Source organism: Cricetulus griseus, chromosome 4 (genome assembly GCF_003668045.3).
Source record: "Cricetulus griseus strain 17A/GY chromosome 4, alternate assembly CriGri-PICRH-1.0, whole genome shotgun sequence".
NCBI classification, from domain to species: domain Eukaryota; kingdom Metazoa; phylum Chordata; class Mammalia; order Rodentia; family Cricetidae; genus Cricetulus; species Cricetulus griseus.
Window position 1 is genome coordinate 72,409,052 of NC_048597.1, and position 69,764 is coordinate 72,478,815.

The 69,764-nt window shown below is 47.8% G+C and overlaps 3 protein-coding genes across 8 annotated transcripts; 1 reads left to right on the top strand and 2 right to left on the bottom strand.

The window, feature by feature from the left end:
* Positions 1-512: 512 nt before the first annotated feature.
* Ppm1f (protein phosphatase, Mg2+/Mn2+ dependent 1F) lies at positions 513-31,106 on the bottom strand. Its single transcript, XM_027413218.2, has 8 exons — positions 31,011-31,106; positions 23,599-23,868; positions 18,596-18,729; positions 13,867-14,069; positions 12,776-12,964; positions 9,762-9,905; positions 5,372-5,465; positions 513-4,269 (listed from the first exon to the last, which is right to left on the bottom strand). The coding sequence occupies exons 2-8, from the start codon at positions 23,799-23,801 to the stop codon at positions 3,890-3,892; spliced, it is 1,347 nt and encodes a 448-aa protein (XP_027269019.1). The 5' UTR covers positions 23,802-23,868; positions 31,011-31,106; the 3' UTR covers positions 513-3,889.
* Positions 31,107-34,796: 3,690 nt separating this feature from the next.
* Top3b (DNA topoisomerase III beta) lies at positions 34,797-55,935 on the bottom strand. 4 transcript variants are annotated; one of them, XM_027413220.2, is made up of 18 exons: positions 55,590-55,749; positions 49,692-49,849; positions 48,566-48,697; positions 48,220-48,326; positions 46,823-46,897; positions 44,610-44,806; positions 44,083-44,239; positions 43,318-43,431; positions 41,964-42,054; positions 41,086-41,240; positions 40,854-40,959; positions 40,062-40,208; positions 39,775-39,948; positions 38,258-38,386; positions 37,574-37,723; positions 37,142-37,242; positions 36,220-36,421; positions 34,797-35,385 (listed from the first exon to the last, which is right to left on the bottom strand). In XM_027413220.2, the coding sequence occupies exons 2-18, from the start codon at positions 49,759-49,761 to the stop codon at positions 34,904-34,906; spliced, it is 2,589 nt and encodes an 862-aa protein (XP_027269021.1). In that variant the 5' UTR covers positions 49,762-49,849; positions 55,590-55,749; the 3' UTR covers positions 34,797-34,903. The 4 variants fall into 4 exon arrangements, with proteins under 4 accessions (XP_027269021.1, XP_027269024.1, XP_027269022.1 ...); XM_027413219.2 differs by lacking the exon at positions 55,590-55,749 and adding an exon at positions 55,822-55,935 and having other exon boundaries at positions 34,800-35,385; XM_027413223.2 differs by lacking the exons at positions 49,692-49,849; positions 55,590-55,749 and having other exon boundaries at positions 48,220-48,403; positions 48,566-48,702.
* Vpreb1 (V-set pre-B cell surrogate light chain 1) lies at positions 55,827-60,559 on the top strand. Of its 3 annotated transcripts, none has more exons than XM_027413226.2 (5): positions 55,841-55,962; positions 56,128-56,240; positions 59,369-59,711; positions 59,791-59,902; positions 59,989-60,559. In XM_027413226.2, the coding sequence occupies exons 4-5, from the start codon at positions 59,857-59,859 to the stop codon at positions 60,351-60,353; spliced, it is 411 nt and encodes a 136-aa protein (XP_027269027.1). In that variant the 5' UTR covers positions 55,841-55,962; positions 56,128-56,240; positions 59,369-59,711; positions 59,791-59,856; the 3' UTR covers positions 60,354-60,559. The 3 variants fall into 3 exon arrangements, with proteins under 3 accessions (XP_027269028.1, XP_027269027.1, XP_027269026.1); XM_027413225.2 differs by having other exon boundaries at positions 59,794-59,902; XM_027413227.2 differs by lacking the exon at positions 56,128-56,240 and having other exon boundaries at positions 55,827-55,962; positions 59,794-59,902.
* Positions 60,560-69,764: the final 9,205 nt, after the last annotated feature.

Consider the following 69,764-nt stretch of genomic DNA (forward strand, 5'->3'; position numbering starts at 1 on the left):
TGGTGAGGCACCACTGATACTGCTGGAGATCCCGAGAGACCCCATTCCTCTTTACTGTCCCCATGGCTGGTGGGACAGTGTCAGGAAGACAATTAGGACCAGCTGGCTAGGTATTCATTCCCCCAGCAGCTTCAAAACATACTCTGGACACCAAGAGGGTCCTGAAACCAAAACATCTCTCGAAGGCTCATATTTTCAGAGCTTGGTCCTGAGCGGTTGGTACTATTTTGGGAAACTTCAGAAAACAGCAAGCAGGACTTGGCTTGAGGAAGCCAATCACTTGGTGTGGGTCCCTGTTACCTCCTCACACTTCCTGGGTTGGCTTTGAGGTAGACACCCATGAAGTCTGTCACATGCCCCTGCCACCATGTCCTGTGCAAGCACATGGGATCAACCATAGGCTGAACCGTCTAGAATACCTTTAGCCAACACCTTCCTTTTTAAACCTTTTCTGTTAAGTATTTTGTCGGCGATACAGAAGTAACTACAGACAGACACTCAGATGCACATGGTACTCAGGAATCTTGAATATACAGTTTATTGACACCAGTACAATGGGCCCAGGAGACTTTCCCTCTGAGTTCATCATCCTGGGACTTGTCCCTAAGATTAGAGAAACATGGTATCTTAGAACAAGACTCACTGTTGCATATGACTCCCAGGAAGCCCCCTGAAATAACCCCTTGGCAAGGCCCACACGGCTGGTAAATAGCAAAGCTCAGTGTGTTTGGTAAAGCTGTTGAGTCGAGTGAAAGCAAGCACAGGACTCCCGAAGATGATCCCTGGAGGCTACAGAGGCAGGATCAAGCCAGAAACACAGCTTGCTTTACACAAGTTGGCCTGGCTTCCCTACAGTATGGCCAGGGCTGCCCTCCTGGCCCTGAGAATACAGCTGAGGTAGCCAGGACACCTATGCTGAGACCTGCCATGGGGTGAGGGTGCACTGCATGCAGGACCCAAGAGGGCAGAGCAGGGCAGACCTCACGGTGAACGGCAGGGACTTTTCCAAGACCTCTCCATGAGTGCCGAGACTCTCAAAGCTGTGTTGCAGGTACCCTGCTTCCACACCCCTTCCTATGCTGGTTTCTAACTAAAACCCTTAAAGCCTGCCTGTGCCCTCCCACCTCTTACTCCTACGGGCTTAGCTAGGAGGCGGTCTGACTGCTTTAGCTTTTGTATCCAAGCAAGACACTGGCATCTGTAACTCAGCTCTTTTCCAGCCCACTTAATTTTAAGAATAGACACTAATAATACTTAACCCTCTCTACTGGCGGTGGAGGATGGGCTCTTCTGCTCTGACAGAGGCCTTGAGCAGCCCCTGTACCTCTGAAATTCTAAGTTGGGGGGACTGGTGACACTGTGCACCCCCTCCATGCCTTACCAAAGGGTAACTGAGGCCAGAGAGGTACAGTGCCTTGTTCAGTTCATGCATTGAGATGGTGGCAAAGCTGGGGTTTAAGAAATGGGATCACTCTGGCTAGGGGATCCTCTTGGGATGAGAGCCTGAAGACGGAGTAGCCAAGAGTCTTATAGGCTAGATAATGGCAGCTCCAATCAGGATAGAACAGTCTATGAACTAGCATAAGGCCAGCCCTCAACAGCAGGAGAATGTGCTCTCCCTTGGCCACTAGGAGAGGAAGGAACAGTGCCTAGCATTGGTCCTGGACTACTGCCCAGCAGGGGCTTGGCGATCAGTACTGCAGATGGACTGAGGGGAGGGAGGAGGCATTTAGAGAAGCCTGGGAAAGGGGCTTCCCTTTACACTGAGGCCTAGGCATCTTGGCACAACCTTATATGCGAGCATGAATCAGACCATCAAGGGACATCTATGTGGGCCTAATTTCCACTCTTACCAGCAATGAACAGAATAAGATTAGCAAAAAAGGGAGAAAACCAATGTCATTATCTCCCTCTATCAAGGTCATTGCTACAAGCAGGCTGGACCAACCACCACACCCCTGTTCTAAGAGGACACAAGGCCTTCCAGTTGAGCAACACCCAATAATGGTGGGCAATCATCTAAGTGTTTAGGATGCTTCCATCAGGAGACTTTGACCAAGGAATTAACTACATGGCCTGAATTTCTCCACCCCTGCTGTGGGAGTGGGTAAATGCCAAGCATACAGGTGGTGTGCCCAACCAAAGCTGGCTCCTCCTCCCACACTGCTGGACAGTGGACTTGCCTCAGGGGCAAAGCATGTGTGCCCTGCTTCTTTTGAGAGGGTTAAGTGCACTGAGTCAAGCTTTGCAAGCCTTGCTGAGGCTGTGCTCTCCACTGGTGGGCTATGCTATCACCCTCTCCATGGGGACCTCACAGTGCCTCTGCTAAGCCACTCATTATCCTCTGGACCTGCTGGTGTCTGCATGGAGCAGCCTTGACTCACACTGGCCCTCTCTGGGGGCCTCCTTAGTCCTTCTACTCTGGGTGCTCCCCCCCCCCCACGTCTGGTTTCCTTGCCTGATTTTATACATCACAGCTCTCCAAGCACCCAGGCATCATTGGTGAGTCTTCATTGCCCCTGCTCTAGGGATGTGGAGGTCTTTCATGTTGCTCAGGTAGAGGACAGAGTCCAACAGGGAGGGATACCAGCCACAGGAGACAGGTGGTGACCATTGCGACAGATGCTAGCAGCCTCCCGAGGAGGTAGACTGCGGGGCTTCCCAAAGTTCCTTAACTATGCACTGTCCTCAATGACACTACAAGAATACTAAGAGATTCTGAAACTTCTAGTGTAAGAGCAGAATGATCTTCCTAGTTGGGATCCAGCCAGACTCCAAGGGTGGGCAAGGAGGTCACTGTCACCCCAGATGCCCAGTCACAGCCTCTGATAATCACTTCAAGGAAGTTCTGAGGTGCCCAGAATACAAAGGAAGCTTCCCAGAAAGAGTGCTAGCCCAAAGCATGCCATCCCACAACCAACGCTGCCTTTCTGAGAACCTGAACATGTCTGCCTAGTAGGATCCATGGTGGGCCCAGCAGCTCTCATCCACGCCAAAGCTATTTAAGGCACTTAAGTGGCTTATTAACACAACCTGGAAAAGTTTCTTTCCATCCTGATTTAGGCAAAAAAAAAAAAAAAAAATTCAGTAATACTGCAAATGTCTTCATGAATACATAAAAAAAGTAAAATACTTAAGTTTTCAGGAATAAAATAAATGCTAAGCTTAGCTTAAATTACACGACCTTGTGGGTCAGCTTGGCACTGATAAAACACGATAAAACCTGAACACTGATTCTGGATTAGACCTTTCCCTGCAATAAATCTAAGCACACAAACAACATCACACACTCACACACACACACACACACACACCTGACTTCACCTCCCTAAGATGCTCAAGGGAAGGAGAGGTCTAAGAGACCCCAATGGCCTTAGAACTCAGTTAAGAGTGGCAGTGGGCCAGTCCCCTGGTGCTTCTCCCAGCAAGGCCAATGTCTCCTTTTGGGGAAGTCAGTAGTCAATCAGGACTGCGAGCCTGTCTGTCAGTACAGACCAAACCCTCCCAGCCTTGGGTACAGTGAGAAGTCACAAGACTGGGCCAGACACCTGGCTGCAGACCTAACCCCAGGATGGGCCTAAAAGGTCTGTGGGAGGGTCTCCTAAGACCTGACCTGTGTTTTTGCTTAGGCTGCCAACAGGTGCCTGTGGTTTCTGTCTGCAGCCATCTTCTCTTTGGTGAGGTCATTGTCCTATGCTTCCTTCTGAGAGCCACTTACTGCCTACTGCAGTTCTGGGGACAGACTGGCAGGAGGCATGAAGGACTGGGGTGCTAAGGGAATGCTGTGAGGGCATGCACCCCTGCCCACTATACTTGTTGGATCTAATGTCTTTGAAGGGAGGATCACATGGGAAGAGGGGTCAGGATGGGGCCCGGGGGCCTGGACCACTTAGCTTCTCTGTGAGGTATTGGTCTCAAGTTCTGAGAGGCCAGTAGGCAAGTCCTGGCTTCCTATATCTGCTTGGGCATCCCCTGTTCCCTGGGCTCTACCATCCAGCAGCTCTTGGGGGTCCCTAAGGAAGACTACCATGACTGTAATGTTGTCATGGGAGCCCCGGTCACGGGCCACAGCCACTAGCTCCTCAGCAACATATAGCCAGCTACCATTTTGTCTGAGCAAGTGGCTGTGGACAAGACCCGCAACTTCCTGGTGGGGGACCACATCGAAGAAGCCATCACAGGCGAGCAACAGGTAGTCTTCTGAGCCTGTTAGTTCTCGGGATGCTGCATCTGCTTCGCCAGACACATAGGGCTTCTGGAAGACATCCCCTGGAATGGACAGACAGAGTGTCTTCACACCCAGGATTAACCTCCTATCTCCATCCCCAAGGGCATGCAGATGCAAAGCCTACACATAGGTGCAGCTGGCTCTCCAGGGGCCACCTGCCTAGTGCTTTCCACTCTCCCAGGAGCAGAATCATCATCCCCCAGCTCCACAGGAGCAGTTCTAGCTCCAGGAATGGCTGCCGCCTACAGCGTGTCCAGAGATAAATAGCTCCAGTGTATAAAGATAGCTGTGAGCAAGGAGCCAAGAGAGACTACAGGAGGTGAGAAGGGCAGATGCCAGACTCCCAGTGACTAGATGGAGGTGGGTTGTCAGAAGGTGTAGTCTCTGAGTTGGGTCCCAGCAGTGGTGGCATACAGAGAAAAGTGGAAAGCTATTTTCCAAGAGGAAAATGGATTTTGAACATTGTTTTGTGGGTAAGAAAAGAACCATTAGTGGCTAGGGTTTTTTTTTACTGTATTTGGGGGGGGGGCTATAGAGGATCCTGATTTTCTGTTTCTACTTTATTATTATTGCAGTCAAGATCTCTAGCCCAGGCTGGCTTAAAACATCCTATGTAGCCCAGGATAACCTTGCAGTTCTGATTCTCCTCCACCTATCTCCTGAAGGCCAGCATGCCTGATTTAAGGATCGCACAAGTGGGAACTGAACCCAGGACTTTGTGCATGCTAGGCAGGCATTTTACCGAACAAACCACTCTTATTTAATAATTTCTGGACTTTATAGTGTGTGTTGGTATTCGGTCAACAGAAACTACACCCTGAACTTGAGCCTCTCCTGGGTAGAGCGACCTGCTCCAACACTCTCAGTGCTGAGGAAGCAGCAGAGAACTGCAGCTTATAATCAGCTGGGATCCTGGAGGCAACTACTGACACTCCCCTAGACTGTGCCAAGCTGGGCTCCACTAGGTTGGGCGGGTCACATTCTGAATACAGTGTTTTCAGTTTATCATGGTTTATTTGGAGGCAGCTCACTGCACATCTAGGTCTATAGGCTGTGAGTACTTCAGGCAACATTATTCAGCTCTAAGTCAACTGAATAAGCCTGTGCTCCCCCCCCCCCAGTGGCCCTGGTGTACCCCCTTACCAATGGCTCTAGACACTGCCAGGGTCCCGTTGACTCTCCAGCAGTCCATGAGAGAAACAAAGCCACCCAGTGCTTCAATACGTTCTTTCTCATCCTGCAGGAGACAGTCATTAGGTGGGGACTTGGGTGGGGGTGGGGAACTCAAATATTACTATATAAGTAGAACTTAAGTGACTAAGACACACTTAAAGCCAAGGCACTTGAACCTAGTCAAGCTACATATCTAAATCAGACATCATGAAAAACAGGGTCAACTATAACTAACTGCACTATCTTTTAGTTGTGGGAATTGTTGGTTAATCAAGTAATGGGGCAGCAGAGAAGGGTCATCCATGGCACCCATGATGCATCTCTAAGCAGTGTTTGTGTCAAGAAGGTACTCTTGGGACAGGAGACTGGTGTTAGCTCATACTCGGAGGTCAGATCCTTCAACTTTAACCTGGGGCTTCTGTGTCTACTTTGAAAACTGCTGGGTGAAGTATGTGCCATGTATAGAAGGCCACACAGTAGGAGACACACTGGAGCCAGGCCACAAAAAGGCAGCCCTATGTGCAGCCCTTGGTCATCCCTCTCCCTGCTCACTCCTAGGCATTGTCTGTTTGCTAGAGGGTCATGGTATTCCAACCCTGACTGCAAGGGGATAGGCAGAGGCTTGGTTTAGTCACAAGTATTTTGAAACTCTCTTTGGTCCTGTCAGTCCCCTCTGAGGAGAGGCCTCCCAGATGTAGTTTGTCTCCTGGAGGCTGGTGTTATAGGCTGGGTGCATGCCTTGTGCTCTCTGGGGCAAGGTACCTCTGGCTGAAAGAGGTCACTCACATCCCCATTTCACTTGTTTTATAAACCTGACCTCACACCTTCCTTGGGGCAGAGCCTCCATGAGGCTTCTAAGTTGCAGAACTCTCCTTTTTGAAGCTCCAGGTCCTGAGATATTTGGCTGTAGGAACAGGACTGAGCAGGGCACCAGGGCCAGTGACTCTCCCTGCCTCCCATGACAGGCAATTGCACCAGGATTTAGAGTAATGTGCTGAGCTGGCTGGCCTTGTGGAGCTTGGTGCTGTAACCTTGGTCCTATCTTGGTCCTTCTTCCCTTTTTTGGATCCCTCCTCAGTCTGTACTGATCACAGCCTTGTTCTGGTGCAAGCCAACCATCCTTGCCTGTTTCTTCTGACGCCCTCCCCTTAGTTCCTCCTGCTTTATCCTCCCCACCTCCCGAAACAGCCTCTCTGCAGCTGAAGCCTGATGGCTCAGCAGTTGCTATTAACCGCCACAGTACCCCTTTCCCTGGCATCAGGCTGCACTCAGCAAGGTCTCAGCACTCCTAAGGTACTTTCCGTACCTCCCCAAAGCCTGGATTCTTCCCTTCTGAGGCCACCCATCTGTAACCGCAGATGCCATTGACAACCTCAGCCCCACTCTTTTGAGACCAGACCCCAGCCTGCCCTCTAGTGGCCTGGCCATGATGAGGGTTGGTAGTGACTCCTTATAGCGTTTTTCCACTCTAGTTTGAGTAATTGCAGGTCAGTGTGCATAACCTGCTCGCTCTCTCACCACTGTCTTGCTGCGTCACATCCGTCTTTATGATCCAGTCCATGCCTTATGTACTTGACCTGGGTCTTGCACCCTCACTGCTATGCCCAGCTTCTCCCCCAAACAGAGTGCCTGGGCAGAGGGTACTGGGTCTTGTTTTATTAGCTTGCTGCTTCAGGAAAGCATCTTATTAAGTAGACACTGAATGTCAGTTGACCTAAACTGAGCCCAGGGGTGGGATGGGCTCTGTTCAGACAACTGCAGGATAGGATATCAGCACAAGTCCCCACATAACCCTCAAGAGTCACTGAGGGTTTCTGGGCCCTCTCTGAAGCTCCCATGCTGTCAGGTTCATGTGTTCCTGTTGTGGCTCTGGCTTTAGCAGGAGTCTTTATACAGATGTTTAACTGCTTTCCCAGAAGCTGGCAGGCAGTGACAGGGATCACAGACAAGAGCTGGCAAGATGGGGAATGAACTGGGGTCTGACCTTGGCTCTGGCAGGCTACATATGTGCTTCTCATGTGCAGGCACTAATTCCATCTTCATCCCATACTACCAAGGGACCCTGCCTGACAGACAAGCCCAGAGGCTCAGAAGGGTCAAGCTAGGACCAAACAGGGCTCAGGACTGGGTGGAAAAAATGGGTTATAGAACACAGCCTACAGGGGGGAAACAGAATATTCAGCCCCTGAGCAAAGGTCGGCACTCATTCAGACCTGGCTATATTTTACCTGTCCAGGGGGAAGAGGGCCTGCTGGGGAACAGATGACAATCCTTTGTGGTTGTGGTGGAAACAGAGTGGCAGAGGCTACCACTTTAGATACATGCTCTAGGCAAGTGACTGAACCTTTCTGAACTCTGGTTCTCTCTTCTATACACTAGCATGAACACATGTGCCTCTCAAACCAGCAGCCACGACATTGCCTGTTACCTGTCCTAACATGACAAAAGAGGAATGTGTGGGGAACATGTCCAAGTCCCCAGGGAGGAGCTGACTCCCCTAACATGGCTGTAGTGCCCACAGTCAATGCATAAAAAACAAAACAAAGCAAAACAAAAAACCCCCAAAAAAACAGGCAGAGGACAGACACAGTACACGCAGTAAAGAATGCAATGATCATGAACTTCTGAGAAGATGTTCAAAAGCCGGAGAGACGCTTAGTGATTAAAAGCATGGCTGCTCTTGTAGAAAACCTGAGTTCAGTTCTCAGCACCCACAGGGTGGATTATAACCTCCAGTAACTCCAGTTCTGGGGCATCTTGGCACTCTCCAGATCTTTGCAGCTACCGGGTACAAATGTAGATTACATACATGTGGGCAAACACTTATGTACATAAAAGTAATACAATCTCAATAACAACAAAATATATTCAAATTTACCCTGAAAGGCTGGGTGTGGTAGCTCACACCTGCAATCCGAGTACCGCAGAGGCAGAGAGGCAGAGAGGCAGAGAGGCAGAGAGGCAGAGAGGCAGAGGCAGGACTGTCTCAAGTTTGAAGTCAGGTTGGGCTACATAGGGAGAACCCACCTAAAAAAGAAACAAATGAAGAGACTAAAACTCACTCTGAAAGAGAACATGAAGGGAAAAGGAGGTATCCTTGCCTTCCAGCTGGTGTTGCAATGATTTCCTTCCAACTGAAATAGACCCTTTTGGAAGGAGAAAAGTTCCCTGGACTTTTAGGGTCTGGGGGGCCCAGAATGTTGTACAGGAAGCTGCAGGGACGAAGCCTTCATGAGCCTGGGGCAGGTTTTTCCATGGTGCAGTTATCTGTAAGTAATCCTAATAAACTCCTGGTTCACCCACTAGACTTGGGAGAAGTGAGTCTGGGCTAGAGTGAACAGGTGCTTGTTTATTTCTCTCCATGAAATGTCAGGAAACAGATGGACAGACTCCATGGACTGGTGAGACTGGACAATGGCCTCTCAGGAGCAGTGCTCAGCTTAGGCTGGTCCAGGCTGAAGACAGAAGCTGGGCAAATCTCCAAGACTGCAGTTTGTCTACCGTGACTTAGCATCCTTGCTCCTAAGAGCCTGCTGTGCAGAGATACCTTAGCCTGGACCATGTGATGCACACAGTTATTGCTGCCACATTTCAGAGTGGGAAGAAGAGAAACCTGGTGCATGTCTTGACTTGGGAACTGGACTGGGAAAGGAAGACCATTCTATGTGTCTGCAAGAAAGGGTGGGTGCTTTATGTGTCAATGAGGGGAGGTCCCAGCTGTACAATTACGTGACACAAAGCAGAGAGGAGTATGGGGAAAGCAGGGTTGGGGGAGGTGGTGCATAGGCATCCCTTGATTCTAAGCATTCCCTTTCTGACTCTAGGAGACAGTCTATACACGTTTGTGAGACCAGTATCTGAGCATCTGTAACTCAAATGTCCAAGGTGAGGACCTCAAGACTCAAGAGTGACTTTAGAGTTCTGTTATTCCAGGGTGGCCTCTACCTACTGAAGCTCCAGGCATGAGGTTTTCCAGACTCTGGGCAGTGTGGCTTCTTTGCTCACTCTCAGCCAGTGGCCATCCATTTGCCTGTCAGTGTTGCAGGATCCTGTGCTGGCCTGAGCACAGGCTCCATTTCTGGGCTTACCTGTTAGGTCACAAGGCCCTGTTCTTGCCTGAACCTCTGGGCTCCCAGGAAGGGCTCCCATGGGACCCCTTCAGGCAAAGGAACTCTCCTACTGCAGGAGCACTGGGAGTCTTCTGGACCTTTTGTCATTTTTAGTTTACCCCAACAATATGGAGCTGGGACCTCCTGGCATTCCACTTCCCCGTTAAGTCCCTAGACTTGGGTCCCCAACTGGGGTCCAGCACAGCAGGGGCTTGAGACTGTCTTAAGCTAGGATGAAGGGTGCCCCTTACCTGTCGCTCGGGTTTGTGTGGCTCCATCAGCTTCACTACCTGGCCCTGCTGTACCAGGATGACCTGGGAGTCTCCTAGCCAGGCTATGTGCAGGGTTGTTCCCACGATGAGTGCACACACACCTGTAGTGCCACTCTGTAGTCGCTGTAGGGACAGAAGGAGAACAATGTAGATTTGAGGGCTGAGGAGGAAGGTGAACCTCCACAAAGGACCCCACAGTTGTACTTATGGATTATGTCATTTTCTTTCTTTCTTTTTTTTTTTTTTAAAGATTTTATTTATTTATTGTGTATACAACATTCTGCTTCCATGTATATCTGCACACCAGAAGAGGGCACCAGATCTCATAATGGATGGTTTTGAGCCACCATGTGGTTGCTGGGAATTGAACTCAGGACCTCTGGAAGAATAGTCGGTGCTCTTATCCTCTGAGCCATCTCTCCAGTCCTCTTTTTTTTTTTTTAATGTATGACTTGATTTCATGCTATAATTCTTTTTTTATTTTTAGATTTTATTTATTTGTATGTATACAGTTATCTGCATGCATGCTTGCACACCAGAAGATGGCACCAGATCTCATTACAGATAGTTGTGAGCCACCATGTGGTTGCTGGGAATTGAATCAGGATTTCTGGAAGAGCAGTCAGCGCTCTTAACCTCTGAGCCATCTCTCCAGCCCCCGGACTATGTCATTTTCATGCTGTCTGGAGAGAGCAGGTCCTACAGGAACCCCTTCATACCCTATGCTAGAACGGGCAAGATGGCTTACAGTGGCAGGAAGCAGACTACTGAGAGTGGGAACAGGCATGGAAGGGCAGGAATGGGGCAAGGACCACAAAGAGCAGGAAGAAGATTCAGGCATGATCAATATTGAGGCAGGACTTCATGAGTGCATGTGTAAGTCAAAACTTCCCCAGCTGTATACTGTAAACAAATACAACATATACTCAAATTGCATCTCAGCAAATCTGTATAAAAAGATAAAAGTGCCTGGGCAGTGGTGGCGCACGCCTTTAATCCCAGCACTCGGAGGCAGAGGCAGGTGGATCTCTGTGAGTTCAAGGCCAGCCTAGTCTACAAAGTGAGTTCCAGGATAGCCAGAACTGTTTACACAGAGAAGCCCTGTCTCAAAAAACCAAAACAGGAAGAAGAAAGTGGCTGAAAGTGTAGATTAGTGGTACACCACTTGTGTTACTCATTCAAGGCCCTTAGGTTTGATCCCCAGAGCGAGAAGGAAGAGAGGGAAGGAAACTAAACACCTACTTAAGAAACTTTTTCCTCTATTGAGGGGTAACCCTAATCTCATGGCCTGCTTCACCTGCTGGATGTGACAGAGGCCACTAGGCTCCCCCTAGAGTTTTAGACGTTCCATAGCTTTCTGTTGAGAAACAGAAATTCTGAGGTCATTTGGTCACTGTATGATGACTGAGAATCTCTCTCCAGAGTTCTGTTATTCGAGGGTGGCCTCTACCACAAAAGCTCTGGCCAGGCCTGAGATCTTCCAGACTCTGGGCAGTGTGGCTTCCTTGCTCACTGTTAGCCAGTGGCCATCTGCTCTTTGCATGTGTTGCAGGACTGTGTTGGCCTGAGTGCAGGCCCCACAGACCCATTTCTGGAGTTGGTTTCTTAAGTTGTCTAAGCATCAGGGTCTCAATGTTTAAAATGGCTACCCTGTCCTTGCTGCTGCCGGGAGGGCCCACTGAGGCCGGCTTTAGGTCACAGAGGAGAGGCCCATTGTCTTTTTTTTTTTTTTTTTTTTTTTTAAATATAGATAAGGGCCTCATCCCTACACATACTGTCACTCTAAGAAGAGAACTGGCTGAACAAGGGGCACTGGGTCAGTTTGTTAGTCATGGTTTATATTTCCTGTTTGCTTGGCTTGTTTTTAGATGAACTGATATCTGGGGCTTTGTTGATCTTGGTGAGCCCAGCACTCTCAGAGCTGCTGAACTTTTAGTGACACAAAAGCCTGCTCTGTTAGTATTGCCTTTTGCAGGCATGCCAGACAGTCTGGAGCCCATGCCCCCAAAGCCACCTCCTTCACCTACAGGGCCCCAGTTCTCCTGGCACAGGCTAGCTTGGACTAGCACAGGTAATTCAGGGTGCCCAGTACTGAGCTGGCTGGCACTTAGATTCCTAGGAAACCAGGCTTGCCTCTCTTCCCTGTGTCTCTGGCCCAGGGAAGCTGTAAGTGATGGATTCTTTTAAGTACTCGCCTGCCATCCTACCATGCTCAGCTGAAGGAACCAGCTTGTATCTTAAGTCAGGCAGCCCTCTGCTAGGCTGGCAGACCTTGTCCATGTTGTGGAGATCCAGCATGGTGGCCCAGGAGTGCTGTGGTTCGCAGGCCCTAAGGCTTTATGTGCTATAACTTAATTTCCATCATGAGATATTAGAAGGGTAAAAATGCCAGCTATAGTTTTGGGGAAGATGACTTTGCTGGGAGGCAACTGGGGCTGGATAAAGCCATGAATGGATAGGGTAGAGGGTAGGGTTCCTCACAGTTAGATCCTGGTGGCCTTGGGAGATGGAGGGAGGCCAGAAGATACATATATACACCCATACATGTGTACATGCATTATCTGTTCTCTCTCTCTCTCTCTCTCTCTCTCTCTCTCTCTCTCTCTCTCTCTCTCTCTCTCTCTCTCTCTTTCAGCTACAATGGCATACTACTAGCAAGGCCATTATCAAGAAGGCCACTTGCCTTGCATGTCCCGAACTGAGTCAAAATAAACCCGTCTTTATAAAGTGACCCAACCTCAATTATTTTGTTACGGTGATGAAAAACAAGACTAGTACAACAGACAAGCTTTGAGCTGCCTCCATTCAAATGAAAACTGAGCCCCACCCCTGAAGCAATGAAATAGTACGAATGCCAGCAGTGCTTGGTGAGACCCTTCCCTCCTGAGCCACCAACCACTTTCGCTTTCCTTCCTCTATAGAGACTAGAACTTTCAGGTGCTAACAGCTACAGTTCCCCGAACAGCACTTTCGACCCAGCTGCCAGTTCTCACCTCTCGCTTGGCTTTCCAGAGAAACATCTCATCAGTGCGCTGGAAGGCTTCTTTGAGGGCGGTTGCCGGGTCTGTGAGTAGCTCTGGCTGGTGGGAAGCATTGGCGTGCACGTGGACAGAGGCATACCTTGCAGCATCCACTCCTCCGTGACCATCAAACACAGCAAAGTAGGCACGGTCCACAGAGTCCTGGTGGGAGTCCAGTGGGAGTCTGACCTATTGGCCTTGCACCTAACTGAGTCAGACCCCCAGTCAGCTGCTCTCATCTGGGGAAGGGTGTTCTCCAGGGGGGAGCTAAGGCAGCACTATGGTTGCAACAACACAATCTTATGCTGGAAACCTAACCCCCCAGATCTCTGGGAGATGATTGGGATCAATCCACTTGGGCATGAATGGACTATCAACGAGTAGTTTTCTCCTTGGGAAATGTGTTCTATCTTGCTATAAGATGGCTTGCACTGCTTTGGTGTTCTGCAGAGTTCCCCATCAGCTTGAAGGCCCTCTTCAGATGCAGCCCCTGGACCTAAGGCCTCCTCTCAGGCTCCGTAGCAGTAAGAAATGTGATTTTATAAATGATCCAGCCTCAGGCAACAAAACAGACTCAAGATAGGTAGGATCTGGAAGAACTGGCAATGCCCTTTCCATCAGACAAGTCAAACTCCTCAAGTACTGCAAATAGGGAGGCATGGGGAAGGTCTCAGTCTCACCAGCTCTACCAGGCTACTGCAGATATAACCCAAGGTAAGATACATCAGGAGGCGTGTGCTGGTACAGGGCCAGCAATTCAAGTCTGAACCTAGCACTTGGCCTCTTTATATTAAAACACAGGCCAACTGTTGGCTTTGTTTAGTCTTTGGCCATGGATAGGAATGTGCCTGGAAGCTTGGTGCTGTGAGTTAGCTTCTCAGGCTCAGCAGGATGGCACTCTGAGAGCCTAGTACTCAGTCCTAAGCTAGCAACTTCTCAGTGTTTCCCCAGATTCGGCTTTGGCTGGTAGCTCTCTCAGCACTCATGGCTCCCCACCTTCTGTGTCAACCCCGTACCCCCATGATATACTGCCCGTTCCTGGGCTCCGCAGGTGCAACACTTACAGACAAGCCGAAGAGGTGGTTGAAGGTGGGAAGGGACACATGTCGATCCTCCATCTTGCGCCGTGTGTTCCGGATGGCATGGATAGAGACCAGCCACTGTCGCTGAGGGGCCTGGGCAGTCAATGGCACCTGCTTCTGCCACTGGCTACATACTTCCCAAAGCCAGTTAAAGAAGCTCCGAGCCAGGCCTTTGGCATCTAGCACTGATGGGCATGATGGAGAAATTGTTAGCCAAAAAGTAAAACCATGCAACTGAGGCTTAACTACTCTCCTGTACTCTTTTCCTGCCATGTTCCCAGGTTTTAAATAGCTCCTCTCAACAGCCTTCATGGGTCCCACCTCACCAACCAGGGCATGCTTAGCACACTAACCTATAAACTATACAAGAAAGCTTGTCACGGGTGACAAAAATGTCTGGTAACTGCCCATTAACTAGGAATACTTTAGGTCCAATACTGACAGAGGCATAAGTGAATTCTGCCTGTTCTGATGAAAAATTAAGCTGCTGTTAAAAAGATTTCCACAACTAAACACGCAACTATCCTCTAAGCCAGCAACCGTACTCTTGGGCATGAATCCCAGAAAAATGAGGACCGTTCCCACGAAAACACTGCATGACTCATCCTAGCTTCATTTGTAATAGCTCAAATCTGTAGTCTGTCCCAATTCCCTCCAACCTACAGATGGCTCGGCAGCTAGACCTGGGTGAGGGCTCAGCAGCAGAACCAAGGGAAGCACTGACAAGTGCCCAGCTAGGTCAGTCCCAGAGAATCAATCACACCAAATGAAAGATGCTACTCCCCAAATGTTAGGCTGCTTTGAAGTGACATCATTGAAATGGAGAAAACTGCCAGGAGTTGGGGACTGGGTATAGCAGGGGAGGTGTGTTAGGGTGGCCTGTAGGTGACATGCAGGATTCTTTCTATAAGGAAACTGTCTGGTGTCTGACCATGTTCAGACCCTGTGTGTGACAAACTATTACAGTTTTGTATATGTTCCAAGGAGGAAACTGGGTCATGTACAGTTGGAAAACCTTTGCATTGGCTATTGGCTTCCATAATTAACTGCATGTGTACCTATGATTATTTCAAAACGAAGTTCATTTAAAGGATGGAACAGAACAGTCCAACTCCCCATTCCTCCATCCCCACCCAAGCCCTGAACCAACCAAGCAAGCAAGCAACCAAAAAAAAAAAAAAAATCCAGTTAGGGTTGGGGGATGTAGCCTGATGATAGAAGCCTCTGCTAGCATGCCCAAGGCTTGAGTTAGACCCCAGCACCACAAACGAAAAAACTACACAGCAACACAGAAATAGACATTACAAAGTTTACAAGAATGTGAAACTATTAATGATGATTTTAAATTGAGAAAATGGCAGAAAATTACATATATAGTTATCCACAAGTACATGTAAAAAAATCACTTAGTTTCAGAAAAAAAAGGCAGAAATGGTCTCTGCACAATCAAAACACAGGCAGTAGGACCCCAGGAGCTGCACATGTGGCCCCCTGAATCCTCACATGTACAATGTTTTAATACTTTCCCAATTCCCCATTACTAGTGCTCGCCCCATGTGACCTCGAACTGGGCTGCTTCTTCAGCCAGCAGGCCTCAAGCCACTACTGATGGTCAGACCTGGTAAGCTTGATGCAGACTTTAAAAGAAAAACAAGGCCTAGCTTCTAAGAAGAGATCACCAAGGATCAAGTTCAAAGGAGACTTCCAGGCTGAGCTTTTAGGCCTTACTTCATCTCAATGCAGAAAGCCCTCCTGCAGTCTGGGTCCTGTGGCATGTACACATAAGTCAGAGCCATCGCCTAAGAGGGTAGCACAAAGTCAGGTAACCAAAAACCACTGAGTTCAAGCATCAACGGCCACACAACAGAGGGACAAGGAGAATTGGGAGAAGTGCTCTTAGTCAGAAGTATGGTTGTGGGAGAAAAGAGAAGCAGTAGAAGGAGCACAGAGGGAGACACAGAAGCAAAGAGAGCAGGCCAACCAGAATCCACCATCTACAGTCTCCTGCAGCATCATGTCCAGCACAGTGCACCACTCAAGCATTTAGCAACAGCTGTGGGAGTGGCAGGCTGAGGAGCTGGAGAACGGATTTTATTAGGCCCAACCTAGGGACCACAGCTCTAAGTGTGAGCCAGTGCAACCTCCTGTTGGACCTGTGTGCCCCTTATCCAGCCTGTTTCCAACCACGCCATTTCCTAGGTCTTTCATTCTTTCTTCTGTAGAAAGTAAGACTCATACTCCTGCCTTGGGTGCTGCTGTGGTCTCCTTGCTCCTGGAAACAGCTGGTATTTAGGAAGCTCTGAGCATGCCGGGGTCTCTAGGCCTGGGCTGCCTCCTTTTCAGTTGTAGGTTACACTGTTATTTCCAGCAACAGGTTTGGACCTGAATTTTGCTCAATTAAAAAACGAGGCAGCAAGCCCTACAGTAATGCTCAGCCTGGGGCTCTTGGAGCCCTATCCTGATTTCTGGCCAAGGGCTATCGTCTCAGCCTTAGGAACTGCCTGGAAAGTCTGTTTTCACAACAGTCACAGGGAAGCTGCTGGCAGGTGGGCGAAGATGCTGTAGTCAACGTGTCTGCCTGTGGCAGTCAGCCTCACAGAATGTGCTGATATAGCTGGGCAAGAACAGCCTGGAAACTATAGACTTGCCACAAGAGTTTAACGCCACAAGCCTAGGCCTGCATGCAGGCAGCTCTGGGTCAGACAGGGAGGTTGGGACAGGCTCCTCCCTTCTCCACAAGCCTTGGTAGAAGGCAGGACTTGTCAGCTGCAATTCTCATTCCTACCAGCAGGTGATGCTGTCTCCTCGCTGGAGGCATAAGGTGGGGGTGCTTCCTTTGTGGGGCCCCCGGTGGCAGCTGCCACCAGGCTGGAAGTCTGCTGGGTTGAGAGAGAACAATGGCCGCCTGTCATTATGGGTAGCTGTCTCTGAGGCACAGGGGCAAGGTCATGCTGGGATGAGAATGGCAGGAAGTTGTGGAGGATGCCAGAAATAAGAGGTGGGGAGGATGGCTGGTAGGCACAAATGCTAGAGGCTGCATCTAGCTTTCTTTTCCTTCTGCTGTGTTCTTTTTTTTTCTTTTTATTAGAAAGAAAATTATTTTACATGTCAATCCCAGGTCCCTCTCCCTCTCCTTTCCTGCCCCCCCCAACTAACTCCCTTCCTATCCCATACCCTTTCTGCTCCCAAGTGGGGGGGGGAGGTAAGGCCTTCCATAGGGGGGTCTTCAAAGTCTGTCATATCCTTTGGGATAGGGCCTAGGCCAACCCCCTTGTGTCTAGGCTCAGGGAGTATCCCTCCATGTGAAATGGGCTCCCAAAGTCCATTCCTATGCTAGGGAAAAGTACTGATCCACTACAAGAGGCACCATAGATTTCAAAGGTCTCCTCACTGACACCCACATTCAGGGGGTCTGGATCAGTCCCATTCTGGTTTCCCAGCTATCAGGTCTGGGGACCAAGAGCTCTCCCTTGTTCAGGTCAGCTGTTTCTGTGGGTTTCACCAGCCTGGTATGGACCCCTTTGCTCATCAGTCTTCCTTCTCTGCAACTGGATTTCAGTTCAGTTCAAGGTTTAGCCGTGGGTGTCTGCTTCTACTTCCACCAGCTGCTGGATGAAGGCTATACTATATCATATGAATTAGTCATCAATCTCATTATCAGGAGAGGGCATTTAAGGTAGCCTCTCCTCTGTTGCTTAGATTGTTAGTTGGTGTCATCTTTGTAGCTCTCCAGACATTTCCCTAGTGCCTGATTTCTCTTTAAACTTATAATGTCTCCCTCTATTATATTATCTCTTATCTTGCTCTCTTCTGTTCTTCCCCCATCTCAACCTCCCTGTCCCATCATGTCTTCCTCACCTCTCTTCTCTCCTTCTCTTTCTCTATTGTGTTCTTTGGTTTTCCTTCTATACACGTGCTAATGCTGAACTTAAAGTAAGCAAAGCAGCAGCGAAGGAGAACCTGCTTTCTACAGTCTGGAAAACATGGCTCTACAGATGTGCGGCACATTCCTGCAGCCGCCACTTCCTTCCTGGCACCTTTGGTTGGTCTTTAATAACCAACGCCTTGGCAAAAGACTAGGAAAGAGTCATGCAGAGTAAGAAAGAGTCCTGTATTCTTACAAGTGAATTCTCTGTCAAATGGCCTTGGCACTCACTCCAATCCCTGGATCCCCCTGGTTGTGATGTACTACAGGGCTCAACCCACCACTGCTCCTCTAGCAGCAGGCATGTAAGCCTCTGCCACCTCAAGATTATGGGGTCACTGAGTGCTGACATCTAATGGTCCCAACTAAGGTAAGTCAAGGCAGGGGGCCTCGACAACAGCTGCTCCTCTACAAGGGTGGACACGCCACACGGCCGAGGACCTCCTGTCAGCTGAGGGAGAGCAGCAAGCACAGGTGAGGTTGGCTGTGTGGCTGTGAGGCAACACCTTGGGTTCATGTGTAAAGCTGAACAAGCATCATTCATTTCTAAGAGTTCTGAAGCATAAGAAGAAGACAAGGTGTTGCCTGGTACCAGCAGATGCCTGTCTCACTGGAGGCTCTGACCTGGGTGCTGGGCAGTACCCACTGCAGGCTTTCTGCTGCCATGTCATATTTTCTTTGTACTTTGACCTTGCTGTCTTGACAGCACCCTGGGCACTGACCTTTAGTGTCAACCTGAGTCTGTCAGTTACTAAACAGTCTCAGAGACATATGAGAGGAACTCACAAGTCACAAGGGCTTTCTCTTCTTCCTCTTCCTCCTTTTGTTCAGGCAACTTCTTGAACTCAGAAAGGTCTGTCTGTAGGAGCTGGGAAATTGCCTTGTGGGTCACAGCTGCAGCAAACGGTGGGGGAGCATTCCTAGGGAGAAGACATGAGAGGCAGACTGGAGCAGCTCCCAGTTGAAGTCTAGGGCTGGCATCTTCCACTTTGGAGATGGAGATGATGGCTCATACCCTCTCTATGGTGTCATTACAAGCAGTTGATATCTGTTTCCAGGGTCCTGGAATGAATGTTTACACAACACCAGAGGCACACCATCTGATAGGATCAGCTGGGAAGGTATCCTTGAGGAATGTGACCCACATTGGTCAGGAATCCGGCCTGATTCTCAAGGTGACCCTTGGGACCAGGGCATGCTTTGAGATAAACTGTATTCCCAATTCATATGCTGAAGGCTGAACATTTATTGCCTCAGATGGGATCAATCTTGTAAGTAGGTTCAATGAGGATGGCAAAGATGAGATTATGGTAGAGTGGGGTGGACCCCCACTTCAGTATGACTGGCTTCTTTGTGAAGAGGGGTAAATATAGACACAGACACACCCATGAGGAGAAAGCCATGTAGCTATAGGTCAGGGTTATAGGGGTGAACCTACACACCAAGGAATGCCCATGATTATCTGCAGACCTCAAGGAGGGCTCAGCCAAGCTGACACTTTCATCTCCATTTGGCCTCCATCCTGTGAGACAGCGATGACTGACAATGGTGTCTGGTCTGTGTGCTTTGGGATGACCGCCCCAGTAAACTGCTCGTAAGAGGTGTTGCCTTCTGACGGATGACCCATGCTGCCCAGTAGAAGCCATGCTCTCTGTACAGCTCAGGGTTTCTGAGCTGCTGGGGCTGTGGGGAAGGGAGCTGGGAGTGGGGCAGGCTGTGGCCACAGGGAACTCTGGTCTGTTTTGATCTTAGATCTCTTTGAGCCCATGGAAGACTGGCTGAATGATGAATGCTGGTGACAACAGTCTAAAGAGGCCAAGGCCTAAGGGCTGGGCAGGGAGCCTTGGTGATTGACAGAGACAGAGTAGATCAGTGCAGGGAGCTGATCCAGAGTGGGTCAGAGGAGGGGACAGAGAATCAAGGTATCTGATGTTAGCAGTTGGCTCAGGAGGAGAGGGAGCCCCACAATGAGCCCAGCTGGGACAGGGAGCCAGGTTCTGTAGAGTTCAGGAGACCTAGGAAGCTGTGGGAACATGGTTTGGCAGGACACAGAGCCCTGGAGGAATGAAGCCTGGGAGGCCCAGTTCCAGGAAGAGTTGGTGGAGTGGGGAGGGACCACAGAAGAAAGGTTCTGAGGAATGTAGACCATTCTGGAGTCAGAGAAGAATGAAGAGCACAGGAGGGCGGAAAGGAACATCACCTCACACTGATAGCAGCCAGAAGAGAGGAAATGTCAGCTTCCTTGGGGCCTTGGACAGGCAGAAGTACAAAATGGGACAAGGGACCAAGGAAGAGAGGCGCCTGGAAAAGAGACAAGTCCACTGCAGCCAGGGGCAGTGGAGATTGTGGGCTGAAGACATGCGCCTCTCCACGGCTGCTCTGCCCTCCGTGGGGGCTCTGAGCCATGGGGATCTTTTTAAAATGGAAGTCCTAAGTCACTGGCAGAGGAGTCACTCTTCCTGGGGCCTCAAAAGCTTCTAGGATGCACCTCAACCTTAGAACCCACCTCCATGTCTAGTGGGGGATCCCAGAAGCTAGACTGCGTGCTCTAGCCCAGGGTGCCTATTCCAAAGGGCATCCGGCTGAGTCTTCATGGCTGACAGTCTGGCTTTTAAAACTCCTTTAATTTAAGAGAGAGAGAGAGACAGAGAGAGAGAGAGAGAGAGAGAGAGAGAGAGAGAGAGAGAGAGAGAGAGAGAGAGAGAGAGAGTTTCACTTTGTAGCTCAGGCTGGCTTTGAAGTAGCCATATAGCCCAGGCTAGCCTCAAACTTGTGATCCTCCTTGCTTCAGCTGGGATTATTGTTGTGAACCACTATGCTTGGCTTTTACATCATCCCTCTCTCTTTCTGTGTGTAAGAAATGTGTTGTAAATGTGCATGCATGTGTGTGCCCGTGCACATGTTCCTGCAGAGGTGAGAGGAGGATAGTGGATGTCCTGCTCTATCACACTCTATTGGATTCCCTTGAGACAGGGACTTTCACTGAACCTAAAAGCCACTGAGCTCCTGGGATCTGCCTGTCTTTATGCCCTAATACTGGGGTTACATATACATGCAGACATGTCCTGCTTTTACATGGTTACTGGGGATCTGAATGTAGGTTTTCAGGCTTGCACAACACTCTTACCCACTGAACCACCCATCTTTCTAGCCCTAAGTATCTCATGTAGTCCAGGCCTATACAAGTTTGCTATGTAGCCAAGGCTAACCTTGAACTCCTAATTCTCCTGTTTGCCTCTTTAGGTAGAGACCTAGAGTTACAGTCATGCACCATCATGGCAGGCTGACACTTCAGCTTTGAGAAGAACAAAGACCTTTCAGAGCCTGGCTGATGAGTCAAATCCTAAGGGGATGGGCCATCTACTGATAGCCTTTAGTTTTAGAGAACTGGGGATTGAACCAGAGACTCCTGCAGGCTAGGCAAAAGTCTGTCACAGCTTTCTTTTTACTTTCTGAGCCAAGGTTTCCACCTAGGCCCTTCAATTATACCCTGAGGCCTGAGCTGTCAACCCTCCTGCATTGAGATTTTATGACAGTACTGCCAGGCTCTGCTACTGACAGTCGTTGTACAATGGGACAAACTTTTCCAAAAAGAGTGACTTGGAGAGAGGCCTCTGGAAGTGCCTTTGAAAAAGGAGCAGCTGAGAAGGGGTGAACTTGAGTGATAAAGCCCTGGCCTAGCTTGCTGTCCCCGGGCTCCCCCCCCCCTTGCATTTCCACTCCACTCTTGCCACACTCCCCACCCCAAATACTCGAGAACAAATTCCCCGCCTTGAGGCATTTCCTGCCAGGCACTGGGTTTTCCTTTAGAGGCAGGGAAAGGGTACCTGCTCATCTGGGGCTGGTGAGGTCATGCTGAAGCTTCCTGCCCACTGGCTGCTACATTTGTAGGGGGCAGGGAGGCAGCTTCCAGCCATGGAGACACAGACAATGCCTGGCCTCTAGCCACCAGCACTTCCTTCCTGGACAAGGCTTCTACCTTATTCCAGGGACCCACCCATGGATGTGTTCTGGAGGCCCCCAGCTCTGTCAGCACACTACAAATGTCAGTCCTGATTCTGGTCCTGGGAGTGGAGCTCTTCTATTTGGCTAGAGGATACTGTGCCTAGGAAATGGCAACCTGAAGAGTTACCAGAAGCCTACAATGTAACAGGATGAAAACTACATCTAGATAAGTGTAAGTTTTATATTGCTCAGGGATCTAAAGATGTAACAATAAAATCATAATAAAAGGAGAGAAGAAAGGAAAAAAAGTGCAAAGCCCAGAGGTCAGAGATATGACTTCTGGATGGTCTCAGAGGAAATACAACTTAAAATCCAAAAAAAGAGCCAATGGATCAATGTATTAGAAACCCTTGCCAGGAGGTGATGGCATACACCTTTAATCCCAGCACTCAGGGAGGCAGAGGTAGGCGGATCTCTGTAAGTTCGAAGTGATTTCCAGGACAGCCAAGGCTACACAGAGAAACTGTCAAAAAAAAAAAAAAAAAAAAAAAGCCCTTTATGTCCCCAACTCTAAATTGGCTGTGGGGACATGAGCAAGGCAAGAGGGCCTGTGACAAAGTAACTATGTGTACACACATGGTAACTGTGAATGCTGGGGAACTGCTGATACAATGCAGATTATATACCAGGCTCACATCACAGGTAATGATGACACATACCCATGCAAAGTGAGGTTACAGACAGGGAGAATGACACATGACAGTAGAGGCAATTTACCAGAGAGCTGAGTCTAAAAGCCAAGGAGCACTAAGCAATCACCATCAGAAAGTTCTAGAACAATCTCCCCACAATCTGAGAAAGCAAGGCCTTGTTCGTACCTTGGTTTTGGATTTCTGGCCCTTAGACCTGCCAAAGGACCCTGTTTTTGCTGCCTTGACTATAATACTTTGTCACTGCAGCCATGGAATATCTACACAGGAGCATCCTTATCTCAGAGTTGCACTTTCTGTCTCTTCAATTACTTTTAACAGTGAGTTGAAAACATTAAATGGAAAAATGTATGGGTTTGGAGAGATGGTTCAGTGGTTAAGAGCACTTGCTGTTTTTCTAAAGGACCTGGGTTCTGTTCCCAGCACCTACAGGGTGGCTCACAACCATCCGTAGGTAAGCATGTGGCACACATCCATATATACAGGCAAAACACTCATGCACATAAAATAAAATTAGTAAAAGAAAAAAACCCAACTGCAGAAATAAGAAAGAAATAACTTGAAATAGGCGAACTATTATGAGCGACATGATGGAAGCTTAGCCACGTGCCTGTCTTACGGAGAACTGTAACCATGTCTGTCCAGTGCACCTATCCATTAGTCATTCAGCAGCTGTCTTAGTACCAGTGTTCAAAAGGCTCCTATTTGACTCAGTAATAGCTGCACAGCACAGGAGTAGTGAGGATGCATTCAGACAGTGAAGAGAAACCATAAAGCTTTCCCTTTAAACGAGATGGTGGAAGTTCTTGACCTAATAAGGAAAGGAAACAAAAGAAATCCAAAAGCACCCCATTCCCAGTCATGTTGAGACAGCTAAGAGCTATGCTGAATGAGTCTTCTGTCTGTGAAGTGGCCTGGTCTGTGCTGCTCAGTGCTCACTCAGGAGGAAAAGCAGTGAGTAACAGGGCCTATCACTCTGAACTTTCAGACTCTGCTGGAATGGACCATGCAGATAAGGGGTGACCATGCCACTCTCATAAGACCTACGGAGGCCAAGGCCAGCACCTGACAAGATGACACTGCACCCTGCTTCTTTCTCTCAGGTTCCTCCCTCCTGAGGTAGCCCAGGCTTACCTGTTGCCCAGGAAGCTCATTGCCAGCTCAGCTAGCTCGGCTTCCACCTCCTCCTGGCTCAGCACTGTCCCTGGGATCTTCCATGGCAAAGGGCTCTCTGGGCTCAGTGGGGCTGGAAAATCTTGGAGGAGGGTGTCCAGGAAGCCTGGGATCTCGCTGTTACAGGCCATCTGGCTGCTGTTCTGTGGGGCTGCAGAGGCCATGCCCAGTGCATCCCGGGGGGCTTGCAGCTAGGCTGGATGAGATGGTCTCCTCCAGTCAGTCTTCACTCTGGGGAGAGATGTCAGAGTTAGAATATCACAGGATGGCAGTTTCTGTACAACATGGAGTACAGGTGCCCAGCTTTGTCTCTTTCACCAGCATCAAGGTGAGACAGGTTCCTTAAAAAGCCCTGGGCCTAAATAGATCAGAGAACAAAGCTAATGGAGTGGTAATCCCATTTAATATCCTGACATGGGTTCAAGTGGAGAAACATGCATGCCTACAGAACAGCCTCAGGAGATGGTATCAGAAGCAGGCCATGAAGACATTTCAAAGAAGTGACAGAGGGAATGCACGTTCCCTGCAGAATGGTGGGTCTGACCAGAGGCAAGCAGGAGAGGGACACCAGGACCAGGTCATCAAAATAGGTGAAGGTGAAGGGGTTTAACCAGATCTCAGGATGTCCAGGATGCCAGTGGCCAGGAGGACCCAGGGAAGAAGTGATGCCAGCATGTCAATAATTGACCAGCTGGCAGAAAGGGACATATGCCAGGCAGTAGAGATGGTGGGAAACAGAAGAGCCAATGCACATGGGCTCTCAGGGCATTGTTACTTGAGAGATAGAGCAAACTAGGAGCAAGAGGGTACCTCTGGGGCTGCCTGATGGGGAGAAGCAGAGGGCTAGCCAGGGATAAGGGGCCTTTGAGATGTGGTCAGGTCTGTTCATTGCTCTCTAATAGGAAGTGTGCGTTAAGGGCTTAGAAACCCCAGGCTTCTGAAGTTGGGACATGAGTTCCAGCCTCTTCCCATACCCAGGACACTGAGGGCTCTGTAGCTGTCAGGTCCTGGGTGTGACCCCAAGCTCTTCAAAGCCAGGCTAAATCCCCATTTCACCAAGATTTGGAGTAGGCAGGCCCCTGTCCAAGGTCTCAGGATGAGAACAGGGCTTGGAGGAATGCCTGCCTGAGCCACAAAATGCCCAAGACTCTTGCAAGTCAATAGCTGTCCCTGTCCTTTTCCCTGGGGTGGGATTTTAGCTCTCATTTGACTCAGAGCCACCTCCAGCACAGTCAACCAGCCCTTCTATAATCAATATCCAAGCCTTGCAGGCTGGTCCTATAGGCTGTCAGCCCTTTAGATACCTGAGGACACAAACAGACTCCTATCTTCCCTTACAACCATCGGTCTCAAATAATACTTGAGTGTCTCTTGCTTATGTCTTATTTCTTTCTTCCTCTGTGGTGCTGGAAATTGAGCCCAAGGTCTCCTGCAGCAAGGCCAGCCCACATCTACATCAACCCCTTCTGCCTTTCTTTTATGACGGCCCTGTGATGTGCTTTGGTCCCTCCCTCCCTCTGCTCCCTTGGTGTGGGAGAAGAGCCCCACTTTCCATCATAACAGGCAGATAATCTCCCTGCCAGCATCTGCTCACACAGACCCTCTCTGCAGTCACTGCTTCTTGTCAGGCATACCCCAGGCCTCATTTGGCTGTCCACTCACTTTAGCTCCCCAAGGATGCGGCACCTTTGGGGACTCTACTTAATATTCTGGTTTAGGAACTTTCATTAGGAAAGAGTCCAATGTGCTTACCATCAGAGAAAATAAATGGCGATCTTTAAGGTGATAAAATGAGTATAAGATTCTGGGCATCCCGAGTTCTAGGTAGGAGAACCTGGGGAGCATCTCCCTCTTGAGGCCTTTCAGATTCTAACACTAAATGGACCAGGTAGAAAGACAGGCGAGACTTCTAGAACCATCGGCATTAGAACCACCACAGATGGTGTCTCCAAACTTTGCTGAAGGGAGGGCTGAGAAGTGAAACAGGAACAAGGAAAGCCTTCAGGTCTAAAGGGGACTCAAAGTGCATGCTGCAGCAATGCTGGGCTAAAGAGAACCCAAAGCACATGCTGCAGCAATGCTGGGCTAAAGGGAACTCAAAGCGCACACTGCAGCAAAGGCTGTCCTCACGATTCCTCCCTTACAACCAAGTTCCCAGTACTGAAAAAAGTAGAAAACACAAGAGGGGATAGAGCTGCATCTCAGTTGGTAGACTGCTTGCCGAGCTTGCACAAGGCCCTGTCTTCAATCCCCAGCATAACATAAACTGGGTGTGGTAGTGGACACCTGTGATCCTGCACTTGAGAGGTAGGGGGATGAGGAGCAGAACTTCAAAACCATCCTGGGCTATATGCAGAGTCATGGGCCAACCTGGGATACATGAGACTGTCTCAAACAACACAAAACTAACAAAACACAAAGAGAAGTAGATGCGGGAGGACTTCCAGTGTCACATTAATCAAAATAGGATTTACGGTACAAAAGGAAAGGTGTCGTGTGACAGTTATTGTCAACTTGACAGGATCTAGAGTCACTGAAGAAGCAAGTCGTGTCTGTGAGGGATTCTTTTAAGTGAGAAGGTCAATGCATTCTATCAGCTGGGGTCCCATACTAATAAATGAGGTATACTAGCTGAGCCCAGCATCCATCTCTTGTATCCTAATTGTGGGCACAATGTGACCAGCTGCCTCTTCAAGATTATCTTGCTATCATGGACTGTATTCCTTGAAACTGAAAACCAAAGCAAACCCTTCATTCTGGAAGTCCCTTTTGTCAAGTATTCTTTTGCAACAAGAAAAGCAACTGATACAAGTGATAAGCAAACAAAACGCAACACCTCTTTCTTTTTTCAGAGGCTGGAATCAAGAGCTAATGTGTTTTAAAAATACACACACAGAAGCTGTGTGCTGGTGGCGGCACATGCCAATAATCCCAGTATTCAGGAGGCAGAGGCAAGAGGGTTGCACAAGTTTGAGGCCATTCTGGTCTACATAGCAATTTCTAAGTTAGGCCATGCTACAGAGACCCTGTGTCAAGAACCAAATACCTCCAACACTGGACAGAGTGAGGGGATGTCACAGAGGCAGGATGCTGTCCTGCGGTCTACTGCAGGCAGCTTGAGTTCATCACCAGCAGAGTATGATACAGCAGAACAACTTAGTTTAAGGGAATAAGAGATGACAGGCTTTCTGCTGCCACTTGCAAACAGAGGGACTTGGAGATCCTGCTGCAGAAGCAGAAAAAGGCAAATGAGAAGGAGGACACTAAGAGGCTTTATGTTTAACTTTCCTATCGTTTGTGGGTATGGAGTCAGTCCCATCATGCTCCTCTTCCTTCCTGTGGTGCTCACAGGTTCCAGCATATTCCCTTTGTCTTGACTCTGCAGTGGGTCCTTTCTGTGTTTCCTTTCCTTCAGGTAGCCTCTCTCCCTCTGGGAGGTGAAGGGATACTTTTTCCCAGGGTTTTTTCATTCCTATGGGGCATATCCCAAAGTACTAAAAGTAGCTTTGTAAAAAACAAAAATATAGATACAGCACTTTTTATTGAAGATTATATTGTTAGAGTTAAAATTCATTGTCTACACTCAGATTTACTTACAAGTTAATAAAATGTAGCCTGGGTTACAAAGATTGAGCAGGTAAAAAAAATAGAGTACAAATAAAGCAAAGAAAGAAAGATTAGGATGGGAATGAGACAGATCCATTCTAACCCAAAGGTAGGACAGAAAAGTAGTGTGCTGTGGGCTAGGGGCTGGAGAGATGGGCAACAGAGGTGGTAGGCAGTTTGTACACAGGTAGAGCTGCAGAACATGGAGACAAAGAGATGGCATTAATTTCCAAGAGGCCCAGGCTAAGTGTCACATTGTATCCAATCCACCAAGTGCTCTAGCCTTTTAGTATGCAGGGACAGAAGTGTGAATCCTGCAAAGATGTCCCCAAGCAAGTGACAAGCATGTGGATTTTTCCATGCAGTTCTCTAAGACCTAGAAGCACCAACATCTCCAGCAGTGCTAAATGGGCTGACACAAAGCTATGACTAGGATCAAAGTGAAAGGACAGCATGCTCACATCCCAGAGTACAGAGGAAGCCCCAACTAGCGAAATCCTGCCCACAGCATCACCCTGCCTGCCACTGTATCTGCTAGATGTTTCAGAAGGCAGGTGCCTCTTTCTAACCTTTGCCCTTGGGCTGCTTCCTGCATCGGGAGTCCTTCCCCAGTCCACCTATTTTCCTTGGAGGCTGGGCTCATCTCTTTGCACTGTAGCACTCACTCTAGAACCAAGCCTTTGATGTACCTGATATACACCTGCTCTCACTGCACTCTGCTCCAGGCTCAGGATCTGTTATGGGCCCCAAGGTTATCTGCACCATGCATGCTGAGTGGGGCTTGGGTGGCAAGGCACACAGCATGACACTACGCTCAAGCTCTTGTGCAAAGCTCTGCTCGTGTCTGCTGGCTTGCTCTCAGAGTCTGTACTGACTACTCACTACAAAGTACCCAGAGAAATTCTGCCTGCTGATGCCATTTCTGCACTGTGTGGCTTGGGCCATGGTGAAGAACCAGGCCAGTTTTCCTTCTGTGGGGTCTAGCTGAGGCAAAGGGTAAGAGCAAGGCTCTTTCTTGTGTTCCCTCTTTCTAATCAACTCCTAAATCTGATGCATGCCTTTCCAAGTTACATGAAACAACCAAGCTCTGGGAACCCCAGACCCAGAGAGAAAGGTTCAGACAGCAGCAGAAGGACCAGTGAGGGGCATGGCACCACTGGGGTCACTGGAGGGGACAGCAGTAGCTGGCTGGTAGTCAGCAGCTGGACAAAGGAGTCTGCGGAGAACAGGGGTGGGGCAGAAAAGAAGTGCCAGGCCTGGTATGGGGCTGTTTGGAAGTCAATGATGTCCAAGTAACAAAGGGCTCAGGATGAGAGGGACATGTGCATGAATGTGTGCAAGTCACTAAGCAAGGACCTATGGGGAGGGTCAGAGGGACACCAAACTCCTGACTCCCATGGCTACATGGCCATGACTGGTCTGGCCAAATTTGACACTTGGCTGGTTCCTCCTGGTTCTGGACTGGTGCCTCTTTATACTTATGAGCTGGCAGCTGCTCCTAAGACCCTGACCTTGTGACCTCCCTACCTCTACCTGTCCAGTACCTGGATCATAGGTGTATACCACATCTGGTTTACGTGGTGTTGGGGTCTGTCATGCATGCTGGGTAAGTAATCCACCAACAGAGTTCTATCCCTAGTCCCAGGACTCATTTCTCTATTTGTAATTGACTGTTAGGAATAGTTTGGTGTAACTTAACCAATCTTTTACTTCATACACGGAAAGGATTTCATTTATATTTAAAATGCTTATTATAAATATTATGGTAAGATATACATAAAAAATATCATTTTAGCCTGGCATAGTGGTTCATGACTATAATCCCAGCACTTGGGAAACTGAAGCAGGAGAATTGCCACTAGTTTGGTGTAAGCCTGGGCTACTGAATGAAACCTTGTCTCAAAAAAGAAAACATAGTCAGGTAGTGATGCATGCCTTTAATCCCAGTACTTGGTAGGCAGAGGCAGGCAGATCTTGGAGTTCTAGGCCAGCCTGGTCTACAGAGCAAGTTCCAGAGAAACCCTGTCTTGAAGAACCAAACCAAATCAACCACAAACTAACCAAAGGGCAGAGGGGTGGTGGGGTGCTAGTTGGGCGTGTAGCTCAGTTGGTAGATAATTGTCTTAAAGACATGAAGTCCTGGGTTCATATACAAAACTGGATGTGGTGGAAACACCTGCAATTCTAGTACTTGAGAGATGGAGGCAGGAAGATCACAAATCCATGGTCATTCTTAGCTACATTATGAGTCAGAGGCCAGACTGGGCTACCTGAGACCCTGTCTCAAAACAAAACAACACCAAAAAAAGAGAAAAGAAACCCCACTTTAAGAGTATTTCTTCTCCTCTGTTGGTGCTGGAGATTCAACCCAGGGCTCTGCAGGCTCAGGATGCTCTCTACCCCAGCCACGCCCATTCCCCCACTTTAACCACCTTTAATGGGCCATTCTGCTGCAACAAGGACAGTTGTATTATTACATGGCCATTTTCTTTTTCAGTGGTCAGGGTCCCTGGCTCTCTGTGCTCAGCAAATCGGAATGGCCACTGAGTGTGAGATAAGCAGCCTGAGGCCTGGGGCTATCAGAAAGGAATAGAAAACACTCCCTGAGCACACTGGATAGCAAAGACAGCCTTAAAGACAAGGTTGGCTTCAGGTGACATCACAAAGGAATTCTGGAAATGGGAGGTTTATGGTTTTTTTAAAACAATTGTTAGTTGTGTTTCTCTCTCAAAACCGTGCATGTCATCAGGCAAAAACTGCAGCTGAAAAGAAAACCAGGTGCTAGGAGGAAAGTATTACTCTCAGGCCACAAACGAGAGATGTGACCATAGCAGGACTCAGCTGAGGACTCTGGTGCTCAGTGACTTGGCCATGTCCATACCAGTTTGTTGCGGAGAAAAGGTGAAATTTGACAAGGGAGTATGAGCACAGAGACCACGAGGTAGAGATGGGCTCCCATTCGGTTCCTCAGGTGGGAACAGTTCACAGAACTTGTCCCAGGGCATACTGGTGAAGACATCTGTTACTCAAGGGGCCTCGAAGTAGAAGGCCTTGGTGGAGGAGATCACCGCCTTCCGTTGGGCCTCCCTAGAAGTCAGTCTCTATGCAGAGACTGCAGCCTGGTGCCTTTTCTCCTCATTACAGAGAGTTTAGGGGCTGGCCTGAGGCCACACGGCTGTAATGGTGGCGCCCCAGGCTCTCATGATTGAGGCTCTACCGCAATCTGCACAGCTTCAGTCCGAGCCTCCAAGCCAGGCGTTAATTAAAACACTAGCTTTAACACACGTAGGACGAGCGCCACCGCGCCGGCATTCAGGTTTAAAATGTGGTTCCAGAGGGGGCCTTCACTGGTCGGGCTGAGGGCTGGGCCATGGGCCTGGCCCACATGTTTGGGGCGCGGGGAGAATGAGGGATCCCTGAAAACGGAGGACTGTCACCCCTTGGTACTCTGTTTTGCCTTACAACTCAGCCCCCTCCTGGACCACGGTTCAGTCACATCCCATGGGGTCAATGGATTCCCAGTTCCGTGTCCTTAGCTCCCTATGCTTTGCCTTCGTTCCGTAGGGTCCCGCTTGCCCCGCTCTTTTGCTCACTGCTATCCCCCCCTCCCTTGGGTTCGCGAACCCGAAACCCGTCTTGGCCTCAGTGCTTTCTCGCCTCTCCATTTCGTCCTCAGTCTCATTTCACCCGCATGCCCCCACCTGACCGCCACCCTAGCCCGAGTCTTTCACCCTCGCCCTTCATTCCTAGCACCCCGCGGGCCTCACCTGCCAGCCTGCCGCAGTGCTCCCCACGAGCTGCTCTGGGCCGGCCCCGCCTACTTCCCGTCCTGGGGCGCCGCAGGCTCCGCGCAAGCGCAGTCGGGCCTCGAGTGTGCCTCTTCTGCCCCCTGGCGGTCTCTTAGCCCTCTGTTTTTTGGGAGGAGACGTGTTCCATCCGCCAATGAGTTGCTTCACTTCTCCAGCCTTTAGAAGGCAGAAAGTAGTCCTTGCTCCACAACGCTCAGGAATTAAACAACTTGTGTGGTGATCAGCTGCAGGGCAGGGATGTGTCTATATATTGCCCAGGACTGGCCACTTATCAGAGACAGGCATATTCCTCTGGGTCATGTGTTTGCTTGTTTTATTTTTAAATGAGAGGGTCATGGGAATGTTTTCTTTGAAAATCAAAAGGAAATAACCTTTAGGTCAAAGGAAACATTCATTTGATACCAATGAATGCCTTTGTACATTGTGGGAGCACCCCAAGTTTCACTCTGGTCAGGGTCCCTGACACTTTGTGCTCAGCAGGACTGTTTGGTCACTGAGAGGGAGATAAGTGGCGGGGGGGGGGGGGGGGGGGGCTATCAAACAAGAAATGAAAGCCCCCTTACTACATTGGGTAGTAAAGTCAGCCTTAAAGACAAGTTTGGCTAAGTTAGGTGGTGGTGGCACATGCCTTTAATCCCAGCTCTTGGGAGGCAGAGGCAGGTGGATCTCTTGTGAGTTCAAGACCAGCCTGGTCTACATAGCTGTGTTACAGACAGCCAGAGCTGTCACACAGAGAAACCTTGTCTCAAAAACAAAACAAAAAACAAGGTTGGCTTTAGGTGACATCACAAAAGAAATTCTGCAAATTAATCTGTTGTGGGAGGCTTATGGTTCTGTAACAATTTTGTTTGGTTTTGTTTACCCCTCAGAACTGTACTGACAAGTACACACCATTAGAACACACTGCCTCGGGGAACCCTCACTGATTGGAAAGTTTCAGGGAACCAATAGATGGCTGCTCTGAAAGGAAATCACCTTGGGGGTGTGGGTACCAGTGGGGTGGACATGGGGGGGAGAGTGTCTGTCTGCTATGCAAGAAGCAGGTCCTGGCTCAATCAATCTGAGCAAGGTTTGAGGCCACTCATAGCCTGGCAAGGTAACAGCAATTCAAGTGGAGGATGATGGCTCAGAGATGATGGCAAAGGTAGGCACTTGCCCTTGTTAGGCTCTGGGCCAGTGACATATCTGCAACATTTCTTTTGTCCTGAAGCTGCTGTCAACACAATGTCTTGTCTGCACACCATTATACCAAAGCTTTTAGCTATTATTCTTGTCAAAGGAGTCTCAGTGTTAGCTATACCAACCTGCTTAACTCAAACTTGCGCTTCTCCAGCAAGGAACATGTAGTGATGTATTATTTATGATTTATTAAAGCTTGACTGAAGATTCAGAAAGCAAAGTCAGCCACAAGCCATAGAAGCCAGAGACACACCTTTAATCTCAGCAGCCAGAAGCTAGGAGGTGGTGGTACACACCTTTAATCCTAGGATTCAGGATTAAGAGACAGACGGATGTCTGTGAGTCCAAGACCACCAAGGTCTACACAAGGGGGAATCAATTTAAAAGAGAATTATAGCTCACATTTTTAATCCCAACATTAGGGAAGTATATAAGACAGAGAGGCATTCATTCTCCAGCCACATTGAAGAGAGGCAGCAGTTTTAGGTTTGGCAAGAGCTCCTGCACAGATCAACCCTTCCAGCCTGAGGTAAAAGTGAGAGCTAGTGACCAGCTGCTTTGCTTTTCTGACCTTCAGCTTGAAGTTTGAACCCCAAAATCTCAATCTCTGGGTCCTTTTGTTTATTCGTGTTACAGGAATATCCAAGCTGCAGTGTAGAGCCAGGAGGTCCCAGATCTCCCATCCATGTCCTCTCTCCCAGCCCTCCTAAGGTCTTTTCCAGAAGCCTGTTCTGAGCAGTCTGCAGGTGGATGCAAACCTCATCACATCAGCCTGTATGACCCTTCTCAGAGACCAGACATCACTCGTGGGCTTTAGCTGGCTGCCTCTTGGGTACTGACTGTTCTCATAGGGATAGGAATGGTGTATAGCTGTAGGTCCATGGTACCTTCTACAGGGCTGGGAGGGTGCTGCACTTGATGAAACAGACTTCCTCGTGTCAATGTGCACTGCAATAACAAGGTAACAAACAGAAATGGGATCTGCAATGTCTGGGGGACAAACCACTGGCCCTGACACCAGGACTCACAAGCAAAGACAAGGGCTAGACTGAGATTTTGCCTCCCTCACCCAACACAGGCTGCCCTGCAGCTCTGACCTTGTCAGCTTCCAGAGCAGAAGAGGTGATACCAGGAACACAGCTCCAAAGACAGTTTTTAGACTTAGAGCATGCTTCACCATTTGCCCTAATTGTTGCCAGTTGACAGGTTAGCAAGGATAGTGAGGCTGGACGCTACTTATGATGAAAGGTGAGGTGGCCAAGGGACTAGAGTGAAGTTCCACACAAAACAAAGGGACACATTAAGAGGCCCATGTGGTTGAAACCTCAGTGTAGAATTTTAAAGATGGAATGGACAGTATGGGTTTACCTGCCTTCCTGTAGTTTATTCAAGATGGAATTGGGCCAAACAGCAAAGCCACAGCCTTGTGCTAGGTATCCAATTTAACAAGACATGTAGCCTTATTAAGGTCCCAGATTCTGACTGGAAGGGATAGGTTCTGAGTGCCTTTTTTGTCCTATAGCATATACTCCTGGGACAAATTCTACAACTTCTATGTAGCTTCCTGGTTCATTACCTCTGGGTGACTTTCCCAAGGTATCACCTCTTCCTGTGTTGGATGATCTTTTATGGTCATCAGGGCTGGGGGAGGGGGGAAGTCCTGGTGGGGCCATGTGGAGAGCCTGCTACATGATCAACTAGTTGTCTTATGGCTTCCTCATGAGTCTACCTGCCCTGTGTGACTGTGACTTAATGGCAGAGGGAGGGTTCCTATGACGAATGCTGTTGGCTGCCTCTCAATCAAGCATTCTACAGAGCTGCCTTGGGCATCTGTGTTGTTAAGCCCCTGCAACCACATGGCAAGGCATAGCCCTCAGAGGACAGTCAGTTTCTATCACAACTAAAACAGGAACCTGTACCGGGTGGGTGGAGAAGGGAACAGAGGAAGGGGTTGCAGCCAGAAAGGTGGTTTACAGTTCCACGCAGCTACCAGCGTGGTCTGGCTTACAGAGTATTTTCTAGACTTGGCATTTGACCAGCTTCAGTGGGGTGCCAGCTGCTTGTCTGAGGCAGAATAGACTCCTGATGAGAACAGTAGTCAAAACAGACCCATGTTACCAGTCACACACAGGCTCTTGGAGTTTGAGTGGCAGCCATAAAGCCATGGGTTAGGGATCAGGAAGCTAGGCTTATGGCAGTGAGCAAGGGGTTGAGAGCCAGGCTGAGTACTTCCCCTTGCTCTGCCTGCACCACCTGCTTTGTCACGACTCCTTGGGGCTGCTGACATCCATCTTTCTGCTAACCTTAGACTGCCTATAGCTAGTGTTGTACCCTGCTACACCACTGTACATTTATACACTTGGTATGAGCTATAGACTGTTCCCATGGTCTCAGATGTGGTGTCTTTATTGCTGGCAATGCCATGGTGCAGGCAGAGCATGGTGCAATTTAAACATGAACAGGATGGAAGGGTAAAGGGGAATCCTCACAGGTTCCCACAGATACAGACCCCCCCCCCCCCCCCCCGCTTTTCCAATCTTCACCAGGAAAAGGCCCCAGGCTTTCTGCTCAAGAGAGTACAAAATAAAAGTATTTTAATGGTTTCAGTGGCTCAAAACAACCACCATGATGTGTCTACACCAAACTGGAGCTGGAATGGGGAAGATGGGTTGTCATACAAAGTAAGCAGCCAGGGCTGACATCTTGTCTTTTGGCCGCCTGGGGTTGGGCTTTCCTGGAGGCCTCCGGCCCCGGGCACGCCCACGACCCTGCCTCCTACCAGGACCACCTCGGTGCATAGGGTGGCAGGAGGCTGCATGCTTTAGCTCCACCAGCTCTTGGAAGACGGGGTCACAGAAGATGCAGCCTGTGTGCTGTGTCTCGTTGCCAGGAAGGGGAGACTTGGCTTTGTTGAAGTCGACATCGAGCAAGGCAGCCTCGCAGGTGTTGCAGTTGTCAGCAGATACCCGTACTCGGTGGGCATTTTCAAAGCAGTGTGCCACCACATTGCATGTATTGCAGGCCACCTTCCACTTGGGACCCGAGGTGGGGTCCAGAACCAGGACTCCGTTCTCACACTCCACGCACTGGCCAATGCCCAGCATGCTCAGTGAGTGCTGGCAGGTAGGGTGTGTACACTCATTACAGCCCATGCCTGAAGGGAGAGGAGGCCAGTGACCTAACCCTGCCCTGATCACTCAGCTTTGGTGCTTTCAGTGTCTGTCTGCTGGATCCTTGTTCTAGAACAAAGTGGCACTCTTAATTTGCTTTTGGGGCATCTTGCTCATACTGGTTGGGTTCTAACTGTTACCAGTCCAGCATCTGCTTATCTAAGCATGCTCAGTTCTCAATGCTCTAAGGGTTCCAGCTGACCCTAAACCCTCATTTTGCTTCTGAGGCTTACTAACGGCTACTCTAGGTTGCCCTCAGATCACCTGGTACTTAGTGTTGCTCTGTAAGCCACTCAGGGGCAGGAAGAGAGCTTCATTATCTTGGCAGTATGAATGCAGACCAAGACCCTGAGGATTCTGTATAAATAAATGCACAGGTAACAAAAATGCTGGCTCCCAGTCTGAGATAGAGGATGGCACCACCGGAGAGTGGCTAAGTGTGCTGGGCACTGAGTCCCTCTGGTGGCATGCTCTGCTTCATCTGGACACATGCTCTCTTTTTTCCAGCAAAGAGTGCTGGAAAGGAAGACAACAGCAGTGTCTGAGAGCCTAGGGGGCTTTGTTTGCCAGGTGTCACTGTCTGAGACTGCTTGTCTCTCACTTAGCCCAGGCCCTGAGACACAGCTTGTCCTCTGTCCAGATCCTAAGTGAACAAACTGCTTATTCAATTATGACCCAGGGGTACCCAGACCTGAGCAGTGGCCCAAGTATTTCTGGGGTCTCTGACTCAGTACTAGTGGGTACAGATAGGGAAGGATGGGTAAGGGACCCCATTGGAGTCTGGTATGATGCTGGGAACAGCCATGTGCCATACTTACCTTTCTTCATGTCTCGGAAGGGTGGGTGGTTATAGCAGTAGGGACACAGTGGGTAGCTCTTGCCCCGGGAGCCTGAGGACCACAGGACCAGTTCAAAGTCATCCAATGGACACCGCAGCTCCTTGTAGAGCTTGATGGTACCATTCTGGGGGAGGGTGTAGGTCTCGTCACAGTGGGAGCAGTGTAGGCGGCTTGGCTTGGCCTATGGGATGGGATGGGAACAATGAGAAGGGGTATGAGAGCTGCTTGGTGTGCCTCTTGCCCAAAGTCCTCCCCTTCACAACACGAATAGGCAATGCGGAATACCTAACAGATACACAGAATGTACAATTCAGTGTCAGGCAAGGACCTCTCAACCACTGGTATGAGGCCCAGTTATCACACCACCCCTTTCCTTCCTCCCTCCCTCTTTTCCACAGGCAGGGATTCTAAAGCCCCAGCACAGGGCTGGTGGATGGTCATCAGGTGAAGGTACTTGATGTGAAGCTGAGTTCAATCCTTAGAACATCTGATGGAAGGAGAGAACTGACTCCTGCAAGTTGTTCTCTGACCTCCACATGTGTTGTGGAGTGCACGCACATATGGGCATGCTTGTGCGCACACACAACCGGACTGTTACCAATAGTCATGAGAGCAAGAGAAATGATGGTGGGCGGTGGTGGCGCACCAAGGCCACACAAAGAAACCCTATCTCAGGGGGAAAAAGATAGAAATGGTGGCAAGAGGGAATGGATGGACACTGTGTGTGCATCCTGGTGGTTTATGTTGTTATCAGTGTGGATTCAGACCCTTTAATCATTCTGTGTGACAACTAAGACAACAAACATTATTTCTGCAGGACTGATGACAAAGCAAAGGGTTAAGGTGATGTGTGCAGGAATACCGTGGCCAGAAGTGGCTATAGTCCTTCGGCTCCACATACCTGGATGTACTTCATAAATCGATGGCACTTCCCACAACGTGAGAGGGGCTTGCCCGTGGCAGCCAGGGGTGAAAAGGATACCTCCATCAACTCGTCCATGCCTGAGAACAAGCAGAGCCCAGGAGTCATGTCTCTCTTGTCTTTGGCAGCCAACAGGTGGCTTGTGGGACGGGGTGAGCTGGGTGGGACTGGATGGAACACAGAGTCCAGCACATATATATGGTCAAGAGCCCAGTTGTGACTGTCAATGATAGACTATGGAGCTGTAGCCCTGTTCATCAGCTTTGTATATGCCCAGTGTGGATGCTGATCAACCTGGACAATAGCTGATGACCTGAAGACGCTCAGAGCCTGGATGTGGGAGTGGGCCTCAGGTGGCTGTGTCCTACTGGAATGGCTGCTGCTGAAGGGCAGGGAAGAGGCAGGTCTTACCAGCAATAGAATCAACAAAGTAGTGGAACTTTCTCTTGAAGATATCCAGGGTGTGGCCCAGAACCTGGTGGTAGTCAGCTTTGCCCTGAGCAATCAGGTTCAACTGCTTTTCCACTGCGCTTCGGATGGTGGGGAGTACCAGCTCTGCATCTATAAGCCAGTGGGTGAATGCTGCTGTGGGCACTGGCACGCAGGACCCTGCTACCCCACTGGGCAGGCAAGAACTGCTGTCTTGCTTGACCCAGTTTTCCTGGGTTCCCCCTGGCTGCTTGTCTACAGAGTTGGAAGCATCAAGGGCAGCTCCTATCGCCGTCAAACTTTCCCTGGTTTCCCATCAGAAAAGTTTTTTTTTTTTTTTTTTTTTTTTTGTGTGTGTGTGTGTGTGTGTAGAAATCTTGTGCAGAATGGCCAGGTCTGTGCTGCATTCCTCCATCTTGCAAAGAACTGGGGGCATGCTTTAGTGAGCAGCTGGTGGAGAACCAGGTCTGCTTTGTGGAAGAACCCTCTGTTGGACCCATTATAATCTGTTCATTAATCAAATTCCTGAGTCCTCACAGCATCTTTGTAGTGGGGACTGGGGAAACGCATGAGGAGCACAGGGCCACTGTAGGAGGCTGCAGAGCTACAGCGTAGGAAGGAACCGGGAAGCCCAGCAGGTCACAGGTAGTGGGTAGATAGACTCACCGATCTTGTAGTAACCATGTACCAGAACGATGCCAAGGTTGGTGGGCTTGAGCCGGCGGCCACTCTCCACAGTGACATAGTTGCGCTGGCAGATGTTGTTGATGTGCACAGGGATACTGGCATCAGTCCCTGGAAGGCACAGCATGGCTCTGGGTATCCCTCAGCCTGCCCCAGAAGATGCTCTGGGCTATGCACTCTAGTCTCATCCACCTGTCAAAGGAACCCTGTTTTCTGGCCCTCCCAGACACCCGTGGAAGGAGTATCATGTTACAAACTGCAGCTTATTTTGCTCACTGGGTCCAGACTGCTGTCTCCTGTATGGCTTCCAGAAGCCATGATACAGAAAGGTTCCCAAGACAGAGCAGGGCTGTCTCTGCACTGTGCTGGCACACCTGTTAACCCAAGGACAGGCTTCATTGGTGTTTAGTTTTATAATTAGAAGACAGAGGCCCAGAGAGTATAAAGGACTATGTTAAGGTCAGAGAGCATTTCCTGAAACCATTAAATGCAACTTGGCCTCTTCTACCTGGACTGTGACACATATGTTCTCTAGACATCAGGGTCCAGCTGCTAGTGCTGGCAGAGGAACATTTATCTTTCCATAAGTACTCTCAGCAACTTTTATAGGGAAGATACTGCCATCGGGGGTTGAGGAGCTTTCAGAGGTTCCATGACTCATAGCCAAGGGTAGGAATTGGCCCCAATCATGGCAGTTTGCACATGCAATGGTTCCTGGATGACTGTTATAGTCAGATCTTGTTTTTTGTTTTTGTTTTTAAAGACAGAGTCTCACTCCATAGCCCAGGCTGGCCTTGAACTTGTGGCAATCTTTCTTCCTCAGCTTCCTAAATGCTAGGATTACAGATACAAGTCATTATGTCCAGGTAGGTAAGCCCTTTTTTATACTGCCCATGGACCTTGTTCAACAACACTGCCTTCATTCACTTTCCTGTTCAGAAGGTCACATAAGAACGCTGTTCACTGTCCCAAACTGAAGTGTATGTTGGTCTCTGGGTCTGTAGCAGTCTCACATATGCTACTAATTTAAGTCATGGCTGTGGGAAAGGCTCTTAGCACTTGGCTAGCCCATCAATGGGAACTTGCTGCAGGCTGAGGTTACTATCAGGACTCACTTTAGGCACCTGGCCCTGGGGAGAAGCAGACCACACCAGAATTCTAGGGTAAGCCTGCCCAGTTAGTTGTGTGTTTTGGGGAGGCTGCTAATCTGTCCCAGGAATCCTTCAGAATCCTGGGCTAACCTTGAGTCTGGAGGGCACTTGTCAGTGTATACTGGTCCCTTGGTGCACAAGGCTGTATCAGTCTTCATACAGAAGGCCAGGTTGAGATGCAGGGCCTTGTAAACAGCTTTACAGTGAGTTAGCCTGGAGCCATGGGTCATATACTGGACCACCTGTTCCCATATGTTGAGCCAGGTGCACATGGATCATGGGCAGGCTTGCTAGCATTACCTCTTGGCTCAGGCCCTGGGAATGGAAACCCTAGATCTGGGTACCCACCGATACCGTGCTTCTCCATGAGTGTGATGAGCTCAGCCTCAGTCAGATAGTCTGGTGGGCTCGTCTGCTTCTCCAGCATCTTCACCTCACCCACAGCAAAGGTGTCACCCTTCTGGCATGTGGGTAGACTCTCTTCCAGGGGCACACTCTGCCAAGGCATGATCTCTGTGAAGCCTAGAGAGATACCACTGCCATTTGAGGTCCCCACCTGGGCCTTCCACCCAGGGATCCCATGTGATGTGTCTGTGGAGATGAGAAGAAAGGGACCCCATGGCTTGCCATTTTACCTGGGGAGATAACTGTCTTTCCTGAGCATGTAAAGTGTTCAGGCCCGATCCTGAAGGAGATAGTGCTCTGGAGATACTTGCAGTCATGGCTCACTGTGGCAATGAAGTGTCTGGTGATATACTCATACAGTCGCCATGCGTCACCCCCTGTAAAGAAAGGCTCAGTGTTACCAGGCGCTCTGGACTAACAACAGGGCCTTGGCATGGGTACCAAGGATGTGTGTATGTTTATGATGCCAGGGATTGAATAGAGGGCCAGAAGCACATGCCAGACAAATGCCATACCATTAAGCCCCATCCTCAGCCTCAAAGCCTGAGAGAAGGAAGGAAAACACAGCAAGGGGAGCTGCCTAGGTGGCCCTGCCAGTGTTTCGGGTGGACTGCTCCTTAGGTACAGCTGTATGTGGTACTCTTCACACTCAGATCTGCAGCAACAGCTCCTGGTTCCATTGGCCCTGTTCTACCTTCTCTACAGGCATTGTTCTGGAACATGGTCATCAGAACAGCCTTAGTCTAGGTAGGAGGTACAGTTCACCTTTGAGCTCTGCTACTGTGCCTCATTCCCCAACACCACGGCTGTCTGTATATTGGCCTCTCCCCAACCAGTTGCCATCACTTCACTTCTGTCTTAGGTGGTTGGTGATGAGTGCTTCACTAAGCCAGTGACAGGCTGAAGAGCAGCCATACTGATAAAAGGCCTGACCCTGTCCACTGGTGCCATGTAGCAGCCTGCCCTCCACACCCTGCAAGCTTGAAGAGTGTAAACATGCTGGGAAGAGGAGTATCCAATACCTAATTCAGCCTCTGTAGCTGACTTCATAGGTGTGATGGGAGGATGGTCACCAGCATCATGGCCTTTCCGTGGGCGGTTGATACCTTCTGCTAATAACTGCTTTACCTGAGGTCGGAGAGGCAAAGCAGAGACAAGTCAGGCTGACTGCTTCCCACTGGTCTTGGGTTTGGCCAAAGCCTGTCTAGATGACATAGCTGATGGGCTGTGCAAGGCAAGACCAAGTCCACTCACCGAGTCTGCCCAGTAAGGGTGGTTGGCCTGCTGTCGTAGAGAACCCTTCAGGTCAAAGTTCTCGGGATAGTGGGTGGTTTCTGTCCGTGGGTAGCTGATGTAGCCCTGTGTGTATAACCTCTCAGCTATTTGCATGGCATGCTGTGGTCCCATACCTGCCAAAAAACAGGAGGCTCAGGGATCTGGAAGGTGGCCAGGAGCTCACCCATAGGCTTGGGTGTTCTCTTTCCCCCCACAAATAGGCCAGAACCTCCTAAGAGGGCAAAGATGGCTCTCAGTGGGTATCACCAGGGCTCAGAGGTAATGGCTGGGTGGGCACTGGGGCAGCCTGTCCAAAACTAAGGTCCTGAATCTGCAAAGGTGGACACAATGGGAAACACCACTCTCGGCTCCATGGTACCACTTTACAGTGCTCATAGCGGTTCTGGTGGCAGTCTGAACTCTAGCCTCAGAGCTAGAACTAGGCCTTTGGGTAGCTGACCTTGCTAACTACACCTCAGTTCTGTGGCCCTAGGCTTCTGCACTCTAAGAGTGCTTGTCCTGTTGCTTTCCAACCTGGGAGCTGGCACTCGGCTATTGATCATATGATGGCACTGTATCAAGGAGCAGCTCTGTGAGGGTAGTGCTTTAGGATACAATTGTCAAACACCACCAGTTTTTCAGCCTAACTCTTGTGATACCTATGGAAGCAGTGCTTAGTGGGGTCCTATTCTAGGACTTACAGAGAATGGAAACTCACACGAGACTCAAGACCCCCCACCCCCACAGCTTCAAACATCACAGCATGAGAGGTGCTTGGTGTGGGTTAAGATACTGGCTTTGCCCTATGTTGATCTAAAGATGTCTTTGCGGGGCTTTAGAGAAATGCTTCTACATACCCAGGGCTGAGCTGGCCACACGCAGCATCTCCACAGTGTTCAGAGCAAGTGGTCTCTGCTTGGTCTTTTCTTTCCTGCTTGTAGCCTCCACCTGAGGTCAGGACAGATGGAGGGACATTTGGCAACATGAAGAGGCCAGAACAGTTGAAACGTGTGGACAAAGGTCTGAACTAATTCATTTGGTTTTCCTGCTTCTGGGATTCACTTTCCCCAGCAGCCTGACAACTGAACTGAGTATTTAGGTCAGGAAAGCAAGGAGGAATGGGAGGGGGAACAAACACACATACTGTTTTTCTTAAGGAAGAAGAAAATGTGGAGGAATGGGGAGGGACTGTAGATGTAAATCCCACAGAGTCAACATAGGCCAAGCCTCAGGGTAGCCTGTGGGCTGTGTCAGGGAAATGGCTGCTGCTGCGACTGTGAGTGCTGTCAACTGGGCCACTTGCAAAACCTTCCTATTTTTTAAGGGAAGCTGCAAGTCATGATTTCTATGTCAAATCTCACACTTGCTCAACCATAATTATTTTGAAATTATCTATGGGCCATGCTTGTGAGCTACCACTTCCCACTCTGGATAGCATGCTCAGAAAAGCTCTTTGTTTTGCCTACTGCAAAAATAATCCAAACAAACCAGTCAGTCTCCTGACTTTACCAACCTCACATAGACTGGATTCCAGACAACAAATATGGGTGCTGACATTGAGGATATCTGTGTATGTGGCACTGGAGGTTAGTATTCCTGGGGTGGGTTGTGACATTAGTGTTACAATATGAAACAGCATCACATGTGATTCAGCAGAGCCTGAGAAAAATGGCATCAGAGCAAGGCTAGGAAAAAAGCAACTAGAATGTGAGTAAACGAGGCCTGGAAGAGGCTGAACGATGGTTAGCTATGACAGCCATAGGACCTGGTTCGATCCTGAGGCATCAGCCTTTGCTGAGCCACACCATCTTCCTAAGCACCAAGAAGCAGACCCCTCGCCCCAAGTAAGAAACACCACCATGGAAGTGTGCAAGTTGACTGAATACGAGATCTTAGACCTATATCCTCCCAGCTGTGTAACCGCAGGCAAGTTCACCAATGTGTACAAAGGTACATCTGGAGCTGGTAGCTTTGGCTACTGTGGAAAAGAAACATCTGTGTGAAATGAAGTCTTGCCAGAGGAGACCTTGCAACTGGGAATGTTGCAGGAGAGTGGAAATGGCCTGGCGGTGGGTGTCTCGGACGTGACAGCACCTGAGGCAGTGCTTCCCAGCTGCTGTATTGGCAGAAATATGTCAGGAATGGACGTGTGAGTAACCAAGCATTTGTCCAAGAGCCATCTGCATTTCACAAAAGGACAGATGTGAATACCTGAGCTTCTTTCTCTAGCTTTGTCATGTTTAAAAACATCTGCGCAATCTCCCGGTCAAAGACTCTAACACGGTCCCAGTCCAAAAGGAGAGACTCCTCTTTATTGTTATGAACCTGTAGGAAAGACAAAAGGAAAGCACATTGCAGGGAAGACAACTGAGGCAGAGGAGGCTGGTTTGTCTACAGACAAAATGGCCCAGCATTAAGGTCTCAAAACTGTTGCATTGCGGATCCAAAGCCAATAACCCCTCTTCTCACCCAGTGAGCATCAGACAGTCCTGCTGAGGGTGGGTCCTTTGGGAACACCTGAACTGAGCTGTGCTTCTCACTCTATTCCTGCGTATCTGAAGTACCTTCCCATCCCCACAGTCCCCAGCCCTGGAGGCAACAATAGGAACTCTGCACTACTATTATGCCTTAGGAGGCTTTTATATAAATAAAAGTTTGAAAGCCTTGTCCTCATCCTGTGCTTGGACTTCTCCACTGCAGACACTGGCCGAATGGCTGACGTATTTTGCACCCCCAGAGGGAACTCACTCCTACTTATCCAAATTTCATGTGTCCAGGTTCAGCCCAGCCCACTGTCCCCATGAGAGTTGGTGCTTCTTCTTCCTGGGCACCAGGACCAAAAACTGTTTGGTACTGTAACCCACATTTGTGCTCTTAGCCCAGGACCAATGAAGTGCTGATGCCGACTAGTAGAACTCCCAGAGTCTGCACCCCAAACCTACAACAATACAACATGAATATAGAAGGGACGAGAACCTTGGCCTGTAGTACCCAGTAGGTCTCTGATTTGAAGGACTGGATTTTATCATGTCTTTCCACACAGAATCCCAGGGTAGGAGTCTGACATGGTCCAAAGGAGATGAGAGAGCTATCTAAATCTCCATATTTTCCCTGGAAATATTTTGTTTGGAACCTAGAGCGTTGGGGAAGAGAGAAAAATGGCGATCAGTAATTCATTCCAGACAAATCTCATGCAAATCTACCTTGTAGATCTGGGGGTACATGAGGAAAGGTCACGCAAGGAAGATCCTCCTCAACAAAAGTGAGAGTAGGAAGCCATCAGAGACCAACAGGATGTTCACGCTGTGCACACGGGATCAAGTGAGGGTAGAGTGCACGCAAATTATCTGCTTATGAAGCTGTGGCCTATGTGATATGCATAGGATAGAATTCTCTTGAGGATTTTAAAAAGGCATCTGGCAGCTTATGCAGGCTCTGAGGACTGTAGGAAAGGCAGTATCCTGGCCAAAGGGACTGCACGTGCATGTGGCAGGACAGAGCACCTAGTGAACGCGCAGCCGATGCGCAGGTCTAGCTCCTGGCGGGCATCCACCGAGAGTGCCTCATTGTGGTCTGGCTCACTCAGACGGGTCATGGCATTACAGATGTCCGTGTCAGTGATGGAACTGAACCTGGCCCGGAACACCGTCTTCTCACCACTGTGGGCATTATTCATGACAGGCTGAACGGCATCAAGGACCTGGAGGAAGAACACTGGCTGTGGTTAATTCCCACATCCCTGCCTCTCACTCTTTACCTCCAGTGGTGGGCTGCCTGCCCCCTTCCAGGGTTAACCTTTCTCCACCCATACTAAGCCTTCCTATATCCCTTCGTCCTTCTACACATTTCAGTCTCCCCACAAATCCCTTGCCACCTGGCTGTCTCTCTTTCTGGTTGTACACATTTCCACATAAGATATCCCCCCTCAGCCCAGTTCCTTTCTTAGTGTTGACCCACAGCTGCTACCCTTTCACTTCTCTTGTGCTTTTATCCAGACCAACTAGTGAGTGCCAGTGCCAAGCACATGCAGGACCTCATGGCCCCAAATCCCTTCTCTTTCCTGGGAGTAGGGAAAGATTACATGATTGGAGAAAAGACAGAGAAGGAAAAGAAGGCTACTTCAGGCTCTCTCTCTCTCTCTCTCTCTCTCTCTCTCTCTCTCTCTCATGCACACACACACACACACACACACACACACACGCACACACAACACACACACACACACACACACACAGAGAGAGAGAGAGAGAGAGAGAGAGAGAGAGAGAGAGAGAGAGAGAGAGAGAGCTACATATAGGTGACTCTGGAGCTGAGACTTACTAAGGCTATATAGGGGGAGGAAAGTCACCAGAGAAGCTGGGGCGTGCAGTGGCATCAATACGGGAAGGCAGTAGCCCATGAGCTGCTATTGTTCCCAGCCCTGGAGGGTACTCCTGTGGGTGAAACAGGGAAAGGAGAGAAGAGGTATCTAGAAGGGGCAGTACGGAACTAGGTTTGCTAAGAGAGCTGCATGAGAATGCTGGTTGCCCTGAATTCCTGTTTTACTGGAACCATCTCCTGCACTCAAGTGTGTCAAGTCCCACAGAGGTGACCTGTATGGAGCCACCACACGAGGGGCACTAGCAGGACCAGCAGGCACAGCCAGTAGCATTAAAGTGTCATTACAGAGGGCAAATGTAGAGGACATGTGAAGGAGGGAGGTGAGGACCTGGGGCTGGAGAGATGGCTCACTGGGTAAGAGCACTTGTTGCTCTTGCAGAGGACTCAGGTTTACAACCATGTGTAACTCCAGTTCTGGGGAATCAGATACTCTTTTCCTACAGCAACTGAAGTCTGCAATAGGCATAGAGCTACACCAAACACTGAAAATTCTGAAACTTGTAACCACCCAGAATGGGGCTTAAAAAAATTGAAGATGATAATGATGATGATGATGATGATGATGATAATAATAATAATATCTGTGTGTGTGTGTGTGTGTGTGTGTGTGTGTGTATAAGTGTAGAGGTCAGAGGACAACTTTCTTGAGTTGGCTTTCTCCCACTATGTGGGGTTCTGGTAATTGAATTCAGATTGTCAGACTTGGTGGCAAGCACCTTCACCTGATGAGCCATCTTGTTGGCCCTAGTTTACACATTAAAAAATGAAAAAAAAAAAAAAAAAAACCCAACCCAGGTGTTGGTGGCGTACACCTTTAATCCCAGCACTCGGGAGGCAGAGGCAGGCAGATCTCTGTGAGTTCGAGACCAGCCTGGTCTACAAAGTAAGTTCCAGGACAGCCTCCAAAGCCACAGAGAAACCCTGTCTCGAAAAAAACCAAAACCAAAAACCAAAACCCAAAAATTTAAAAAAGGATTGTGAGTTTCACTTTATGTGTATGAGTGTTTTGCCCGTGTGCATGTATGTGCCCCACATGCTTGGTGCCCTTGGAGGCCAAAAGACAGCATTAAATGGCCTGGAACTGAGAGTTACAAATGGTTGTAAATCTGGGTCCTTTGTAAGAGCAACAAATGCTCTTAAGGACTGAGCCATCTCTCCAGCCCTAGGACAATGCATTTTAAAGTAGCTATGGATTTTCTGAAATAGAGGGCATGGGAGAAGACTTTTTAAAAAGCCACTATATTCCCTATGGTAGCCTCAGGAATAGTATAACGAACTCAGGTCAGGAAGGGTGAGAAAAAGGTCTAAAGGGAAACAGAGAGGGCCCCACACTCACCTCAAAGCAAATATTCTCGCCTTCCTTGTCACAGTCCAGCCACAACACAATGTAGTCACAGCCTCTGCCCTCCACCTGTCACAAAGCACACATTGACAAGCATGTCTGTGACAGTTCCCTCTGGAGACCGGAGATGGAACCAGGCACTGAGCTTCCAGTCAGAGGACTGAGCCTTGGCTGAGCAAGAAGCTGTCTTAGCACCCAGAAAAGATTTTGGTTAAGAACTATCATTTTGTTAGATCAAAAAATTACAATTACACTATGACCTGTCCTGCGTGTGGTGTGGTGTATGTGCATGGCTGTGCAGGGGCTTAGCCTGCTGGCAGAAGCCAGAGGAGGTAGTGGGGTACTTTGCTCTTCCATTCTGTCTTATCCCTCAAGTAAAGGGTTCCTATTGGCCCTGGAGGTCTGTGGTTGGCTAGCAAGCTCCAGCAATCCTCCTGTCTCTGCCCTCCAAGCACTCATCACAGGTCCTGGGATTCAAACTCAGGTCCTTATGTTTGAGCAGCAGGTGCTCTTACCCACTGAGCCATCTCTCCAGCCCCCATAACAGGTACTCAAAAATAGTCTTACTTTTATTATGTGATCACAAAACACCCTATGTGCTCCATAATTTTCATAGGAAATAAAGGATTAAAGTGGTTTTACTGAAGGCTTTATTTTTAATATTTTTCAAGCATGTATATAATATACTTCAATTATACTCAATCCCACTTTTTTTTTTGTCTTCATCCCTTTTCACTGACCCTGTTTCTCTCCTACAATATGATCTTACTGCCCCGACCTAAACAAACATTCAAAGAGCTGAAATGAAACACTTAAACATTAACAGTGGTTATTTTAGGTCATGTGGCCATATTTTTTTCCTTCTTTAAACTTATCTTTATTTTCCAGTTTTTAAATAATATGTACACATTTATTTACTTATTTTAAAAGGATTTATTTATTATGTGTACAGTGTTCTGCTTGTGTGTATTCTTGCACACCAGAAGAGGGCACCAGATCTCATTATAGACTGTTGTTTGCCACCAACCAGGATTTGAACTCAAGACCTCTGGAAGAACAGTTAGTGTTCTTAACTTCTGAGCCATCTCTCCAGCCCACACATGTTTATTTTAAAATTGGGGAGACACTTTAATTGAGCCATTATAAAAGCAGAATGTCTGATGTCTGAGACAGGGAACCAGGCATGGAAGTGCCAGGTGGGCCAGCAGAGAGAACTCATAGAAAGGGTAGAAAGATGGTTCAGGGCTGCCAGCAAAAGCCTCAGTATCCAAGATGTGGATGAGGGCACAAATCCGGTGCAACCAAAACAATGGTGCAGTAAGACAGCTGTTGCCACCTATGACATGGGGATCTGGGAGGGGCTGACTTGATGAGCTCATACCCTCACATACCTGCAGGAACTTGACCATGTTCAGCTTGGGGTTAGCTTCCTTCTTCTCTGTTGGAGCTTGGCTGAATAGCTCTGCAGGATCCACCTTATCCCATTTGTTGTACTTTCCTGTAAATCATACCCACGAAGACACTAAATCACACTTCACAGTTCACGAAGGCTCAACTTCTGCAGTTGTCACAACCCTATGAATACGGTAGGATGCATCATGCAGAGACGGGTATGGGTAGCTTACCCAGTTGCTAACCGCTTCATGACCTGTTGGAAACAGGCTCTAACTGGACTCTGGGTCATGCTGTACAGTGCTCCTTTCAATAGGACGTGCAGGAGGAGAGTGGTCATCTTACCCAGAAAATCCAGGGTCATCACGTGACCACAGACAGATGTCATCTTGAAGTGGACAGGTTGACCAGCAAAGGTTCCTGTGTACTTGTGCACTGAACATGCCCCATTCAGCCCTTTGTGTGAGGACATGTTCCCTGGGGAGGCAGAGCACACAGATGACTGTGAGGCTGAGCTGTAGATGCTGTGGGTCCCTGAGCCAACAAGCTGACTCTCAGAGGACAAGAGTCCTCCTTCCCCAGAGTGGTCACTGGTAACTTTCTCCAGCCCACTTGCAGTTAACTAGGTACTGGGTGACTTAACGGTGCTCAAGGACAAAGGCATCTATGAAAACTTAACAGTGACTCACAACATATTGGCTGGGAACTAGAGGCAGAGACTCATGGATTCTCACTGCATTTCTGTTTTCTCTTTTCAATTTGAATTCTACCTTCATTAATTTAGATTTTAAGGTTACCAGAAACCTCCTAATTATATCCTACAATATTCCCTCAGCTGAACACTCCTGGTACTTGGAGATGAGATATGCCTTCTGCGCCCCTCTGGACCTTTGGATGTATTCTCAGCTTAACTAGGGACTCTTCCTTCTCCAACTGTTGGTAAAGGGGAGGTCAAGGTGGATGTCTGCCATTGCTGGCATAGGGAAATACCCCCTATGTGATGCCTCAGTGGCAGAGAGGATCCTGATGGGCAAATCTTCCTCTACTTTCCTGGCTCTTAGGTCCCTGGCCACTTGTGAGTGATATGAGATGTAGAGGATGTAACCATAGCTACATCAAGGGTCCAGTAGGCAGTAGTGAGTATCTAGTGATGCAAAAGACTCCTTCCAGGATTGTTTCTTGTGCTTATGCCCAATGCCCCTCACTGGTTCAGCATTCTGACAAACACTGACCTTTTACTTCATTGTTTTTTCTGGAGGCTTCAGACCTGGTACTCCCTCCACAAAAGGACACAGCATGTTATAGGAGATTTGCTACTGAGGTGTTTCCTAAAACCTGTTGATCCTAGCTGAACCTACCATCTGGTGGAGGCACACTTTTGGAAAATGAAATGCCTTAAAAAGCAGAAATGATTGTGCTTACAGATTAAAGCAGTCAAGCAGCCTAGCATTTTTTTTTTTTTTTTTCTTACCTCGGGAGAGGATTTTGGCGATGGACTGTGCCAGGGATGGCTTTTCTGCTACCATGAGCACGGTCTTCATTCCTGCTCCTGGCTCTCAGGGCCCAAAGACTGTGAAAAAGCTTAGCAGCAACTCCTCTGCGGCTCCACACAACTGTCAGGGCTGACTCCTGAACGAAGAAAAGACAATGCATTTATCTCAACTCCTCCAGTGCTTAGGGCAGAAAGAGGGTGTGAGCTTGAGGAAGGAGTCAAGTGCTGTGGGATGCTTTCTTCCAGGCAGGACCTAAATGAAGTCAATAGTTGCTGAGGGAAGGAAAACACTTTCTTCAGTGGTATAGCTACTGGTGACATGTCCAGGATGCCGTAAATAACCTAGTGAAACTCACTGGGTCACCCACAAAGAAGACACGAAAGTCAAGGGCAACAAGTTGGGAAGAAGAAAGGAATCACAGAGAACGGGGCAGGAAGGGCAATCAGTCATGAATGTAATGAAAATATATACTCATGATGAAAATGTCACAATGAAACCCATTAGTAGGTATCATTAACATTTGGTAATGACTGGGTTGGCAAGATAGCTAAGTGGATAGAGCAAGGAAAGTTACTTTTCTTTCTTATGTTGGTGCTGGAGATAGTACCCAGTATGCTAAGCAAGTACTTCACCACTTAGCTGTACCCTGGTCCTAAGGAAACCAAACAAATGAAAGCTGGGGGAAAGGAAAAGAAAACCTGGGAAAACTGGAGAACATCTGGCCTACAACCAACTGCTTAGACTAAAGAAAGCGGGAGTATGGTAAGTAGAAGTGACACTATAATTTTTAGGTCAAGTTTGCTGCTAAATTCATACCTGGAAAGATTCTAGAACTATGGATGTAGACTCATAGGCTAGGGCAGGGTATGGATGCCCAAGCCCTGGACTTGGGATACCTGTCTGTGAACTCCTATCTTAGATGGCAGAGGAATTACTGGTTTCTAGGTTGAGGGAGGCATTTCATCTGGCTGGGTATTGGCTACCTAGGAATACATGTTGCCCAATGTAGATGGCCAGGCCAGGCCAGGCTAGGCCAGGCCAGGCCCTATGAAGCCAATCACATGGCCTGAGACCCAGTAACTGCAGAGTGCAGTCCCCATCAGAATACAGCAAGCTCTTCATATCCAGCCTTACAGCCACCCTATTACCCACATCATTTTGCAGGCTACACTCTACAATCAAATTATAATTTCACCCAATAAAAAAACATATTTGGACTAGGAGAGAGGACAGGATTCCCCAAGGAAAGGGAAATAGAATACAATGTCATGGAGAGATGAAGAGGAAACTAGAGCATGAGACTCTTAATCTCAGGGTCGTGGGTTCGAGCCCCACGTTGGGCACCAAAATGTTATTCTTTTGTTTAAAAAGAAGAAAAGAGAAATGCTGAGACATGAGACATAAGACTATAAGTTTATTATAAGGCCCGGCAGAATGGGGAGACTAAGAAAAGGAACAGGGGTAAATGGCTGACCGCCATGGCCGGTCGCCATAGAGAGAGCACATAGGTGAGAGAGAGAGTAGAAAGCAAGCTGAGAGGAAACAGAGTGGGGAAACGAGAGAGGGGAACAGAGAGCGTAAATGGGCAGGGACTTGTCTTTTAAAGGGGTCCTCTGCACCTGCGTGCAGACTTAGTTCCCATGGAACCTTGGGCTGACCAGGGTACTGCCTGTTCCACCAGGTAACAGGGACAGGCCAGCATAATGCCTGAACCTTTCAAGAAGGATTAAATAGGGAAGGGGATAGAAGGATAAAGGAAGGAAAATGAGGAAGCACAACTAATACCAACAGCCATTTGAGAAACCATATGTCAACTTACTCCTGTAGAAGCTTCCTAAAACATAAAGGAATCTAAAGGAGACAATACTTCAACTAGACATCTTATGCCACCAAGTAAAACCTCCAGTGCCAGGAATGAGTTACATCTTGTTGAGTGGGCCAAAGGGGATCCCTGGAGATCAGGCTGTTGTCAAGGCTATTGGTTGCACTCTACAATCCAGTGGTAAGATCCTATTACTGAAGAGAACACTTAAATATGCCATCAAACATGGAGAAGTCGAGCTGGCGCCTAACTAGAGGTTTCACCCCTACTGACTAGCATTCATGGTATTGCAAAGTACTCTGCATGCTACCAGAGGAAAAGGGTCTTTATCAATATTGTCCAGCTACAATCTCTGTGACGTACAACAGGGACTCGCAAGCTATATTGGTACAATAGTGGCACAAGATGTTATGGGAGTAACCAACGTTCTGATTGGATTTAAGGCCCATTCCATGAGATGGAACCCATACCTGACTGTGCTAAAACAGTCAAGAACCTGCTATCAGACAGTTCATGGGCCTAGGGCAAAACCAAATACTACTGTTCTGCTACAGGAACCTAGCAGTAAAATGTCTCCTGATTACATTCTTCTATAGCCACAGATCCGGTGCCTTGCTCAGTAGTTGGGAACTAACATAGAGACTCACAACAGGACAATGTGCAGAGAATAAGACACTTAGATCTAAATGGGATGTCTTTATCAAACCCCTCTCCTCAGGGCTCAGGGAGCTATGTGGAAGAGGCAGAAAGATTTTAAGAGTCAGAGGACAGAAGGCTTCAAGTAAAGTGTTTCCCAGACACAACAGGACTGATTCACATGTGAACTCACAGGGACTGTAGCAGCTCACAAAAAGTTTAAACCAGATGGAGTTCTAGTACTGAAAGTAGGAAGTGGACACGGGCTCCCACCCCTAACCAAGAAGCTACCTGTAATTGATATCCACTGACAAAGGAAAAATTAATTTTCTCCAAAAGAGACACATTGTGCATATTAACCACATCTCAGGGCAGGCACTATGCCCAGGAGTAGTTGGGCAATCCAAAATGAACTGAATAGCTGAATAGTTTTTCTGTAGTCTTCTTGTCTCATTTTGCTTTGTTGGGCATTTTTTGTCTTACTGATTGCTTCCTTGTTTGATTTTCATTTGTATGTTTTTTGGTTTTGGGGAGTGTGTGTGTGTGTGTGTGTGTGTGTGTGTGTGTGTGTGTGTGTTTTGCTTTTCTTTTAGAGAGAGAATACAAAGTTGGGTGTGTAGAGAGGTGGGGAGGAATTGGAAAAGGAAACATGATCAAAATATATTGTATGAAAAAATATGTTTTTTCACTAAAAATGTTTAAAAAGAGAAAACCAAAACCATATTTGGGCACTTGGAAGGTAGAGGCAAGAGGATCAATAATTTAAGGTTATTCGCTACATAGGGAACTCAAGGCCTGCCTGGACTACATAAGACTCTATCTCAAATAGCAAAACCAAAACCAAACCAAAAAACATCCATTTGGAGCCACTTCCTGTGCTCCCTGGCTGGACTGTTCTACCACTCTGAAAAGTACTGTTTGGTACCCCCTCTTCTTGGCTTATTTTTGGGGCAAGGTGTGGAAGCCAGACTCTTGCATAGAGCTGTACTCAGCCTCAGAGCTCTTCTAACTCTGTCTTACCTGAGTCAAGCCTTCTTCTCATATACATAGCCCTTGGCCAGGCATCTGTCTTAACTAACCCACATTACACTGTACTATGGCCAGTGATTCCTTGCAAAAGGACATGCAAACTTCACATCTGGACCATTGCTGGCCCTTGCTGTAGCTTTCTGGGCAGGATGTATCACTTGAAACCTGCTGTCAGAGCAGGAAAAAAGATGACAATAAACACAAAAACCCTACCAAATGAAAACCACACTAACCAAACCAACCAAAATAAAATGGTGTGTGTGTGTGTGTGTGTGTGAGATACAGATTCCTTCTTTAAAAATTGCTTTTGTTATGTGCATGGGATGTTGTGCCTGTATGTGTGTTTGTGTGTCATACGCGTTGCAGGGTCTGTGGAGGCCAGAGAGGCTGCTGATTCCCTGGGATTGGAGTTACAGATGGTTGTCAGCTACCACATGGCTCCTCTGCCAACAGCTAAGTCATCTCTCCAGCCTGTCCTTTTCTCTGTTGTGCTGAGGGTTAAGCCCAGGGTTTCATGCATGTTAGGCAAGTACCCTACCATGAATCATACTTCTAGTTTCCCTTTCTTTTTTGATCAACAGACATTCAGCATTATTATTATTGTTGTTGCTGTTGGTTTTTCAAGAGAGGGTTTCTCTGTAGCTTTGGAGCCTTTCCTGGAGCTCACTCTGTAGACCAGGCTGGCCTCGAACTTATAGATCCACCTGCCTCTGCCTCCTGAGTGCGCCACCATCACCTAGTCAGCATTATTATTTTGAGATAGTTTCACTTTGTATTCCAGGTTGGCCTTGAGTGGCAATCCTCCTGACTCAGTCTCCCAAAGTGCCAGGGTTATAGGCCTGGGCCACCACCATGTCCTCCAGCATTATTTATAAACACAGACTTGTATGCATTTAAAACCCCAAAGATTTTTTTTTTCAGACAACTAGAGAAAAAAATGATGTAAGACATGTACTCCATAACTTGAGATGGCTTGGTGAGTAAAGTGCTTGCTGTGCAGGCATTTGGATACAACTTTGATCCCTAGAACCCATATAAAAGCTAGACCTGGTGGTATGGGTTTAGAATTCCAGCGCTTGGAAAGTGCGGACAGGCTGATCACCGTGCTCACTGCCTGGCTAATCTAGTAGAAACAACCATCTCTCCAGCAAAATTCTAATTTTCCTTAAAAGTTCCTAAAAATAAGAAAACAGTCCACTTGTCCGAAATTGTGAGCAAAACATATGAGCAGGTATAAGTAAACAGAAAAAAAGAAACGTTTTTTATGTTTGCAGGTATGCTGCCCTTGCAGGCAGAGGTCAGGGGTTTCTTTTCTTGCTCTCCACCTAATTTTTGAGACAGACTCTCTCGGTCAACCTGAAACTAAGATTTTTCTACAGGATCATGTAAATATATAAAGTAGACTCTGTAACATAAACCTACATGATACACCAAGTTTGATCTTGTTTGCCAAGGCTCTGAGACTACAGTTTGCCCTCTTCTGAAGTTAGGTAAGCAAATGCTATTTAGGTGTTGACTGTAAGAGAGAATAGCAAGACAGTCTGTTTATAACTTGCTAAATCTCACTGGCAAATGCCACCATCACTGTGTCCTTTGGGAGACATTGTCAATCTGGGCATTTCCTTTTGCGTGTCTTATGAAGTAGTAGATTTAACTTGAAGAGGAGGCCTGAAAGGGGTCAGCAAAGCATCCAGAGTCTCCAGTGATTCTTAAGCATCTACAGACCCAGGAAAACACGCCTACCTCTTAAGCCCCTTCTCTGTATCGAGTATGGCACAGCTCTATCTGCCAACATCTGTATAAAATAGGAGTTAAATTTAAAATTTCAAAAAAACATTTATTTTATGTGTGTGTACATGCATGGGTGCACACATGCTGCAGGTCACAAGTAGAGGTCAGAGGACAACTTGTGGGATTCAGCTTTTTTTTTTTTTTTTTTTTTTCACCACGTGGGTTCCAGGGATTGAAACCGGGCTGTCAAGCTCAGTGGCAAGAGCGCTGAGCCATCTCACTAGCTGAAGTTTTAAAAGCCAGGGTAAATTGCAGTTTATAAAAATTCAGACTAGTGACAAGGAACCTTGGCAAACTTTTTCCCCCCCCCTCTCCAGCTATCAAACGTTGACTGTTCAGGCTTCTCACGTCCTGTTCTCAAAGGCGTGAGTGACAAACAGGTTAAGAGAGATCACCGTCTTCCCTTTCACCCAGGCATAAGTTGCTGGCCCTCGATTCTAGTTCACGGGTTCACCCAAGTTTTCTCCAAGACGGCCGCGGTCTCCAGAAGGAGCAAGCTACGGGAGGCAAGCGAGTGGAACCCTCGGCTGAGAACGCGGAGTGCGGGCCTCTGCGGGCAGCCTGTTTCCCTACCCGTGAGTCGGGGCAAACACCTCACCTCGGGGCCGCGGGGAGCTCGGTGGAGAAGCCACAGTCGCCCACTGAGCGCCGGTCCACCAGCGCCCAGGAGCCCCACCGCGAAGGCGGGGCGGCGCGGCCACAAAGCGGCGCCAGGCAGGGACCCTCCCCCGCACCCCCCGCCCGGGTCTGCGCTCCGCTTTTATTCCGGAAATGCCCGAGGAAAGCCAGCGTCTTCCGCTTCCTCGCGCAGCCAGCAGCCCACCGCTCACCCGCTGTGCCGCCGCGGCTCTCGCTCCGGCCGGGCTCTCCCGGTGGCCACTAGTGAACCCACTTCCGGCTCTGTCCGCTTGTGGCGTCCCCTCATCTGCTCTCCGATGTCGACACTTCGGTGTCTGCGAGTTCCGAGGCTGGTGAGTTCCGGGTGCCCAGCCGTCTGCAGTCTGGTTTGGTGCAGCTGGGGTTCCCCAAGCCTCCACTATGTCCCTCCTTCCTGCATCCTGCATTTTGGAGGGGGGAATCATTATGATTATGAAAACAGATGCTATTAATAATTAAAATAATTTTTAAAATTACAGACAGACTTCTTTCAGAGTTAGAAACATTTGAGAGTCAAGGATGGTAACTCACACCAGAAATCCAGCAATCAGGAGGCTGAAGCGGAGAATTAGAGGCCAGTCACAGCTACACAGTGAGTTTCATTCCAGCCTGGACTACAGGGTATACAAACCAAACCAAACACCATCTAAAATTTTGTAGATGGTACTATTTGTGTTAATATATTTGGAAGATGATGTATAAAATGTTTTTTAGAGCATTAGGATCACAGAAGTTTTAAAATAGTTTTCATGACTCTATTAGCATATCATTTTTAATAGACCAGTGTAGTGACACATAACCTTTAATCCCAGAATTTGAGAGGCAGAGGTAGGCAGGTTTCTGTGAGTTCAAGGCCAGCCTTGAGAAACTCTGTCTCAAAAAACAAAAAGCAAATAACAACAACAGAAATCCTCCTGGTTTTAAACCATCACTCTATTACCAAGATTGCGCCCTGACTGAAAGGTTCAGACTTTCATACTGATCGGCAATATCTCTTTAAGGACAGACCCTACCCCCTGACAACAGTCAGGGCACACAGAGGAAAATGTGCTGTTATCATCACCATGTCACCCGACACGCATTAGGCCTGCTGAGGACTCTGGGCATGCGTGGAACCTCAGTCTTCCCCAACTTCCCTGCTGCTCAACCTCTTTACTCTCTTTTACTCTCTCTCTTTGCTCACTTCTGCTTTGCTCTCTCTTCCCCCACCTACACACTCTCTCTGCCTCTCTATGGTGACCGGCCATGGTGGGCAGCCATTACCCCTGTTTCTCTTCTCTCTTTAGTCTCCATACTCTGCCGGGCCGTATAATAAACTAGTTAACATGTCATCATCCGCCTCTTTTCCTCTTTTTCTTCAAAAAACATAACGCTGACAGTCCCAAAAAACTAGCTAGGGTTGGGTACCCATTCTCAATATATCAGTTAAAGAGACAACTAAGATGGCTGCAAGATGGCTCAGTGTGTGAAGACGCTGGCTGCCATGCTGGCCATGTGCACATGAAATAACAATAAATATATAAGTAATAATAAAAGGCAGAGAAAGGAGGTGTACTCAACGTGCCCACATGTGATCAGACATTTGCTGGTAGTGCTATGCTTTATGGCTCTGGGTGTGCTTTACGTACAAGTGCACAGTGATGACAAGTGCACAGTCATGACGTGTAGAGCGTAGCAATTGCCCTGGGAGGGCCTATGGGCCATAACAACCAGTTGACCAATCAACACAGGGCAAGTCCTCCAAGCCTGGAGACACACCAATCCTGAGCCCGTGCGTACCCCTAGACACTCCCCTTATGCTGCCCTATAAGATTTCTATCCTGTAGCTTCTCAGCGTGCCACCCCCCCCCCCCCGCCCCCACCATCAGCTATGGTGGATAGATGAAAGGCCTGAGCTAACATGGGGTTAGCTCATTAAACAACTGCAATAAAACCTCTTGCTGTTGCATCAAGTTTTCACCTTTGCCTGGTGATTGGGGTCACTGTAGTCCTGGGCTGAGATCCTGGGGGCCTGAGCCTCTGGGGGTCTTTCACTGACATGAGGCTTAGGTTTAAGTAGAGAGAAAGAAGTACACTTAACTACACAGCCATTGTAAGTGTTTGGGTGGGTGGGGGCAGTCAAATGAGACAGGTAGTCTGGCACTCGGGAGTCACAGAATACTGAGTGTTACAGCTTGGATGGAAAGATATCCTGGAGCTTGGGAGCCAAGGAATACCACAGGTCACAGTAAGCAAAGGAGCCCAGCTTCAGAGAAGGCTTCCCAAGCGTATGACCTCTGCTCCAGCAGGAGAGGGTTTCCCCAGTGTGTCAGCTCTGCTCCAGTGGAAGAGGGCTTCCCAATATATAACAGTTCTGCTAAGGCAGGAGAGGGCTTCCCCCCAAAGTTGTCACAGTTTAGCTGGGCTCCCCCAGAGAGTGGAGAGTGGAGTGTAACAACTCTGCTCTGCCAGGGGAAGGTTTCCGGGTGAAGGTGTTAGAGCCCTGCTCCCTTTTGTTCAGCCACAAAAGAAGGTCTTTCCTCAAACCTCATTCAAGAGATTTATTGGGAGGGAAGAATCCAGGAGAGTGGTTGCCTCTGCTAGCATGGAAGGAGGCAGCCAGACAGTCACAAGCTGAACAGACACAGGGTTTATAAAGGGATTCTTAGGGGATGGAGTTTTTCCAGGGAGATTTTCAGGGTGGGGATTGGTCAGATTTCAATCCCTGAGTTTAGGATGGCTAGATCTCTTGCTCAGGGATTGGTTAGTTTTCTGCACAAGTTTAGGGTCAGATTTAGCTCTGGTTTCAGGGCCAAAGTGTGGTTTGTTTTTTTTCCCCCACTGGTCCTTTTTAGCCTTCTGGCTCTAGTGTTAGGGCCAGGATGTATTTCTTTCACTGGCTCTGATTCCAGGGACAAAGTGTGTTTCTTTGGTACTGATTTCAGGGTCAGGTGCATTTCTTTGGTTCTGGTTACAGGGCCAAAGTGTGTTTCTTTGGCTGGACCCTTTTCCCTATAGTCATGGTCAAGGTTGTTAAGTTTCAAACCCAGAACAAATGGCTGAGGTGCCTATTTAACATATCAAAGCATACATGGCCGACAGGTTCTCCTTGAGTCCCTACCTACTGGCATACCCCTGTCCTCTACCCTAAACTCTGTAGGCCCAGCTGCTCTTCTCACAGAAGCTATTCCCTAGATAATCTAAACGTTTTGGTTACCTGCCCTTTGTACGTTTGGCCTTCTGGCTGCTGCACCTGGTCCTCTCTCTTCCCTCTCCCTTCCCTACCCCTCATGGCCCAGATAGGTCTGGCCATTCCACTCTGGACTTTACTAGATGTCCCTGCCTCTGGCTATGCTCTCCCTTTTTCCTCCACCATATCTAGGAGCAATTGTGTCCTTTCCCTTCCTTTTTTACTTATTTTTATTTAATTCGAAGGTGTGGTCTTGTGCTTCATCTGCCCGTCATTGTCTCATAGTGATCTGATAAGTTGTCAGAATTGAGTGAAATCTCTTCCTCAGAGACAAGCCCCTTCAGTGGCTGGCCCCAAGTCTTCAGCCTTTACCTTCTGCCAGAATGAGATTCCTGGGAATGAGATTTGATAGCACAAGTGTTTCTTTAAATTATCATTATAACATCCTGGCAGGAGTGAAGATACTCAAAAGAACAGCCCCTCCATTTATCAATGCCATTATGATCTTTGTTGTTTCTTTTTTGAAGTCTCATTACCTGACTTTGTTTTAGGAGGAAAAGAAAGACCCAGGTTGAAGGCTCTTTGGAACTTAGAAGGGGTCAGAGCACCCCCCTCCTGAGGCCCCCAGTTTCCTGCTGTGTGAAGAGATGCTTTCACTGCCCTGAGGATGCATCCTCTCAGTCCCAGTTCACTGGGCATTTAAACATGAACAAGAAATTTGTTTCCGCCCTGCTCAGCTTCTCAGGGGAGAGTTGAGGTCACTCCCCACCTCTGGGAGATGAGCCCACCAGCCAGCTCCTGGGTTCTGGTCCATGAGTTTCTAGCAGGTGCTTCCTCCTTGTACGCTTCCATGGACAAAGACAGAGCCACAAAGGCTGCCATCAGACCATTCTGGTAACTGACGCTTGGGAACTCAGAAGGTCTGGGAGGGTGGTAAAAGGGAACCAGGGGTGCAATGACCCTCTTTTCAAAGCAGGGAGGAGAGTGTTTCCCAGCTGGCAAGGACCCCAGGAGCAGTGGCTGCAGCAGGTCACAAGCCATGGCCTGGACTTCTGTCCTGCTCATGTTGCTGGCCTACCTCACAGGTAAGGGAACTCTTGGGGCCCAGAGCTTCCTTTCCCTCCTCTTGCCTTGCTCTGCCCTGGTGATGGGCGTGCTTCTGTCTTCCCAGGTTGTGGCCCCCAGCCCATGCTGCATCAGCCACCATCTGTGTCTTCCTCGCTTGGAACCACCATCCGCCTCTCCTGCGCCCTGAACAGCAACCATAACATCAATATTTACAGTGTTTACTGGTACCAGCAGAGGCCAGGCCACCCTCCCAGGTTCCTGCTGAGATATTTCTCACGCTCAGACAAGCACCAGGGTCCCAACATACCCCCTCGCTTCTCTGGATCCAAAGACGTGGCCCAGAACTTGGGGTATCTGAGCATCTCTGAACTGCAGCCTGAGGACGAGGCTGTGTATTTCTGCGCCATGGGGCTTCGGAGCCAGGAAAAGGAGAACTGGATGGAAAGGGAGAGAGAGGGAGAAAAGTAGTTTACAGATTCTGGATCCCGGGCTCTGGAGACATTCAGACCCTGAACTGAAGGGCAATTTGCTAGGCTAGGCTGGCACAGGGAGGAGGGGTAGAGCACTGGGGCTTTGCAGAGCTAAGATGGAGCCATTCATCTTTTCCTTGTCTTGCAGTGTTGCTGTGAGCCCCACAGGAGGCTGGATTATAGAATTAAAGCTGTTTTTCTGGGTTTGGCTTGGCTGATTTGTGAGCTCAGAACTAATATAAGGACTGGCTAGTCCCCAGAACCTGACTAGACAGTCGCAGCTTGACCAGGTATCAAGAACAGCATACTCATTATGATCACAGGGCAAATGGATGACAGAAATGTCTTGGAGCTGGACCTCCTTGCCAGGGACAAGGTTTTCTATTGTCACCTTCACAGTCATAGAGTAAAGAAGCTTAGGAAACACTGTCATGGCCCTCATTTTGGGGGAGAGCAGATGCCAAGTGACAGGTCCAGAACAGGTTCCCCTCCTTGGTACAAGTGATGTTTTGGGATGGGGTTGCTTTGTCATGGGGCTGCCTGTGTGTTGTGGGTATTGAACAGCTTCTCTGGCCTCTGCCAGATAAAATACACAGCACATGACCCCCACTGTAAGAAATGACAACCCAGATGGATCCAGATAGCAGCAAAGGTCCCTAGGGTGAGAGATGCATCTACCTTCTGTGCAGGGCAGTGATAGGCCAGCAAGCATTTAAAAAACATATTCACAAGAAATTATTTATTTATTTCATGGTGTTTCTGAGACAGGGCTACTCTGTATACCCCTGGCTGTCCTGGGATTCACTTGTAGACCAAGCTATTCTGGAACTCAGAAATCCTCCTGCCTCTGCCTCCCAAGTGCTGGGATTCAAGGCATGTGCCACCACCACCCTGTGAAATAATTATTACTGCAGCTGGTTAGTAAGTCTGTTGTCGTTCTGTAAAAGTCAAATGACAAAAGCATTAAAAATAACTGTGGTTAAATAATGTTAATGAACACATTACCAGGGTAGTTGTAAATTGTGACTTCAATGAGTGTAGTGTGAAGGAGAGGTTAAAAGCAGAATATTCTTGCAAATGTTTATCAACTTACAATAGATTGCTGAAACTGAGTTATCTTATGTGAACCAAAAATGAACTGGTATAGAAGACACACACATACACACACATACACACACACACGGTGTGGGATGGGGGATGTCCAAACAGTGCAAGACAATAATCTTATTAGTGACGTGATCGAAAACTACATCAAAATAAATTTAACAAATAAAGTGAAAGTTCTGTATATGTTTTGCATTGTTATTGTTGGGTCTGGAGGCACAAATAATGGGAGAACAGACCACCTGAAACAGAAGCCAACTTTATTCCAAAAAAGTCACCTGTAGAGCAAAAAAGCTTATCAGCTCTAGTTGAGACCAGCCAGAGATTGGCTTCTGACACCGTGGCAATGGGGGCTGGTTTTGGGCCTCTTCTTACAATGAAATCAAGCACCAGGTGTGGGCCAAAGAGCTTTTACAGCCTTGAGATCAGGCTCAAAGTCACATTTTTAGTTTTACAACTTTTGGTTATAAGATGTTAACTTAGAATGTTTACGGAAAGCCTGTGGCTGACACAGGCACTTTTCCCTGTCCCTAAAAGAAAAGGCAAAGAGTAGAGTCACTTAGGAGGACAGTTAAAATTAAGGGAATACAATGCAGAGGGTCCCACAGAGGCAATAGTTAGAAGCCAATCTTTGTCTGCCTTACCTGCCTAGATGGGAAGCTGAGAGGTGGGAGAAAATTGTTAAAGTTTACCTCTGTACATAGTGACTGCCAGGGTGTCTGCTCTTAAGGCAGAAAGTGGTTGTTAAAGGTTAACAGTGGCTGATAGCTTTTTTTTTTCCAAAATGTGTTTGGGCTTATAATTTTATATTTCTATATTCCTGGATCCTTCATTTCTGGACCCTTCACTATCTTTTTTCTTTTATTGAAAACAGATTTTTTTCATATAATATATTCTGATTACAGTTTACCTTCCCCCAGTTCTTCCCACCTCCCCTCCCATTGGATTCACAACTTTTCTGTTTCTTTTCAGAAAACAAAAGGGTATCTGATGAATAATAATAAAATATAACAAGATAAAAATGAACAAATTAGAATAGGACAACCCAACCAACCAACCAATCAAACAACAAACAAACAAACAAAGGCCAAAAAATAAAAAGCACAAGAAACACATAGATGCAGAGATACACATGTTGGAACACTCAGGAATCCTATAAAAACCCAAAGCTGGAAGCCAAAATAGATACACAAAGGATCTGAAGGGGATACACACACACACACACACACACACACACACACACACACACACACACACACACACACACACACACACACACACACACACACACACACACACACACACAGGCACACACACATGCTCTGATTTTAAGAGACAGTCCACCCCCCAAAGATGCTATTGGGTTTGTTTTGTGCTGACATCTGCTGCTGGACATGGGGCATCTCTTTAAGAGTGGTTTGTTTCCCCAGTGAGCCTCCCTTGAAGAAAACAAATATTTCATTTGCAAATGGCTGTCTATTGGAGATAGCTTCTGGGCTAGGGATGGTGTGTGTCCATTTCTCCTTTCAGGTCTAGGACCCTATCTGGTGCAGATCCATGCAGGTGTGCATGCTGTCACAGTCACTGAGAGTTCATATGTGCACCAGCTCTGCTGTGCCTAGCAGGCCTTGATTCCCTGCTATCCTCCAACCCCTCTGGCTCTTTCCCTCTTTTTTTTTTTAGGGTTTTACTTATTTATTATGTATACAACATTCTGCTTCCATGTATATCTGCACACCAGAATTCATTACAGATGGTTGTGAGCCACCATGTGGTTGCTGGGAATTGAACTCAGGACCTCTGGAAGAGCAGTCAGTGCTCTTAACCTCTGAGCCATCTCTCCAGCCCTCTTTCCCTCTTTTTTGCCTCCTTTTCTGTAGGGTTCCCTGAGTCCTTTGGGGAGGGATTTGACGGAGATATCCCATTAGGGCTAAGTGTTCCAAAGTCTCCTTACTCTCTGCATATTGTTTGGCTGTGGGATTCTATTTGTTCCCATCTGCTGCAGAAGGAAGCTTCTCTGATGATGGCTAAGCAAGGTGGGGATCTATGGGTATAGCAGAATGTCATTAGGGGTCATTTTATTGCCACATTCCTTTGGCCGGACAGTAGTATTTGGTTTTCTCCTAGGTTCATGGCCTAGCTAGTCTTATATTCTTGACCACCCAAGCAATGTTGGGTATGTGTTCCACCTGGAAATGGGCCTTAAAGCAGATATTGGTTGGTTACTCCCACAGCTTTCTGTCACCATTGCACCAGCATATCTTGCAGGCAGGTGACTTTTGTAGATCTGAAGGTTTGTAGTTAGGTTGGGGTTTACCTCTCTCCTTTGGTAGCATGCAGAGTACCTTCCAGTACACTACTTTGTAGGGGTGAAGGCTCTAGGTAGACACCGTATCACCTTCTCTGAGTTTAATGAGTAGTGTAAGTGTTGTCTTTGTCAATAGGGCCTTGTCATCTATTTGTGGGAATAATTTCTGTCTTTCTATCATGTGTGTGCCTGAGAGATCAAACTCAGGTACCAAGATTGGCAGCAAACACCATTACCCACTGAGCTGAGCGGTCTTGACTGCCTAACACTGACTGACTTATATGAAAAGTTTGACTTCGGCTTGTCCGTCATTGGTGTGGCCTGCTTTTCCTGTGTGTGTCATGTCAGTTCTTTTCCTTTCATCTGAGTTGTTTCTCACCCAGCCACCATTGGGCTTCCAGATCTCACTCTGCTGTAGCCCCCACTTTCCCTCTACCCTTACTATCCCTTCCTCCAGATTTGCCTTCACTGCCTCTGACGGTTTCCTGCATGCTAAGGCATGGGGGCAAGGCACATCCCTAGTCCCTGGCTTTCTCGTGGCTACATTCAAACAAAGTGGCTGTGCATGCTGGCATGAATCTATGGTACTAGAAGTTGAGGCAGGAGGATTAGTTTATTGAGATCCCCTCATCTGAGTCCTGACTCAGAAAGATGGAACTTTTCTTTTTTTCTGCCTTTCTGTCTTTTCCTTTGGAATGTGGACCGGAATGCAAGTGTGCTTTCTCTAGCACTTTCTGCTAGGTGGCTGTTGCTGACCTTCCACACCTAACTGGAAAGGGCATGCTTTTCTCTTTCTCTCTTCTCCACCTTCCTCCCTCCTTTGGGCAATTGCTGGTATTTTCAGCCTGCCTACCCTGTTGTTTTTCTTTTAAATGCTAATAAAATTGTCCTAGAGCATAAAAAAGTAAAACAAAACAGGTGAAATGATTTCTAATGATATTTTTTATTTAATACATGTCCTAAACATAATCATTTAATGAGCAACCAATATAACAGGCACGTATGAGCATTATTTCTTTGGTACTCCATCTTTGAAATCCAATATGTATTTTACACTTGTGATTTATCTCAGCTCACACCCACAACAGCTGCATATGGTGTATGAAAAGAGCACACACAGCTTGAAGGGACAGAGTTTGGATCCCTCATCATCCCGCCTTTGGAGGTTGGTCAGATCCTGTGCTGAAAGTCCTGTGTCTTGTCCCTTCCACCTGCACCGTCCATTTCTGCCACCGATCACATGCCTGGTTCGCTTGGTTGCCTCCAAACCTTCACTCAAGCTGTTTACACTGGGAGGATTTCCTGTTCCTGGACTGTGTCTGCACTGATGCAAGGCTCCACAGAGATCTCACCTCCCCCTTTTTGGGCTACCATTTCCTGGTCGCTCTGCAGTTGCTACCTCCCTCCAGTGGGCAGACAGCCTGTTTTCCCAATTACAGTTAGCACCTGCCTCACAGCTCTGGTTTTATTTAGCAAGACTCTCACACTAGCCTGCCAATCCCAGCTGGCTGGAACTCTATGTGTGAGATAAACACTCTAGGTGATAAGACAGGGGGTGAGTGATGAATGTATGAGCCAGTGAATTCTTGGCCACTCTCATTAGGATCTCATTGGGACCCCACAGTGGCTGTGGTCACTGTGATTCTCTGAGACTGGGGAGAAGCAGCCCAGATTCACAGTTATGTTTGTGACTGGCCACACTCCCTCACTGTCTGCACGTCTGTCTCTCTGTTGTTGTTTCCCTCTGTGACATCACCATCCTCTGAGGACTGAATACTGAACCAAGAGGGGCCTGGGAAAGGAAAGGTTGAAGGACAGGAACGCACAGCAGCAATGTGGGGACCTTCTGAGCCTGGGACAGAGAGCTAGCAGAGAGGGCGGGGTCCCCAAGTGTCAGGACCCACTACCGAGTTCTCTGCAAAGACAGGGATCAAGACGACTCCTGATGTCGTATGGAACCAGGCTGTGGAGGTGTAAGGACTGTGACCTATTCACACACCTTCCAAATTCAACAGGAAACAGAACCAAATGAATTGGACATGTTGCCAGTGACTCAAACATTCTGACCTGAGAAATATCCTGAGACCCTGGGGGGTGGTGTGTGGATCTGAGAAGCTCCTGGGGGGTCTTACTGAGTGGAACTTAGTTTGTTCAATTCCATGGACAAGCCATTGTGTTTATTTTGCTTTATTCTTTATTTTACATGCAGCTCCTACTTTTCTTACTTAGCCTGTACTAAGAGCTGGGCTGTGCTTTCCACATCCTCTGCTGTTATTAAGAAATAGGTTGTGGCTTGTGCATGCTAACAAGACCCTTGACCAAACTTCAGCTGAGTTTGTCTGGACCTTCTTCTCAACTATACTTCAACCCTGGCTCATAAAGACTATCAAACACTGACCTAGTTCCTAATATCGGGAGGCCCCATGTCTAAGAAGACCCAAGTTTTTCTTGAAGTATCTTCTGAAAACTGCAGAATGAATATACTCAGGTGAGGCCCCTGTTACAAGTCTCTACTGGAGAATAGAAGCCTAACTTCAAAAAGGCTCAGTTAGCATTTCTAGAGTGGGAATGGTAAGAACTGCAGATTTCTCACTATAAACCAATTGTTAGTAAAGAATACTATATGCAAATATGCCATTCCATACCAGGGACATGGACATCCATGGAGCCATGTACCATGGATGCCAAAGGACAACTCTTCTTTTTCCCATTTTGTGATTTAGTTTTCACTTCAACAATGATTTATTTATTTTTTATTATTCATATGTGTATGCCATATGAATGCTGGTGCTTGTGGAGGCCAGAAGAGGACTTGATGTGTGCTGAGAACCAAACTGGGATCCCATAGTAGCAAGTGCTTGTGATCACTGAGCCGTCTCTCTAGTCTCACTTTTTTTTCCATCTTTAAAAATTACATTATAGGGACTGGAGAGATGGCTCAGAGGTTAAGAACACTGACTGCTGTTCCAGAGTTCCCAGTAACCACATGGTGGCTCACAACTATCTATTATGAGATCTGGTGCCCTATTCTGGCCTGCAGGCAAATATGCAGACAGAACACTATATGTAATAAAAATAAATTTAATTATGTTTAGAAGCTGGGAGGTAGTGGCAGGCAGATCTCTGTGAATTCGAGGCCATCCTGGTCTACAGAGTGAATTTCAGGACAGCCAGGCTACACAGAGAAGCCCTGTCTCAACACACCTCCCCCAAATATTTTTTAGTGTAGAATACAATGTAATGGGTTTCATTCTGGCATTTTCATTCACTTGTGTCATTATACTTTATTATCACTTATTGTGCTCCCCACTACCCTGCCCCAGGCTTCCTGTCTCCTCACTGGCTGGTTTCCTGTCTTCCCCCAGACAACTTCCCCCTTTCCCACTTTCATGTCATGTGTATTCCATTATCTTGTCTGTCCCTGTAAGAACCTTCTCTTCTCTTGATCCTCTTTCTAGTTTCATGACCTATAAGCACAAACGCATATGTAATTTAGATCCAGGTTCTATGTGTGAGAGAAATTGTGGTATTTGTTCTTCTGAGTCAGGATTTTATTGCTAGCCTATTGATTTTTAGTTCCATCACATTTTCTGCAAATGTCATGATTTCATTTTTCTTTACAGCTTTGTAGAATTCCATTGTGTGTTCATGCCATCTTTTCTTTATTCAATCATCTATTGATGGTTTCTATACTAGTTAATTTCCTGGTTACTGTGAATAGTACATCAAAAAATGTGTCAAGGATCTGTAGTATGTTGACTTCAAGTCTCTCAGGTATATCCCCAAGAGTGGTACACAGTTGGCTCAAATGGTTTTCTATTTCCAGTGTTTTGAGGAATGTGTACACTGATTTAAATAATGATGGCACAAGTTTACATTCTTACCAGCTTGAATTAGGTTCCCCCGCCCCCATCTTTCTTGCAAGCATTTGCCGTCATTTGTTTTCTTTCTTTCTTTCCTTTCTTTCTTTCTTTCTTTCTTTCTTTCTTTCTTTCTTTCTTTCTTTCTTTCAGATTCATTTATTTATTATGTGTACAGTATTCGGCACCAAATCTCATTACAGATGGTTGTGAGCCACCATGTAGTTGCTGGGAATTGAACTCAGGACCTTTGGAAGAGCAGGCAGTGCTCTTAACTGCTAAGCCATCTCTCCAGCCCGTCATTTGTTTTCTTGATGATAGCCATTCTAATTAGAGTGAGGTGGAAACACAAAGCAGTTTTTGTTTCTTTTTGTTTGTGTGTGTGCATGTTTGTGCAAATGGGTGTGCACATACAAGTCATAGGTCATCCCTGGCTGTTGTTCCTCAGGTACCATATGCCTTATTTATTTATTTATTTATTTATTTATTTATTTATTTATTTATTTGGGAAGGTTCCTCACTGGGGCCTGGAGCTTGCAGTTCAGACCAGGAATGACTGTCTCACCAGGGTGTCCCCGTCTTCCTCTCCCCAGCAGTGGAATTATGTGTGCCACTGTACCATGTACCCAACTTTCTCTGTGGGTGCTGTAGACTGAACTCTGGTTCTCATGCACTTGGGGCAAACACTCTATTGAGTTGTCTCTCCAGTCCATAAGGCAGTTTTAACTTGTGTTTACATGGTGGTTAAGGATGTTGAACACTTCTTCAAATAATCTTACTTTTTGAGACAGTCTCATGTAGCTAAGGCTGACTTCAAACTCACTATGTAGCTGGCTTTGAACTCCTGATCCTCCTATCTCTGCTTCTCTGGGTTGTCAAACTTGTGCCACCACGCTGGGCTCCCTTTTTCAAGTAATTATAGGCCATTTGAGTTTCTCCTTCTGAAGTTATTTGTTCAGTTCATTAGCCCATTTGACTGGATCATTTGTGTTCTGTTGTTTATTTTTTGTAGTTTTTTATGTATCCTAGATATCTTTCTTGAATGTTTATTTTTAGGTCCTACATTAAAGTCTTTGATTCATTTTGAATTGATTTTTGTGTAGGGTGAGAGATGAGATCTAGTTTCATGCATATACACAGGGAAATGTGTTATTTTACTTTTTAAAATATTGTTTACTTTATGTGTATGCATGGTTTGCTTGCATATATGTATGCACACCTGGTGCCCAAGGAAGGTAAAGGAGGGTATCCAGTCCTCTGGAACTGGAGTTACAGACAGTTGAGTTGTCATGTGAGTGCTGGGAATGGAACCTAGGTCTCTGCAAGAGCAACAGGAGCTCTAAGCCACCGAGCCACAGCTCTAGCCCCACGAAAATTTATTTTTCTTAGAACTATTTCTTTTCTCAACAGTCAACATTGTATCTAATAATGCTCTTTTTTCCAGTATATGTTTTTGACATTTTATCTATCAGTATGAGCATATTTCTGTGTCCTTGACCTGGTGCCAAAGTCACCCATATTGGCATCCAAAGATTGCCATTGGCAAACACCTTCCTTTTGCAAGTAGAAATGGTTCTTCAGGCTTTCATTTGACTTTGATGTGTGAATATTGAATGGAGTCATCATAGGTCTTTTTTTGACATTATCCCTGCTTCTGTTTATGTCAGGACTAAAAAGTTGGTTGGCATTTGCAATTCTTTATTACCATTGAAGACTTTTTCACATTTCTTTTCTTTCTTTCTTTCTTTTTTTTTTCTTTTGGGTTTTTTGAGACAGGGTTTCTCTGTGGCTTTGGAGGCTCTCCTGGAACTAGCTCTTTTAGACCAGGCTGGTCTCCAACTCATGGAGATCTGCCTGCCTCTGCCTCCAGAGTGCTGGTATTAAAGGTGTGCACCACCAACACCCGGCTTCACATTTATTTTCAAATGCAGTAAATACATTTTCTAGATCTGAGTGGACAAGTGTGTTTGATGTTGGCTGCTGGCTTGCTGTATATTGACTTTATTATATTTAGGTATGTTCCTTGTATCCCTGATCTCTCCAAGATCTTTATCATGAAGGGGTGTTGGATTTTATTGAAGGCTTTTTCAGCATCTAATGAAATGATCATATGGCTTCTTTCTTTCTTTCTTTCTTT

Bases quoted from the DNA above. Each gene is read 5' to 3' on its own strand.
- Ppm1f (XM_027413218.2), bottom strand. From the start codon at position 23,801: ATGGCCTCTGCAGCCCCACAGAACAGCAGCCAGATGGCCTGTAACAGC. The intron at 9,906-12,775 runs GTGAGAACTGGC...CTGTCCCTACAG, and splicing joins TCTGGAAAGCCAAGCGAGAG to CGACTACAGAGTGGCACTAC. The intron at 5,466-9,761 runs GTAAGGGGCACC...TGTCTCCTGCAG, and splicing joins CACACAAACCCGAGCGACAG to GATGAGAAAGAACGTATTGA.
- Top3b (XM_027413220.2), bottom strand. From the start codon at position 49,761: ATGAAGACCGTGCTCATGGTAGCAGAAAAGCCATCCCTGGCACAGTCC. The intron at 44,240-44,609 runs GTGCTCTGTCCT...CCAACGCTCTAG, and splicing joins ATCGGCTGCGCGTTCACTAG to GTTCCAAACAAAATATTTCC. The intron at 41,241-41,963 runs GTATGTAGAAGC...GTTTTTTGGCAG, and splicing joins TGTGGCCAGCTCAGCCCTGG to GTATGGGACCACAGCATGCC.
- Vpreb1 (XM_027413227.2), top strand. From the start codon at position 59,857: ATGGCCTGGACTTCTGTCCTGCTCATGTTGCTGGCCTACCTCACAG. The intron at 59,903-59,988 runs GTAAGGGAACTC...CTGTCTTCCCAG, and splicing joins GTTGCTGGCCTACCTCACAG to GTTGTGGCCCCCAGCCCATG.